This window comes from Cherax quadricarinatus, chromosome 99, assembly GCF_038502225.1.
Source record: "Cherax quadricarinatus isolate ZL_2023a chromosome 99, ASM3850222v1, whole genome shotgun sequence".
NCBI classification, from domain to species: Eukaryota; Metazoa; Arthropoda; class Malacostraca; order Decapoda; family Parastacidae; genus Cherax; species Cherax quadricarinatus.
This window is the reverse complement of record NC_091390.1, coordinates 5989439-6059438: the sequence shown is the minus strand read 5'-3', so window position 1 is coordinate 6059438 and position 70000 is coordinate 5989439. Positions and strand designations below refer to the sequence as shown.

At 40.8% G+C, this 70000-nt stretch overlaps 1 protein-coding gene across 1 annotated transcript; it reads left to right on the top strand.

The window, feature by feature from the left end:
- Window positions 1–15155: 15155 nt before the first annotated feature.
- On the top strand, window positions 15156–53271 carry LOC138851092 (putative exonuclease GOR). The gene is made up of 2 exons (XM_070079527.1): window positions 15156–15179; window positions 51921–53271. The coding sequence occupies exon 2, from the start codon at window positions 51948–51950 to the stop codon at window positions 52815–52817; it is 870 nt and encodes a 289-aa protein (XP_069935628.1). The 5' UTR covers window positions 15156–15179; window positions 51921–51947; the 3' UTR covers window positions 52818–53271.
- Window positions 53272–70000: the final 16729 nt, after the last annotated feature.

The window sequence follows — 70000 nt, the reverse complement described above, 5'->3', positions numbered from 1 at the left end:
TCCTGGGTGTTAGTGGACTGGAGTGGGTCACGTCCTGGGAGTTAGTGGACTGGTGTGGGTCACGTCCTGGGTGTTAGTGGACTGGTGTGGGTCACATCCTGGGTGTTAGTGGACTTGTGTGGTTCACATCCTGGGTGTTAGTGGACTGGTGTGGGTCACATCCTGGGTGTTAGTGGACTGGTGTGGGTCACATCCTGGGTGTTAGAGGACTGGTGTGGGTCACATCCTGGGACAAAACTGACCTAATTTGCGGGAAATGCTCAGCATAACAAGAGACTTTCTATATAGTAGTATGTCACTGATGTCAGTTATGGTCTGTATACCTTGTACATGTACTTGTATACCTTGTACATGTACTTGTATACCTTGTGCATATACTGGTATACCTTGTACATGTACTTGTATACCTTGTACATGTACTTGTATACCTTGTACATGTACTAGTATACCTTGTACATGTACTTGTATACCTTGAACATGTACTTGTATACCTTGTACATGTACTTGTATACCTTGTGCATATACTGGTATACCTTGTACGTGTACTTGTATACCTTGTACATGTACTTGTATACCTTGAGCATGTACTTGTATACCTTGTACATGTACTTGTATACCTTGTACATGTACTTGTATACCTTGTACATGTACTTGTATACCTTGTACATGTACTTGTATACCTTGTACATGTACTAGTATACCTTGTACATGTACTTGTATACCTTGAACATGTACTTGTATACCTTGTACATGTACTTGTATACCTTGTACATGTACTTGTATACCTTGTAAATGTACTTGTATACCTTGTACATGTACTTGTATACCTTGTGCATGTACTTGTATACCTTGTACATGTACTTGTATATCTTGTGCATGTACTTGTATACAATGTACATGTGCTTGTATAACTTGTACATGTACTTGTATACCTTGTGCATGTACTTGTATACCTTGTACATGTACTTGTATACCTTGTACATGTACTTGTATACTTTGTGTATGTACTTGTATACCTTGTACATGTACTTGTATACCTTGTACATGCACTTGTATACCTTGTACATGTACTTGTATACCTTGTACATGTACTTGTATACCTTGTACATGTACTTGTATACCTTGTACTTGTACTTGTATACCTTGTACATGTACTTGTATACCTTGAACATGTACTTGTATACCTTGTACATGTACTTGTATACCTTGTGCATGTACTGGTATACCTTGTGCATGTACTTGTATACCTTGTACATGTACTTGTATACCTTGTACATGTACTTGTATACTTTGTGTATGTACTTGTATACCTTGTACATGTACTTGTATACCTTGTACATGCACTTGTATACCTTGTACATGTACTTGTGTACCTTGTACATGTACTTGTATACCTTGTACATGTACTTGTATACCTTGTACTTGTACTTGTATACCTTGTACATGTACTTGTATACCTTGAACATGTACTTGTATACCTTGTACATGTACTTGTATACCTTGTGCATGTACTGGTATACCTTGTACGTGTACTTGTATACCTTGTACATGTACTTGTATACCTTGTACATGTACTTGTATACCTTGTACATGTACTTGTATACCTTGTACATGTACTTGTATACCTTGTACATGTACTTATATACCTTGTGCATGTACTTGTATACCTTGTACATGTACTTGTATACCTTGTACATGTACTCGTATACCTTGTGCATATACTTGTATACCTTGTACATGTACTTATATACCTTGTACATGTACTTGTATACCTTGTACATGTACTTGTATACCTTGTACATGTACTCGTATACCTTGTGCATGTACTGGTATACCTTGTACATGTACTTGTATACCTTGTACATGTACTTGTATACCTTGTACATGTACTGGTATACCTTGTACATGTACTTGTATACCTTGTACATGTACTTGTATACCTTGTACATGTACTTGTATACCTTGTACATGTACTGGTATACCTTGTACATGTACTTGTATACCTTGTACATGTGCTTGTATACCTTTTACATGTACTTGTATACCTTGTACATGTACTTTTATACCTTGTACATGTACTTGTATACCTTGTACATGTACTTGTATACCTTGTACATGTACTTGTATACCTTGTGCATGTACTTGTATACCTTGAGCATGTACTTGTATACCTTGTACATGTACTTGTGTAGCTTGTGCATGTACTTGTATACCTTGTGCATGTACTTGTATACCTTGTACATGTACTTGTATACCTTGTACATGTACTTGTATACCTTGTACATGTACTTGTATACCTTGTACATGTACTTGTATACCTTGTACATGTACTTATATACCTTGTGCATGTACTTGTATACCTTGTACATGTACTTGTATACCTTGTACATGTACTCGTTTACCTTGTGCATGTACTTGTATACCTTGTATATGTACTTATATACCTTGTACATGTACTTGTATACCTTGTACATGTACTTGTATACCTTGTACATGTACTCGTATACCTTGTGCATGTACTTGTATACCTTGTACATGTACTTGTATACCTTGTACATGTACTGGTATATAAAGTAAAAGGACACAAGTGCAACTAATGTGACATTTATTGTGGCAACGTTTCGCTCTCCAGGAGCTTTATCAAGCCATTACAAACAATACATGGACACAGAGGGTATATAAAGGCTCAGAGTGAGGTGAATACTAGTGAGGTACCATTCCGATGTTCACTAGTGGTAGTAGTAGTAGTAGTAGTAGTAGTAGTGGTAGTAGTAGTAGTAGTAGTAGTAGTAGTAGTAGTAGTAGTGGTAGTGACAAAAGCAATTAATTCGTACATGAGTAAAAGGATATAAAAGCTATTACTTGGGTAACATAAAAATAGGTTGGACAAATATAGACTGGAAAGAGGCAGCTTGTTTCAGTGTTCACTCTCTGTGCTTTGTGTAGTATAACAGGAGAGACTATGTGATGGCAGGGTTTACTGTTTTCAGGAGGATTCTTGCTAAGACTTCGGAGATGGTGAAGCTGCCGTTTTGTTTAATTGTATTCGAAACAGCGATCAGTGCTGATTCAAGGCATTTACTTGTATACCTTGTACATGTACTTGTATACCTTGTACATGTACTTGTATACCTTGTGCATGTACTTGTATACCTTGAGCATGTACTGGTATACCTTGTACATGTACTTGTATACCTTGTACATGTACTTGTATACCTTGTGCATGTACTTGTATACCTTGTACATATACTTGTATACCTTGTACATGTACTGGTATACCTTGTACATGTACTTGTATACCTTTTACATGTACTTGTATACCTTGTACATGTACTTGTATACCTTGTACATGTACTCGTATACCTTGTGCATGTACTTGTATACCTTGTATATGTACTTGTATACCTTGTACATGTACTTGTATACCTTGTACATGTACTTGTATACCTTGTACATGTACTTGTATACCTTGTACATGTACTTGTATACCTTGTACATGTACTTGTATACCTTGTACATGTAGAAATATTATTATTATTATTATTATTATTATTATTATTATTATTATTATTATTATTATTATTATTATTATTATTATTATTGTTCTTATTATTATTATTATTATATATTACCCATCGCTACCTCTCTGCTTTGTCAATTCCACTGAGTATAATGTATGTTGTAATCATGTCTGCCCTTCCTTCTGAAGTCATCAGGTTCCGTTCCTTTAGTCTCATTTTATAACTCAGTGCTCTCAGCTCTGATATCTGTCATTCTGTTAACCTGTAAACCTTTTAAAGGTATCGTAGAAGTGTAAGCGTGCTGGGGCTCGATGCTGGTGCTGCGTACTCCATGATAGGTGCGACGTAATGTCGTGTAAAGTGTCCAAAACTTTTTTCTTACCATGGTTTCAGACTGCAGTTCTTAGATTAGCTAACATTGCATACATAAGAACATAAGAACATAAGAAAGGAGGAACACTGCAGGAGGCCTGTTGGCCCATACTAGGCAGGTCCTTTACAATTCATCCCACTAACAAAACATTTGACCAACCCAATTTTCAATGCCACCCAAGAAATAAGCTCTGATGTGAAAGTCTCACTCAAATCCAACCCCTCCCACTCATGTACTTATCCAACCTAAATTTGAAACTACCCAAAGTCCTAGCCTCAATAACCCAACTAGGTAGACTGTTCCACTCATCAACTACCCTATTTCCAAACCAATACTTTCCTATGTCCTTTCTAAATCTAAACTTGTCTAATTTAAATCCATTACTGCGGGTTCTCTCTTGGAGAGACATCCTCAAGACCTTATTAATATACCCTTTATTAATGCCTATCTTCCACTTATACACTTCGATCAGGTCTCCCCTCATTCTTCGTCTAACAAGTGAATGTAACTTAAGATTTAAGGATTAGACTAAATTGTGCTTGTTATGATAAGGTCAGGTAAGTTTTCTAAGGTTCTTTTGGTACAAAATCTTAAGTGTACCTCCTCTAGCGATATTTTACCTGCGATCATTAAGAAATATTTGTAGTTTATCGTCTCTTCGAATTTATTCCGAGTCTGTCTCCATCCCCAGTATTCATTCCCTTTCACTTATTAGGGTTGAACTCGAGCAACCACTAGTTTAACCTTTCCGACAACCTGTTCAGATCTTCCAAGAACCTGTGTCTATTCTCTTGGCTTGTTGCCTTTACGTCATTTAAAAATAATGGGCGTCTTTAATACCAAAATGTTTCGCCTGTACGACAGGCTTCTTCAGAACTCAGGAAATTGTAATGACAAGATTGTAAACAAACCATACCACGGGTGGGGTTAGAACCCGCGGTCAGAGAGTCACAACACCCCACCCGTCGTATGGCTTGTTTGCAATCGTGTCATTACGATTTCGTGAGTCATTTTACGACTTTCCACGAGTTCAATCCCCGCCCGTGGTATGGTTTGTATTCTTTTTCAAACTAATATAATATTAACAGAAAATAAAAGTAGTTTTTGCCATCATCAGTCCCTGAGGCTTGGTTGGAGGAAGTCAGTCCCTCAAGCCGCCCCTAAACTAATTCTTCTCTTATCTCCAGTGTTCTGTTTCACTGTATTCGTGAGACTATTTCTTCTCTTGTCTCCAGTGTTCCGTTTCACTGTATTCCTGAGACTATTTCTTCTCTTGTCTCCAGTGTTCCGTTTCACTGTATTCCTGAGACTATTTCTTCTCTTGTCTCCAGTGTTCCGTTTCACTGTATTCCTGAGACTATTTCTTCTCTTGTCTCCAGTGTTCCGTTTCACTGTATTCCTGAGACTATTTCTTCTCTTATCTCCAGTGTTCTGTTTCACTGTATTCGTGAGATAAAATAAGAGTATTTCTCTCATAAGATAACCAATTATTACACAGGCGTCTTATTTTTTCATCTTGTCAGTACTGAATCACATCAAATCAACGAATCATATGATTCAGTCCAGTTTAACAAGCCATTTACATTTACTGAGTACAGTAATGATCCAAGTAATGATCCTTGGGGAACTCTTCGTTGTTATATTACTGAGTACAGTAATGATCCAAGTAATGATCCTTGGGGAACCCTTCGTTGTTATATTACTGAGTACAGTAATGATCCAAGTAATGATCCTTGGGGAACTCTTCGTTGTTATATTACTGAGTACAGTAATGATCCAAGTAATGATCCTTGGGGAACCCTTCGTTGTTATATTACTGAGTACAGTAATGATCCAAGTAATGATCCTTGGGGAACCCTTCGTTGTTATATTACTGAGTACAGTAATGATCCAAGTAATGATCCTTGGGGAACTCTTCGTTGTTATATTACTGAGTACAGTAATGATCCAAGTAATGATCCTTGGGGAACCCTTCGTTGTTATATTACTGAGTACAGTAATGATCCAAGTAATGATCCTTGGGGAACCCTTCGTTGTTATATTACTGAGTACAGTAATGATCCAAGTAATGATCCTTGGGGAACCCTTCGTTGTTATATTACTGAGTACAGTAATGATCCAAGTAATGATCCTTGGGGAACCCTTCGTTGTTATATTACTGAGAACAGTAATGATCCAAGTACTATCCTTGGGGAACTCTTCGTTGTTATATTACTGAGTACAGTAATGATCCAAGTAATGATCCTTGGGGAACCCTTCGTTGTTATATTACTGAGTACAGTAATGATCCAAGTAATGATCCTTGGGGAACTCTTCGTTGTTATATTACTGAGTACAGTAATGATCCAAGTAATGATCCTTGGGGAACCCTTCGTTGTTATATTACTGAGTACAGTAATGATCCAAGTAATGATCCTTGGGGAACCCTTCGTTGTTATATTACTGAGTACAGTAATGATCCAAGTAATGATCCTTGGGGAACCCTTCGTTGTTATATTACTGAGTACAGTAATGATCCAAGTAATGATCCTTGGGGAACCCTTCGTTGTTATATTACTGAGTACAGTAATGATCCAAGTAATGATCCTTGGGGAACCCTTCGTTGTTATATTACTGAGTACAGTAATGATCCAAGTAATGATCCTTGGGGAACCCTTCGTTGTTATATTACTGAGTACAGTAATGATCCAAGTAATGATCCTTGGGGAACCCTTCGTTGTTATATTACTGAGTACAGTAATGATCCAAGTAATGATCCTTGGGGAACCCTTCGTTGTTATATTACTGAGAACAGTAATGATCCAAGTACTATCCTTGGGGAACTCTTCGTTGTTATATTACTGAGTACAGTAATGATCCAAGTAATGATCCTTGGGGAACCCTTCGTTGTTATATTACTGAGAACAGTAATGATCCAAGTACTATCCTTGGGGAACTCTTCGTTGTTATATTACTGAGTACAGTAATGATCCAAGTAATGATCCTTGGGGAACCCTTCGTTGTTATATTACTGAGAACAGTAATGATCCAAGTACTATCCTTGGGGAACTCTTCGTTGTTATATTACTGAGTACAGTAATGATCCAAGTAATGATCCTTGGGGAACCCTTCGTTGTTATATTACTGAGAACAGTAATGATCCAAGTACTATCCTTGGGGAACCCTTCGTTGTTATATTACTGAGTACAGTAATGATCCAAGTAATGATCCTTGGGGAACCCTTCGTTGTTATATTACTGAGAACAGTAATGATCCAAGTACTATCCTTGGGGAACTCTTCGTTGTTATATTACTGAGTACAGTAATGATCCAAGTAATGATCCTTGGGGAACCCTTCGTTGTTATATTACTGAGTACAGTAATGATCCAAGTACTATCCTTGGGGAACCCTTCGTTGTTATATTACTGAGAACAGTAATGATCCAAGTAATGATCCTTGGGGAACCCTTCGTTATTATATTACTGAGAACAGTAATGATCCAAGTACTATCCTTGGGGAACCCTTCGTTATTATATTACTGAGAACAGTAATGATCCAAGTACTATCCTTGGGGAACCCTTCGTTGTTATATTACTGAGTACAGTAATGATCCAAGTAATGATCCTTGGGGAACTCTTCGTTGTTATATTACTGAGTACAGTAATGATCCAAGTAATGATCCTTGGGGAACCCTTCGTTGTTATATTACTAAGTACAGTAATGATCCAAGTACTATCCTTGGGGAACCCTTCGTTATTATATTACTGAGAACAGTAATGATCCAAGTAATGATCCTTGGGGAACCCTTCGTTGTGTGGTGATGTGTACTTAGCTGAGTGGTGACGTGTATTTAGCACAGTGGTGACGTGTACTTAGCTTGAGTGGTGACGTGTACTTAGCTTGAGTGGTGACGTGTACTTAGCTTGAGTGGTGACGTGTACTTAGCTTGAGTGGTGACGTGTACTTAGCTCTGTGAAGACCTGTTTGTGTGCTCTCTGTGATTCTGAACCAGGATGCCCTCTCTTGAGCAACTTTACCAGCAGCTGAAAGAAGAGCTTAGGGTTGCTAAGCAGGAGATACGGCGATTAACGGAGAACAAGAGGATTCGAAGTAATCCTCCTGTTGTGAGTCTCCAGGTTAAGAGGGGAACTTGGTCAGCGGCTGGGCAACATGGAACCAGGCTGAGGATCAAGAAGACTGTTGGAGAGGCAGAAACAATGAGGACCCAGAATACTACTGTGGAAACTTCCAACCCATTTTCGGTGCTACTTGACGAATGTGGGTGTTCTACTGGGAATGTCACAATGAGCACCAAGGAAGCATTGTCTGACGTGAATGAGACATCCCTAGAAACCCCAACGAAACCCATCGAGAAGGTCTTGACGAATTCCACAAGTGAAGGTGTAGTGCTACCTGACGAATGTGAGTCGACTACTGGGAGCATCACGATGGATGACGCCAAGGAAGGTAAAAACATTGTTGTTGTTGGGGATAGCCAGATTAGGTACATGGATAGGGCATTCTGCTTGAAGGATAGAAGTAGGAGGCAGAGAGTGTGTTTTCCTGGGGCTGGAATGAAGGATATTGTTAGCCATCTGGATGACATCATGAGAGGTAATGAGAGCAATCCTGTTATCTGTCTTGGTGCTGGTGGCAACGATGTTGGCAGACGTAGGAGTGAGGACCTGATTAGCAGGTACAGGTCAGCAATAGAGATAATTAGGAGGAAGGGTGGGAAACCTGTCATATGTGGCATTTTCCCAAGGAGAGGAGTTACAAATGAATGGTTGTCCAGGGCAATTGGTGTCAATTGTTGGCTGGACAAATGCTGTAAGGAAAATGCGGTAACATTGACAACTGGGACCTTTTCTATGGCAGAAATGACATGTATGCCATGGATGGGGTTCACTTATCTAGGTTTGGGGTGAGAGCACTGGCCAACACAGTTGAGGGAGCAGTTAGGTCTTTAAACTAGAAATAGATAGTGGTATGGATTTTCGTGGAAAATCAATGCATTTTGTGTGTAGCGATAATGTGAGTTTTAAGGAAACCAGTTATAGGCAGAATGAGGAAGAGTTATTGATGAACATAGGAAAGGCAATGGCATTAGGTGATAAGGAGAGTAACAGGCATAATGGAGGAACAGAAATCAGCAGGAAGAAAAAAGAGAAAGGAGGGTCCTTAAATATATATTACACAAATAGTCGTAGTGCAAGGAATAAGATGGACGAGTTGAGACTAGTTGCAAGTGCAGGTAACATAGATGTATTTGCCTTAACTGAGACGTGGTTTAATACAAAAAATCGGGACATGCCTGCTGAATGTCACATTCAGGGTTTCAAATTGTTCCAAGTAGATAGAAGTATCGGGAAGGGGGGTGGGGTGGCATTGTATGTCCGAGATCGCTTGAACTGTTGCATAAAAACGGGTATTAAGTCTGAAGTAACACATACAGAGTCTGTTTGGATAGAATTTTCAGAGGGGCATGAAAAACTGATTTTAGGTGTTATATACCGTCCCCCAAACTTAGATAGGGACCAAGGGAGACTACTATGGGAGGAAATTGTTAAGGCCACAAGGCACGATAATGTAGTAATTCTAGGAGACTTTAACTTTAGTCATATTGATTGGAATTTCTTGACATATTGATTGGAATTTCTTGACTGGGAATTTAGAATCAACCAACTTGTTAGAAGTAGTTCAGGATTGTTTTTTGAAGCAGTTTGTGACAGAGCCTACAAGGGAAAATAACCTGCTTGACTTAGTTCTGGCAAACAATGAATCCCTTGTTAATAATTTAGAAATTTCAGAGGAACTTGGTGCTAGCGACGACAAATCAATTACATTTAGCATTGAATGGAAGTACGATAGTAGCGATAACTCAGTGACAGTCCCAGGTTTTCGCTTAGCAGATTACGATGGGCTTAGAGAACACTTATCATCTGTAGACTGGAGTAACGAAGAGAGCTATCAGTATGACAGCTTTCTTAATTCAATACATGCTGCTCAAAGGACATTTATCCCATATAACGAAATTAGATTGAATAGAAATGACCCCAGATGGATGAATAATAGGCTCAAATATCTTTTAGGACAGAAGAAAGGAATTTATAGGCGCATCAAAAGAGGTGGGGGTCATCTTATGAATCAGTATATTGACATTAAGAGGGGCGTTAGAAAGGGGATAAGGAAAGCTAAACGGGACTATGAAATTAAGGTTGTTAGGGATTCTAAAACTAACCCAAAAAGTTTTTTCCAGGTCTATAGAACAAAAGTTAGAGATAAGATAGGTCCCCTTAAAAATAACTATGGGCATCTTACTGACAAGGAGAATGAAATGTGCTCTATTCTTAATAATTATTTTCTCTCGGTTTTCACTCAGGAAGACACTGACAGTATCCCAGTAATTAATTTTTATAGTGGGCCAGATTGAGTAGACTTCAGGATGTACATGTTTATAGAGGGGCCACAGATATATCAGATCACTTTCTAGTTGTAGCTACACTGAGAGTAAAAGGTAGATGGGATACAAGGAGAATAGAAGCATCAGGGAAGAGAGAGGTGAAGGTTTATAAACTAAAAGAGGAGGCAGTTAGGGTAAGATATAAACAGCTATTGGAGGATAGATGGGCTAATGAGAGCATAGGCAATGGGGTCGAAGAGGTATGGGGTAGGTTTAAAAATGTAGTGTTAGAGTGTTCAGCAGAAGTTTGTGGTTACAGGAAAGTGGGTGCAGGAGGGAAGAGGAGCGATTGGTGGAATGATGATGTAAAGAGAGTAGTAAGGGAGAAAAAGTTAGCATATGAGAAGTTTTTACAAAGTAGAAGTGATGCAAGGAGGGAAGAGTATATGGAGAAAAAGAGAGAGGTTAAGAGAGTGGTGAAGCAATGTAAAAAGAGAGCAAATGAGAGAGTGGGTGAGATGTTATCAACAAATTTTGTTGAAAATAAGAAAAAGTTTTGGAGTGAGATTAACAAGTTAAGAAAGCCTAGAGAACAAATTGATTTGTCAGTTAAAAATAGGAGAGGAGAGTTATTAAATGGAGAGTTAGAGGTATTGGGAAGATGGAAGGAATATTTTGAGGAATTGTTAAATGTTGATGAAGATAGGGAAGCTGTGATTTCGTGTATAGGGCAAGGAGGAATAACATCTTGTAGGAGTGAGGAAGAGCCAGTTGTGAGTGTGGGGGAAGTTCGTGAGGCAGTAGGTAAAATGAAAGGGGGTAAGGCAGCCGGGATTGATGGGATAAAGATAGAAATGTTAAAAGCAGGTGGGGATATAGTTTTGGAGTGGTTGGTGCAATTATTTAATAAATGTATGGAAGAGGGTAAGGTACCTAGGGATTGGCAGAGAGCATGCATAGTTCCTTTGTATAAAGGCAAAGGGGATAAAAGAGAGTGCAAAAATTATAGGGGGATAAGTCTGTTGAGTGTACCTGGTAAAGTGTATGGTAGAGTTATAATTGAAAGAATTAAGAGTAAGACGGAGAATAGGATAGCAGATGAACAAGGAGGCTTTAGGAAAGGTAGGGGGTGTGTGGACCAGGTGTTTACAGTGAAACATATAAGTGAACAGTATTTAGATAAGGCTAAAGAGGTCTTTGTGGCATTTATGGATTTGGAAAAGGCGTATGACAGGGTGGATAGGGGGGCAATGTGGCAGATGTTGCAAGTGTATGGTGTAGGAGGTAGGTTACTGAAAGCAGTGAAGAGTTTTTACGAGGATAGTGAGGCTCAAGTTAGAGTATGTAGGAAAGAGGGAAATTTTTTCCCAGTAAAAGTAGGCCTTAGACAAGGATGTGTGATGTCACCGTGGTTGTTTAATATATTTATAGATGGGGTTGTAAGAGAAGTAAATGCGAGGGTCTTGGCAAGAGGCGTGGAGTTAAAAGATAAAGAATCACACACAAAGTGGGAGTTGTCACAGCTGCTCTTTGCTGATGACACTGTGCTCTTGGGAGATTTCTGAAGAGAAGTTGCAGAGATTGGTGGATGAATTTGGTAGGGTGTGCAAAAGAAGAAAATTAAAGGTGAATACAGGAAAGAGTAAGGTTATGAGGATAACAAAAAGATTAGGTGATGAAAGATTGAATATCAGATTGGAGGGAGAGAGTATGGAGGAGGTGAACGTATTCAGATATTTGGGAGTGGACGTGTCAGCGGATGGGTCTATGAAAGATGAGGTGAATCATAGAATTGATGAGGGAAAAAGAGTGAGTGGTGCACTTAGGAGTCTGTGGAGACAAAGAACTTTGTCCTTGGAGGCAAAGAGGGGAATGTATGAGAGTATAGTTTTACCAACGCTCTTATATGGGTGTGAAGCGTGGGTGATGAATGTTGCAGCGAGGAGAAGGCTGGAGGCAGTGGAGATGTCATGTCTGAGGGCAATGTGTGGTGTGAATATAATGCAGAGAATTCGTAGTTTGGAAGTTAGGAGGAGGTGCGGGATTACCAAAACTGTTGTCCAGAGGGCTGAGGAAGGGTTGTTGAGGTGGTTCGGACATGTAGAGAGAATGGAGCGAAACAGAATAACTTCAAGAGTGTATCAGTCTGTAGTGGAAGGAAGGCGGGGTAGGGGTCGGCCTAGGAAGGGTTGGAGGGAGGGGGTAAAGGAGGTTTTGTGTGCGAGGGGCTTGGACTTCCAGCAGGCATGCGTGAGCGTGTTTGATAGGAGTGAATGGAGACAAATGGTTTTTAATACTTGACGTGCTGTTGGAGTGTGAGCAAAGTAACATTTATGAAGGGGTTCAGGGAAACCGGCAGGCCGGACTTGAGTCCTGGAGATGGGAAGTACAGTGTCTGCACTCTGAAGGAGGGGTGTTAATGTTGCAGTTTAAAAACTGTAGTGTAAAGCACCCTTCTGGCAAGACAGTGATGGAGTGAATGATGGTGAAAGTTTTTCTTTTTCGGGCCACCCTGCCTTGGTGGGAATCGGCCGGTGTGATAATAATAAAAAAAAGTGGGCCAGATGATGATAAATTATGCAGTATCACAATCACTAGCGAAATGGTTATCAAACAGATAGACCGGTTAAAGCAAAATAAATCCCCGGGCTGTTAGGTAAGACACATATGCAACAGTTAGGTATCTTTATTATGAAACGTTTCGCCTACACAGTAGGCTTCTTCAGTCGAGTACGTCTCACCTCTTGGCGCTATATAAAGCTCCATCCTGTCACTTCATCTCCATATTGTTTCATACTATGGAACAATGCTCTTCTCCAGACTGAGGGACTGACCACCTCAAAACTTTAAGGGTGATGGACTGATTACATCGTCTTCAAGTATCTTCTGCTTCTATCAACTTTTCTGTACTCGACTGAAGAAGCCTACTGTGTAGGCGAAACGTTTCATAATAAAGATACCTAACTGTTGCATATGTGTCTTACCTAACAACCTGTCGGTATTTTATACCATTTTAATGTTCAAATCCCCGGGCCCTGATGAACTTTTTTCAAGGGTTCTTAAAGAGAGTAAAGTGGAACTCTGTGAACCTTTAACTAATATTTTTAATTTATCTCTTCAAACAGGTGTAGTGTCTGATATGTGGAAGATGGCTAATGTAACTCCTATTTTTAAAACAGGGGACAAGTCGCTACCGTCAAATTACCGCCCAATAAGCCTAACCTCAATTGTAGGCAAATTACTAGAGTCAATTATAGCTGATAATATAAGAAGCCATCTCGATAGGCATAATTTGATTAATAATATTCAACATGGTTTCACCAGGGGCCGTTCCTGCCTAACTAATTTATTAACCTTCGTCAGCAAAGTTTTTGATCAGGATAAAGAATTCGATATTGTTTACTTAGATTTTAGTAAGGCTTTTGATAGAGTACCTCATCAAAGACTTTTGAAGAAAGTGGCAGCTCATGGCATTGGGGGAAAAATGCTGTCATGGATCGAGTCATGGCTCACTAATAGGAAGCAGAGAGTGTGCATAAATGGGGTTGAATCTGAGTGGGGATCTATAACAAGTGGCGTTCCGCAGGGATCAGTTTTAGGCTCGTTGTTGTTTATTATACATATAAACGACTTTGACGAGGGAATTACTAGTGATATAAGCAAATTTACTGATGACACGAAGATAGGTAGGATAATCGTTTCAGACGTTGATGTCTCACAACTTCAGGAGGATTTAGAAAAACTCAATTCGTGGTCAGAAAAGTGGCAGATGAAGTTCAATGTAGATAAATGTAAAGTTCTAAAGCTCGGAAATGTCCATAACCCCAGCACCTACCAGCTTAATAATGTTGAACTTAGCCGTATAGAATGCAAGAAGGATTTGGAGGTTATGGTAAACAGCAACCTTAACCCAGGACAGCAGTGAACATCGAAATGGTAAAATATACTGACAGGTTGTTAGGTAAGACACATATGCAACAGTTAGGTATCTTTATTTCGAAACGTTTCGCCTACACAGTAGGCTTCTTCAGTCGAGTACAGAAAGTAGGCAGGAGCAGTAGAAATTTGAAGACGATGTAATCAGTCCATCACCCTTGAAGTCGTAGATTTGAGGTTGTCAGTCCCTCAGCCCACAGCCACAGGGATTGTGTTTGCTCACCTAGATGTCGTCGCCTATGTGTGGTTGTAGGGGTTGAGCCTCAGCTGCTGCTGTGATGGTTACCAGTTGTCAAAGGTACTTGTCGACAGACACTTGGCTTGTTATGAATGGTGTGGGTGGTCGCATGCGCGGGTATGTATTGTGTGTATGTGTCTGTACTCGCCTAATTGTGGTTGCAGGGGTCGATACTCAGCTCCTGTGTGTGTGTGTGGTGTCTGTGTTTCTATATGATGTGTACTCACCTAATTGTGGTTACAGGGGTTGATTCACAGCTCCTGTGTATGTGGGGAGGTAAACCAGATACAAACGGATAAATATAAACCAGGTTTTTAAATAAATCCTGTCGTGAAAACACTGATTCGTTCTTCCTTTAACTTTCCTAAGTTATATCTCCTTTCACAGGGAGTACAATCATGCATGTGAAGGATTTTGATCCATGACAGTAGAGCTGCCTCTACTCTTCCTCTGATCAAGCTTGATTCCCTTTCCCAAATCGTTCTATTCCCTAGACGCAGAAATAAACCCTAAGCATTTAGTGCTCTCACAATAACATTGATACTAATAATAAGATAAACAATAGCAATAATAACAATAGTAACGAATATTTGCAATAAATTCGTAGTGTACGTGATCGTCGAGGTTCGTGTTTAATACAGGTCTTGTACAAGATCACTTTGTGTCCCAGTGGGAGTCAGCTCGCCTGGTGACTCTCAGTGGCTGCTAAGAAGTCTTCAGGGTCAGAGGTATCGTTATTGTCATTACTTACCTATCGTAATTCGTTGTTAATGAGGTAGAAAACAGAAACCCAGATAGATTCTAGCATCACTTAGCACCCCCAGCATAACCTAGCACTCAGCATAACCTAGCACACTAACATCGCCTAGCGCTCAAGCGTCACCTAGCATTCTTCAACATTTATTACACTCCAGCGTCACCTAGCACACACCATCATCACCTAGTACACACCATCATCACCTACCTAAAACTATCACCTAGGACATACCATTACCTAGCACCAGCACCACCTAGCACACCAGTACTACCTAGCAGCCAAAATTCCTGTGCATAGCAGAGAAGAATTTGGACCTTTGAGTGTAATGTGTTTAATACGCGTCTTGAACAAGACTAAATACTAACAGGAGCATTTTTTTACTCTGTCTCTAGCAAGAGGTGTAAGAGGTCATCGGTCACAGGTGTAGTTACTGTACACACGGGAACTGAGAGGTTATCAGTCACAGGTGTAGCTACTGTACACACGGGAACTGAGAGGTTATCAGTCACAGGTGTAGTTACTGTACACACGAGAACTGAGAGGTTATCAGTCACAGGTGTAGTTACTGTACACACGAGAACTGAGAGGTCATCGGTCACAGGTGTAGTTACTGTACACACGGGAACTGAGAGGTCATCGGTCACAGGTGTAGTTACTGTACACACGAGAACTGAGAGGTTATCAGTCACAGGTGTAGTTACTGTACACACGGGAACTGAGAGGTTATCAGTCACAGGTGTAGTTACTGTACACACGAGAACTGAGAGGTTATCAGTCACAGGTGTAGCTACTGTACACACGGGAACTGAGAGGTTATCAGTCACAGGTGTAGTTACTGTACACACGGGAACTGAGAGGTTATCAGTCACAGGTGTAGTTACTGTACACACGAGAACTGAGAGGTTATCAGTCACAGGTGTAGCTACCGTACACTCGGGAACTGAGAGGTTATCAGTCACAGGTGTAGTTACTGTACACACGAGAACTGAGAGGTTATCAGTCACAGGTGTAGCTACTGTACACACGAGAACTGAGAGGTTATCAGTCACAGGTGTAGTTACTGTACACACGAGAACTGAGAGGTTATCAGTCACAGGTGTAGCTACTGTACACACGAGAACTGAGAGGTTATCAGTCACAGGTGTAGTTACTGTACACACGGGAACTGAGAGGTTATCAGTCACAGGTGTAGTTACTGTACACACGAGAACTGAGAGGTTATCAGTCACAGGTGTAGTTACTGTACACACGAGAACTGAGAGGTTATCAGTCACAGGTGTAGTTACTGTACACATTTGAGACTAAAACTTCTGAAAACGTTTCGGTCCGACTTGGAAACTTTAATGGTACAAGTAGTCGGACCGATACTTAGTGAGAACTTTGTCTCCTACTAGCTGGTTATTGTGTATTGTTCCAGCCATTGTGTTCATTGTTCCAGCCATTGTGTTCATTGTTCCAGCCATTGTGTGTATTGTTCCAGCCATTGTGTTCATTGCTCCAGCCACTGTGTGTATTGTTCCAGCCTTTGTGTGTATTGTTCCAGCCATTGTGTGTATTGTTCCAGCAATTGTGCATTGTTCCAGCTATTGTGTATTGTTCCAGCCATTGTGTATTGTTCCAGTCATTGTATGTATTGTTCCAGCCATTGTGTGTATTGTTCCAGTCACTGTGTGTACTGTTCCAGCCATTGTGTATTGTTCCAGCCATTGTGTGTATTGTTCCAGCCATTGTGTGTATTGTTCCAGCCATTGTGTGTATTGTTCCAGCCATTGTGTGTATTATTCCAGTCATTGTGTGTATTGTTCCAGCAATTGTGTTTATTGTTCCAGCCATTGTGTGTATTGTTCAAGACACTGTATTGTTCCAGCCATTGTGTGTCTTGTTCCAGGTTTATGTGTATTGTTCCAGCCATTGTGTGTCTTCCAGCCATTGTGTGTCTTGTTCCAGCCATTGTGTGTATTGTTCCAGCCTTTATGTATATTGTTCCAGCCATTGTGTGTATTGTTCCAGCCTCTGTGTGTCTTGTTCCAGCTATTGTGTGTAGTTCCAGCCATTGTGTGTATTGTTCCAGCCTTTATGTGTATTGTTCCAGGATTTGTGCGTATTGTTCCAGCCATTGTGTGTATTGTTCCAGCCATTGTGTGTCTTGTTCCAGCCATTGTGTCTTGTTACAGCCAGTGTGTCTTGTTCCAGCCATTGCGTGTCTTGTTCCAGTCATTGTGTCTTGTTCCAGCCAGTGTGTCTTGTTCCAGCCATTGCGTGTCTTGTTCCAGACATTGTGTGTCTTGTTCCAGCCATTGTGTGTCTTGTTCCAGCCATTGTGTGTCTTGTTCCAGCAATTGTGTGTCTTGTTCCAGCCATTGTGTGTCTTGTTCCAGCCATTGTGTCTTGTTCCAGCCATTGTGTCTTGTTCCAGCCATTGCGTGTCTTGTTCCAGTCATTGTGTGTCTTGTTCCAGCCATTGTGTGTCTTGTTCCAGCCATTGTGTGTCTTGTTCCAGCCATTGTGTGTCTTGTTCCAGTTATTGTCTTGTTCCAGCCGTTGTGTGTCTTGTTCCAGCCATTGTGTGTCTTGTTCCAGTAATTGTCTTGTTCCAGCCATTGTGTCTTGTTCCAGCCATTGTTTGTCTTCTTCCAGCCATTGTGTGTCTTGTTCCAGCCACTGTGTCTTGTTCCAGTTATTGTGTCTTGTTCCACCCATTGTGTCTTGTTCCAGCCATTGTGTCTTGTTCCAGCCATTGTGTGTCTTCTTCCAGGCATTATGTGTTGTTCCAGCCATTGTGTCTTGTTCCACCCATTGTGTGTATTGTTGCAGTCATTGTGTATATTGTTCCACCCACTGTGTGTCTTGTTCCAGTCATTGTGTGTCTTGTTCCAGCCATTGTGTGGCTAGTTCCAGCCATTGTGTGTCTTGTTCCAGCCATTGTGTGTCTTGTTCCAGGGATTGTGTGTCATGTTCCAGCCATTGTGTCTTGTTCCAGCCATTGTGTGTCTTGTTCCAGCCATTGTGTCTTGTTCCACCCATTGTGTGTATTGTTGCAGTCATTGTGTGTATTGACGGGCTGGAGTTTTGAGACTCTATGACCTCGGGTTCAATCCCGGCCAGGGGTATGGTTTATTGTGTGTATTGTTCCACTCACTGTGTGTCTTGTTCCAGCCATTGTGTGTCTTGTTCCAGCCTTTGTGTGTCTTGTTCCAGTCATTGTGTGTCTTGTTCCAGCCATTGTGTGTCTTGTTCCAGCATTTGTGTGTCTTGTTCCAGCCATTGTGTGTATTGTTCCAGCCATTGTGTGCCGTGCTCCAGCCATTGTGTGTCTTCTTCCAGTCATTGTCTTGTTCCACCCATTGTGTGTCTTGTTCCAGCCATTGTGTGTCTTGTTCCATTCATTGTGTGTCTTGTTCCAGCCATTGTGTGTCTTGTTCCTCCTATTGTGTGTATTGTTGCAGTCATTGTGTGTATTGTTCCAGGCTTTATGTCTCTTGTTCCAGCCATTGTGTGTCTTGTTCCACCTACTGTGTGTATTGTTGCAGTCATTGTGTGTATTGTTCCAGCCATTGTGTGTCATGTTCCAGCCATTGTGTCTTGTTCCAACCATTGTGTCTTGTTCCAACCATTGTGTCTTGTTCCAGCCATTGTGTCTTGTTCCAACCATTGTGTCTTGTTCCAACCATTGTGTCTTGTTCCAACCATTGTGTCTTGTTACAGCCAGTGTGTCTTGTTCCAGCCATTGCGTGTCTTGTTCCAGTCATTGTGACTTGTTCCAGCCAGTGTGTCTTGTTCCAGCCATTGCGTGTCTTGTTCCAGACATTGTGTGTCTTGTTCCAGCCATTGTGTGTCTTGTTCCAGCAATTGTGTCTTGTTCCAGCCATTGTGTGTCTTGTTCCAGCCACTGTGTGTCTTGTTCCAGCCATTGTGTCTTGTTCCAGCCATTGCATGTATTGTTGCAGTCACTGTGTGTCTTGTTCCAGCCATTGTGTGTCTTGTTCCAGCCATTGTGTCTTGTTCCAGTCATTGTGTGTCTTGTTCCAGTCCTTGTGTGTATTGTTCCAGCCCTTGTGTGTCTTGTTCCAGCCATTGTGAGTCTTGTTCCAGCCAATGTGTGTCTTGTTACAGCCATTGTGTGTCTTGTTCCAGCCAGTGTGTCTTCTTCCAGCCAGTGTGTATTGTTCCACCCATTGTGTGTATTGTTCCACCCATTGTGTGTATTGTTCCACCCATTGTGTGTATTGTTCCACCCATTGTGTATTGTTCCACCCATTGTGTATTGTTCCAGCGATTGTGTGTGTTCCAGCCATTGTGTGTATTGTTCCAGCCATTGTGTGTATTGTTCCACCCATTGTGTGTATTGTTCCACCCATTGTGTATTGTTCCACCCATTGTGTATTGTTCCAGCCATTGTGTGTGTTCCAGCCATTGTGTGTATTGTTCCTGCCATTGTGTGTATTGTTCCAGCCATTGTGTGTATTGTTCTAGCCATTTTGTGTATTGTTCCACCCATTGTGTGTATTGTTCCAGCCTTTGTGTGTATTGTTCCAGCAATTGTGTGTATTGTTCCAGCCATTGTGTATTGTTCCAGCCGTTGTGTGTATTGTTCCAGCCATTGTGTGTATTGTTCCAGCCATTGTGTGTATTGTTCCAGTCATTGTGTGTATTGTTCCAGCTATTGTGTGTATTGTTCCAGCCATTGTGTGTATTGTTCCAGCCATTGTGTGTGTTGTTCCAACCATTGCGTGTATTGTTCCTGCCATTGTGTATTGTTCCAGTCATTGTGTTCATTGTTCCAGCCATTGTGTGTATTCCATTCATTGTTAGTATTGTTCCAGCCATTGAATGTATTGTTCCAGCCATTGTGTGTATTGTTCCAGCCATTGTGCGTATTGTTCCAGTCATTGTGTGTATTGTTCCAGCCATTGTGTATTGTTCCAGCCATTGTGCATTGTTCCAACCATTGTGTATTGTTCCAGCCATTGTGTGTATTGTTCCAGTCATTGTGTGTATTGTTCCAGCTATTGTGTGTATTGTTCCCGCCATTGTGTGTATTGTTACAGCCATTGTGTGTATTGTTCCAGCCATTGTGTGTATTGTTCCAGTCATTGTGTGTATTGTTCCAGCCATTGTGCATTGTTCCATCCATTGTGTATTCCAGCCATTGTGTGTATTGTTCCAGTCATTGTGTATATTGTTCCAGCCATTGTGTATTGTTCCAGTCATTGTTAATTTTGTTCCAGCCATTTTGTGTATTCCAGTCATTGTGTATTGTTCCAGCAATTGTGTGTATTGTTCCAGCCATTGTGTATTGTTCCAGCCATTGTTAGTAATGTTTCAGCCATTGTGTGTATTGTTCCAGTCATTGTAAGTATTGTTCCAGCCATTGTGTGAATTAAACCATACCCCCGGCCGGGATTGAACCCGCGGTCATAGAGTCTCAAAACTACAGACCGTCGCGTTAGCCACTAGACAAGCTAGCCACAATAAGATTCATCCAACTAGGTATATTTCTACACCATAGGAAAGTTAGCACAGGCACCTCTGTGACCACAAATGTGCTAACCTTCCTATGGTGTAGAAATATACCTAGTTGGATGAATCTTATTGTGGCTAGCTGGTCTAGTGGCTAACGCGACGGGCTGGAGTTTTGAGACTCTATGACCGCGGGTTCAATCCCGGCCGGGGGTATGGTTTGTTTGCAATCGTGTCATTACGATTTCTTGAGTCATTGTGTGAATTGTTCCAGCAATTGTGTGTATTGTTCCAGCCTTTGTGTGTATTGTTCCAGCAATTGTGTGTATTGTTCCAGCCATTGTGTGTATTGTTCCAGTCATTGTGTGTATTGTAGCAGCCATTGTTAGTATTGTTCCAGCCATTGTGTATTGTTCCAGCCATTGTGTATATTGCTCCAGTCATTATGTGTATTGTTCCAGCCATTGTGAATATTGCTCCAGTCATTATGTGAATTGTTCCAGCAATTGTGATTATTGTTCCAGCCCTTGTGTGTATTGTTCCAGTTATTGTGTGTATTGTTCAAGACATTGTATGTATTGTTCCAGCTATTGTGTCTTGTTCAAGCCATTGTGTGTATTCCAGCCATTGTGTGTCTTCGTTCCAGCATTTATGTGTGTTGTTCCAGCCATTGTGTGTATTGTTCCGGCCTCTATGTGCATTGTTCCAGCTATTGTGTGTTGTTCCAGCCTTTATGTGTATTGTTCCAGCCATTGTGTGCATTGTTCCAGCCTTTATGTATATTGTTCCAGCCATTGTGTGTATTGTTCCAGCCACTGTGTGTCTTGTTCCTGCCATTGTGTGTTGTTCCAGCAATTGTGTGTATTGTTCCAGCGTTTATGTGTATTGTCCCAGCATTTGTGCGTATTGTCCCAGCCATTGTGTGTCTTGTTCCAGTCATTGTGTCTTGTTCCATTCATTGTGTGCATTGTTCCAGCCATTGTGTGTCTTGTTCCAGCCATTGTGTGTCTTGTTCCAGCATTGTGTGTCTTGTTCCATCCATTGTGTGTCTTGTTCCAACCATTGTGTGTATTGTTCCTGTCATTGTGTGTATTGTTCCACCCATTGTGTGTATTGTTCCAGCCATTGTGTGTATTGTTCCAGCCATTGTGTGTATTGTTCCAGCCATTGTGTGTATTGTTCCAGCCATTGTGTGTATTGTTCCAGCCAGTGTGTATTGTTCCAGCCATTGTGTGTATTGTTCCAGCCAGTGTGCATTGTTCCAGCCATTGTGTGTATTGTTCCACCCATTGTGTGTATTGTTCCAGCCTTTGTGTGTATTGTTCCAGCCATTGTGTGTATTGTTCCAGCCGTTGTGTGTATTGTTCCAGCCATTGTGTGTATTGTTCCAGCCATTGTGTGTATTCCTGCCATTGTGTGTATTGTTCCAGCCATTGTGTGTATTGTTCCAGCCATTGTGTATTGTTCCAGCCATTGTGTTCATTGTTCCAGCCATTGTGTGTATTGTTCCAGCCATTGTGTGTATTGTTGCAGTCATTGTTAGTATTGTTCCAGCCATTGTATGTATTGTTCCAGCCATTGTGTGTATTGCTCCAGCCATTGTGCGTATTGTTCCAGTCATTGTGTATTGTTCCAGCCATTGTGTATTGTTCCAGCCATTGTGCATTGTTCCAACCATTGTGTATTGTTCCAGCCATTGTGTGTATTGTTCCAGTCATTGTGTGTATTGTTCCAGCTGTTATGTGTATTGTTAAAGCCAATGTGTGTATTGTTCCAGCCATTGTGTGTATTCCAGTCATTGTGTGTATTGTTCCAGCCATTGTGCATTGTTCCAGCCATTGTGTATTGTTCCAGCCATTGTGTGTATTGTTCCAGTCATTGTGTATATTATTCCAGCCATTGTTAGTATTGTTCCAGTCATTGTTAGTATTGTTCCAGCCATTGTGTGTATTGTTCCAGCAATTGTGTGTATTGTTCCAGCCATTGTGTGTATTGTTCCAGTCATTATGTGTATTGTTCCAGCCATTGCGTGTATTGTTCAAGACATTGTATGTATTGTTCCAGCCATTGTGTCTTGTTCCAGCCATTGTGTGTATTGTTCCATCCATTGTGTCTTCCAGCTATTGTGTGTCTTCGTTCCAGCATTTGTGTGTATTGTTCCAGCCATTGTGTATATTCCATTCATTGTTAGTATTGTTCCAGCCATTGTATGTATTGTTCCAGCCATTGTGTGTATTGTTCCAGCCATTGTGCGTATTGTTCCAGTCATTGTGTGTATTGTTCCAGCCATTGTGTGTTTTGTTCCAGCCATTGTGCGTATTGTTCCAGTCATTGTGTGTATTGTTCCAGCCATTGTGTATTGTTCCAGCCATTGTGCATTGTTCCAACCATTGTGTGTATTGTTCCAGCCATTGTGTGTATTGTTCCAGCCTTTGTGTGTATTGTTCCAGCCATTGTGTGTATTGTTCCAGCCATTGTGCATTCTTCCAACCATTGTGTGTATTGTTCCAGCCATTGTGCATTGTTCCAACCATTGTGTGTATTGTTCCAGCCATTGTGTGTATTGTTACAGCCATTGTGTGTATTGTTCCAGTCATTGTGTGTATTGTTCCAGTCATTGTGTGTATTGTTCCAGCCATTGTGTGTATTGTTACAGCCATTGTGTGTATTGTTCCAATCATTGTATGTTTTGTTCCAGCCATTGTGCATTGTTCCATCCATTGTGTATTCCAGCCATTGTGTGTATTGTTCCAGTCATTGTGTATATTGTTCCAGCCATTGTGTATTGTTCCAGCCATTGTTATTATTGTTCCAGCCATTTTGTGTATTCCAGTCATTGTGTATTGTTCCAGCAATTTTGTGTATTGTTCCAGCCATTGTGTATTGTTCCAGCCATTGTTAGTAATGTTTCAGCCATTGTGTGTATTGTTCCAGTCATTGTAAGTATTGTTCCAGCCATTGTGTGAATTGTTCCAGCAATTGTGTGTATTGTTCCAGCCATTGTTAGTATTGTTCCAGCCATTGTGTATTGTTCCAGCCATTGTGAATATTGCTCCAGTCATTATGTGAATTGTTCCAGCAATTGTGATTATTGTTCCAGCCCTTGTGTGTATTGTTCCAGTTATTGTGTGTATTGTTCAAGACATTGTATGTATTGTTCCAGCTATTGTGTCTTGTTCAAGCCATTGTGTGTAATCCAGCCATTGTGTGTCTTCGTTCCAGCATTTATGTGTGTTGTTCCAGCCATTGTGTTTATTTTTCCGGCCTCTATGTGCATTGTTCCAGCTATTGTGTGTTGTTCCAGCCTTTATGTGTATTGTTCCAGCCATTGTGTGCATTGTTCCAGCCTTTATGTATATTGTTCCAGCCATCGTGTGTATTGTTCCAGCCACTGTGTGTCTTGTTCCTGCCATTGTGTTGTTCCAGCCAATGTGTGTATTGTTCCAGCGTTTATGTGTATTGTCCCAGCAACGGTGCGTATTGTCCCAGCTATTGTGTGTCTTGTTCCAGTCATTGTGTCTTGTTCCATTCATTGTGTGTATTGTTCCAGCCATTGTGTGTCTTGTTCCAGCCATTGTGTGTCTTGTTCCAGCATTGTGTGTCTTGTTCCATCCATTGTGTGCCTTGTTCCAGCCATTGTGTGTATTGTTCCTGTCATTGTGTGTATTGTTCCAGCCATTGTGTGTATTGTTCCAGCCATTGTGTGTATTGTTCCAGCCATTGTGTGTATTGTTCCAGCCATTGTGTGTATTGTTCCAGCCATTGTGTGTATTGTTCCAGCCAGTGTGTATTGTTCCAGCCATTGTGTGTATTGCTCCAGCCATTGCGTGCATTGTTCCAGCCATTGTGTGTATTGTTCCACCCATTTTGTGTATTGTTCCAGTCTTTGCGTGTATTGTTCCAGCCATTGTGTGTATTGTTCCAGCCGTTGTGTGTATTGTTCCAGCCATTGTGTGTATTGTTCCAGCCATTGTGTGTATTGTTCCTGCCATTGTGTGTATTGTTCCAGACATTGTGTGTATTGTTCCAGCCATTGTGTATTGTTCCAGCCATTGTGTTCATTGTTCCAGCCATTGTGTGTATTGTTCCAGCCATTGTGTGTATTGTTCCAGCCGTTGTGTGTATTGTTCCAGCCATTGTGTGTATTGTTCCAGCCATTGTGTGTATTGTTCCTGCCATTGTGTGTATTGTTCCAGCCATTGTGTGTATTGTTCCAGCCATTGTGTATTGTTTCAGCCATTGTGTTCATTGTTCCAGCCATTGTGTGTATTGTTTCAGCCATTGTGTGTATTGTTCCAGCCATTGTGTGTATTGTTCCAGCCGTTGTGTGTATTGTTCCAGCCATTGTGTGTATTGTTCCAGCGACTGTGTGTATTGTTCCTGCCATTGTGTGTATTGTTCCAGCCATTGTTTGTATTGTTCCAGCCATTGTGTATTGTTCCAGCCATTGTGTTCATTGTTCCAGCCATTGTGTGTATTGTTCCAGCCATTGTGTGTATTGTTCCACCCATTGTGTGTATTGTTCCAGCCATTGTGTGTATTGTTCCAGCCATTGTGTGTATTGTTCCAGCCAGTGTGTATTGTTCCAGCCATTGTGTGTATTGTTCCAGCCAGTGTGCATTGTTCCAGCCATTGTGTGTATTGTTCCACCCATTGTGTGTATTGTTCCAGCCTTTGTGTGTATTGTTCCAGCCATTGTGTGTATTGTTCCAGCCATTGTGTGTATTGTTCCAGCCATTGTGTGTATTGTTCCAGCCATTGTGTGTATTCCTGCCATTGTGTGTATTGTTCCAGCCATTGTATGTATTGTTCCAGCCATTGTGTATTGTTCCAGCCATTGTGTTCATTGTTCCAGCCATTGTGTGTATTGTTCCAGCCATTGTGTGTATTGTTGCAGTCATTGTTAGTATTGTTCCAGCCATTGTATGTATTGTTCCAGCCATTGTGTGTATTGTTCCAGCCATTGTGCGTATTGTTCCAGTCATTGTGTATTGTTCCAGCCATTGTGTATTGTTCCAGCCATTGTGCATTGTTCCAACCATTGTGTATTGTTCCAGCCATTGTGTATTGTTCCAGTCATTGTGTGTATTGTTCCAGCTGTTATGTGTATTGTTAAAGCCATTGTGTGTATTGTTCCAGCCATTGTGTGTATTCCAGTCATTGTGTGTATTGTTCCAGCCACTGTGCATTGTTCCAGCCATTGTGTATTGTTCCAGCCATTGTGTGTATTGTTCCAGTCATTGTGTATATTATTCCAGCCATTGTTAGTATTGTTCCAGTCATTGTTAGTATTGTTCCAGCCATTGTGTGTATTGTTCCAGCAATTGTGTGTATTGTTCCAGCCATTGTGTGTATTGTTCCAGTCATTATGTGTATTGTTCCAGCCATTGCGTGTATTGTTCAAGACATTGTATGTATTGTTCCAGCCATTGTGTCTTGTTCCAGCCATTGTGTGTATTGTTCCATCCATTGTGTCTTCCAGCTATTGTGTGTCTTCGTTCCAGCATTTGTGTGTATTGTTCCAGCCATTGTGTATATTCCATTCATTGTTAGTATTGTTCCAGCCATTGTATGTATTGTTCCAGCCATTGTGTGTATTGTTCCAGCCATTGTGCGTATTGTTCCAGTCATTGTGTGTATTGTTCCAGCCATTGTGTGTTTTGTTCCAGCCATTGTGCGTATTGTACCAGTCATTGTGTGTATTGTTCCAGCCATTGTGTATTGTTCCAGCCATTGTGCATTGTTCCAACCATTGTGTGTATTGTTCCAGCCATTGTGTGTATTGTTCCAGCCTTTGTGTGTATTGTTCCAGCCATTGTGTGTATTGTTCCAGCCATTGTGCATTCTTCCAACCATTGTGTGTATTGTTCCAGCCATTGTGCATTGTTCCAACCATTGTGTGTATTGTTCCAGCCATTGTGTGTATTGTTACAGCCATTGTGTGTATTGTTCCAGTCATTGTGTGTATTGTTCCAGTCATTGTGTGTATTGTTCAAGCCATTGTGTGTATTGTTACAGCCATTGTGTGTATTGTTCCAATCATTGTATGTATTGTTCCAGCCATTGTGCATTGTTCCATCCATTGTGTATTCCAGCCATTGTGTGTATTGTTCCAGTCATTGTGTATATTGTTCCAGCCATTGTGTATTGTTCCAGCCATTGTTATTATTGTTCCAGCCATTTTGTGTATTCCAGTCATTGTGTATTGTTCCAGCAATTTTGTGTATTGTTCCAGCCATTGTGTATTGTTCCAGCCATTGTTAGTAATGTTTCAGCCATTGTGTGTATTGTTCCAGTCATTGTAAGTATTGTTCCAGCCATTGTGTGAATTATTCCAGCAATTGTGTGTATTGTTCCAGCCTTTGTGTGTATTGTTCCAGCAATTGTGTGTATTGTAGCAGCCATTGTTAGTATTGTTCCAGCCATTGTGTATTGTTCCAGCCATTGTGAATATTGCTCCACTCATTATGTGAATTGTTCCAGCAATTGTGATTATTGTTCCAGCCCTTGTGTGTATTGTTCCAGTTATTGTGTGTATTGTTCAAGACATTGTATGTATTGTTCCAGCTATTGTGTCTTGTTCAAGCCATTGTGTGTATTCCAGCCATTGTGTGTCTTCGTTCCAGCATTTATGTGTGTTGTTCCAGCCATTGTGTTTATTTTTCCGGCCTCTATGTGCATTGTTCCAGCTATTGTGTGTTGTTCCAGCCTTTATGTGTATTGTTTCAGCCATTGTGTGCATTGTTCCAGCCTTTATGTATATTGTTCCAGCCATCGTGTGTATTGTTCCAGCCACTGTGTGTCTTGTTCCTGCCATTGTGTGTTGTTCCAGCCATTGTGTGTAATGTTCCAGCGTTTATGTGTATTGTCCCAGCAACGGTGCGTATTGTCCCAGCTATTGTGTGTCTTGTTCCAGTCATTGTGTCTTGTTCCATTCATTGTGTGTATTGTTCCAGCCATTGTGTGTCTTGTTCCAGATATTGTGTGTCTTGTTCCAGCATTGTGTGTCTTGTTCCATCCATTGTGTGCCTTGTTCCAGACATTGTGTGTATTGTTCCTGTCATTGTGTGTATTGTTCCAGCCATTGTGTGTATTGTTCCAGCCATTGTGTGTATTGTTCCAGCCATTGTGTGTATTGTTCCAGCCATTGTGTGTATTGTTCCAGCCAGTGTGTATTGTTCCAGCCATTGTGTGTATTGCTCCAGCCATTGCGTGCATTGTTCCAGCCATTGTGTGTATTGTTCCACCCATTTTGTGTATTGTTCCAGCCTTTGCGTGTATTGTTCCAGCCATTGTGTGTATTGTTCCAGCCGTTGTGTGTATTGTTCCAGCCATTGTGTGTATTGTTCCAGCCATTGTGTGTATTGTTCCTGCCATTGTGTGTATTGTTCCAGCCATTGTGTGTATTGTTCCAGCCATTGTGTATTGTTCCAGCCATTGTGTTCATTGTTCCAGCCATTGTGTGTATTGTTCCAGCCATTGTGTGTATTGTTCCAGCCGTTGTGTGTATTGTTCCAGCCATTGTGTGTATTGTTCCAGCCATTGTGTGTATTGTTCCAGCCATTGTGTGTATTGTTCCTGCCATTGTGTGTATTGTTCCAGCCATTGTGTGTATTGTTCCAGCCATTGTGTATTGTTCCAGCCATTGTGTTCATTGTTCCAGCCATTGTGTGTATTGTTCCTGCCATTGTGTGTATTGTTCCAGCCATTGTGTGTATTGTTCCAGCCGTTGTGTGTATTGTTCCAGCCATTGTGTGTATTGTTCCAGCCACTGTGTGTATTGTTCCTGCCATTGTGTGTATTGTTCCAGCCATTGTTTGTATTGTTCCAGCCATTGTGTATTGTTCCAGCCATTGTGTTCATTGTTCCAGCCATTGTGTGTATTGTTCCAGCCATTGTGTGTATTGTTCCAGCCATTGTGTGTATTGTTCCAGCCATTGTGTGTATTGTTCCAGCCATTGTGTGTATTGTTCCAGCCAGTGTGTATTGTTCCAGCCATTGTGTGTATTGCTCCAGCCAGTGTGCATTGTTCCAGCCATTGTGTGTATTGTTCCACCCATTGTGTGTATTGTTCCAGCCTTTGTGTGTATTGTTCCAGCCATTGTGTGTATTGTTCCAGCCGTTGTGTGTATTGTTCCAGCCATTGTGTGTATTGTTCCAGCCATTGTGTGTATTCCTGCCATTGTGTGTATTGTTCCAGCCATTGTGTGTATTGTTTCAGCCATTGTGTATTGGTCCAGCCATTGTGTTCATTGTTCCAGCCATTGTGTGTATTGTTCCAGCCATTGTGTGTATTGTTGCAGTCATTGTTAGTATTGTTCCAGCCATTGTATGTATTGTTCCAGCCATTGTGTGTATTGTTCCAGCCATTGTGCGTATTGTTCCAGTCATTGTGTATTGTTCCAGCCATTGTGTATTGTTCCAGCCATTGTGCATTGTTCCAACCATTGTGTATTGTTCCAGCCATTGTGTGTATTCCAGTCATTGTGTATTGTTCCAGCTGTTATGTGTATTGTTAAAGCCATTGTGTGTATTGTTCCAGCCATTGTGTGTATTCCAGTCATTGTGTGTATTGTTCCAGCCATTGTGCATTGTTCCAGCCATTGTGTATTGTTCCAGCCATTGTGTGTATTGTTCCAGTCATTGTGTATATTATTCCAGCCATTGTTAGTATTGTTCCAGTCATTGTTAGTATTGTTCCAGCCATTGTGTGTATTGTTCCAGCAATTGTGTGTATTGTTCCAGCCATTGTGTGTATTGTTCCAGTCATTATGTGTATTGTTCCAACCATTGCGTGTATTGTTCAAGACATTGTATGTATTGTTCCAGCCATTGTGTCTTGTTCCATCCATTGTATCTTCCAGCTATTGTGTGTCTTCGTTCCAGCATTTGTGTGTATTGTTCCAGCCATTGTGTATATTGTTCCAGTCATTGTGTGTATTGTTCCAGCCATTGTGTATTGTTCCAGCCATTGTGCATTGTTCCAACCATTGTGTGTATTGTTCCAGCCATTGTGTGTATTGTTCCAGCCATTGTGTGTATTGTTCCAGCCATTGTGTGTATTGTTCCAGCCATTGTGTCTTGTTCCAGCCATTGTGTGTATTGTTCCATCCATTGTGTCTTCCAGCTATTGTGTGTCTTCGTTCCAGCATTTGTGTGTATTGTTCCAGCCATTGTGTATATTCCATTCATTGTTAGTATTGTTCCAGCCATTGTGTGTATTGTTCCAGCCATTGTGTGTATTGTTACAGCCATTGTGTATATTGTTCCAGTCATTGTGTGTATTGTTCCAGTCATTGTGTGTATTGTTCCAGCCATTGTGTGTATTGTTACAGCCATTGTGTGTATTGTTCCAGTCATTGTATGTATTGTTCCAGCCATTGTGCATTGTTCCATCCATTGTGTATTCCAGCCATTGTGTGTATTGTTTCAGTCATTGTGTATATTGTTCCAGCCATTGTGTATTGTTCCAGCCATTGTTATTATTGTTCCAGCCATTTTGTGTATTCCAGTCATTGTGTATTGTTCCAGCAATTTTGTGTATTGTTCCAGCCATTGTGTATTGTTCCAGCCATTGTTAGTAATGTTTCAGCCATTGTGTGTATTGTTCCAGTCATTGTAAGTATTGTTCCAGCCATTGTGTGAATTGTTCCAGCAATTGTGTGTATTGTTCCAGCCTTTGTGTGTATTGTTCCAGCAATTGTGTGTATTGTAGCAGCCATTGTTAGTATTGTTCCAGCCATTGTGTATTGTTCCAGCCATTGTGAATATTGCTCCAGTCATTATGTGAATTGTTCCAGCAATTGAGATTATTGTTCCAGCCCTTGTCTGTATTGTTCCAGTTATTGTGTGTATTGTTCAACACATTGTATGTATTGTTCCAGCTATTGTGTCTTGTTCAAGCCATTGTGTGTATTCCAGCCATTGTGTGTCTTCGTTCCAGCATTTATGTGTGTTGTTCCAGCCATTGTGTTTATTTTTCCGGCCTCTATGTGCATTGTTCCAGCTATTGTGTGTTGTTCCAGCCTTTATGTGTATTGTTCCAGCCATTGTGTGCATTGTTCCAGCCTTTATGTATATTGTTCCAGCCATTGTGTGTATTGTTCCAGCCACTGTGTGTCTTGTTCCTGCCATTGTGTGTTGTTCCAGCCATTGTGTGTATTGTTCCAGCGTTTATGTGTATTGTCCCAGCATTTATGCGTATTGTCCCAGCCATTGTGTGTCTTGTTCCAGTCATTGTGTCTTGTTCCATTCATTGTGTGTATTGTTCCAGCCATTGTGTGTCTTGTTCCAGCCATTGTGTGTCTTGTTCCAGCATTGTGTGTCTTGTTCCATCCATTGTGTGCCTTGTTCCAGCCATTGTGTGTATTGTTCCTGTCATTGTGTGTATTGTTCCAGCCATTGTGTGTATTGTTCCAGCTATTGTGTGTATTGTTCCAGCCATTGTGTGTATTGTTCCAGCCATTGTGTGTATTGTTCCAGCCATTGTGTGTATTGTTCCAGCCAGTGTGTATTGTTCCAGCCATTGTGTGTATTGCTCCAGCCATTGCGTGCATTGTTCCAGCCATTGTGTGTATTGTTCCACCCATTTTGTGTATTGTTCCAGCCTTTGCGTGTATTGTTCCAGCCATTGTGTGTATTGTTCCAGCCGTTGTGTGTATTGTTCCAGCCATTGTGTGTATTGTTCCAGCCATTGTGTGTATTGTTCCTGCCATTGTGTGTATTGTTCCAGCCATTGTGTGTATTGTTCCAGCCATTGTGTATTGTTCCAGCCATTGTGTTCATTGTTCCAGCCATTGTGTGTATTGTTCCAGCCATTGTGTGTATTGTTCCAGCCGTTGTGTGTATTGTTCCAGCCATTGTGTGTATTGTTCCAGCCATTGTGTGTATTGTTCCTGCCATTGTGTGTATTGTTCCAGCCATTGTGTGTATTGTTCCAGCCATTGTGTATTGTTCCAGCCATTGTGTTCATTGTTCCAGCCATTGTGTGTATTGTTCCAGCCATTGTGTGTATTGTTCCAGCCATTGTGTGTATTGTTCCAGCCGTTGTGTGTATTGTTCCAGCCATTGTGTGTATTGTTCCAGCCATTGTGTGTATTGTTCCTGCTATTGTGTGTATTGTTCCAGCCATTGTATTGTTCCAGCCATTGTGTATTGTTCCAGCCATTGTGTTCATTGTTCCAGCCATTGTGTGTATTGTTCCAGCCATTGTGTGTATTGTTCAAGCCATTGTATGTATTGCTCCAGCCATTGCGTGCATTGTTCCAGCCATTGTGTGTATTGTTCCACCCATTTTGTGTATTGTTCCAGCCTTTGCGTGTATTGTTCCAGCCATTGTGTGTATTGTTCCAGCCGTTGTGTGTATTGTTCCAGCCATTGTGTGTATTGTTCCAGCCATTGTGTGTATTGTTCCTGCCATTGTGTGTATTGTTCCAGCCATTGTGTGTATTGTTCCAGCCATTGTGTATTGTTCCAGCCATTGTGTTCATTGTTCCAGCCATTGTGTGTATTGTTCCAGCCATTGTGTGTATTGTTCCAGCCGTTGTGTGTATTGTTCCAGCCATTGTGTGTATTGTTCCAGCCATTGTGTGTATTGTTCCAGCCATTGTGTGTATTGTTCCAGCCATTGTGTGTATTGTTCCAGCCATTGTGTATTGTTCCAGCCATTGTGTTCATTGTTCCAGCCATTGTGTGTATTGTTCCAGCCATTGTGTGTATTGTTCCAGCCATTGTGTGTATTGTTCCAGCCGTTGTGTGTATTGTTCCAGCCATTGTGTGTATTGTTCCAGCCACTGTGTGTATTGTTCCTGCCATTGTGTGTATTGTTCCAGCCATTGTTTGTATTGTTCCAGCCATTGTGTATTGTTCCAGCCATTGTGTTCATTGTTCCAGCCATTGTGTGTATTGTTCCAGCCATTGTGTGTATTGTTCCAGCCATTGTGTGTATTGTTCCAGCCATTGTGTGTATTGTTCCAGCCATTGTGTGTATTGCTCCAGCCAGTGTGCATTGTTCCAGCCATTGTGTGTATTGTTCCACCCATTGTGTGTATTGTTCCAGCCTTTGTGTGTATTGTTCCAGCCATTGTGTGTATTGTTCCAGCCGTTGTGTGTATTGTTCCAGCCATTGTGTGTATTGTTCCAGCCATTGTGTGTATTCCTGCCATTGTGTGTATTGTTCCAGCCATTATGTGTATTGTTTCAGCCATTTTGTATTGGTCCAGCCATTGTGTTCATTGTTCCAGCCATTGTGTGTATTGTTCCAGCCATTGTGTGTATTGTTGCAGTCATTGTTAGTATTGTTCCAGCCATTGTATGTATTGTTCCAGCCATTGTGTGTATTGTTCCAGCCATTGTGCGTATTGTTCCAGTCATTGTGTATTGTTCCAGCCATTGTGTATTGTTATAGCCATTGTGCATTGTTCCAACCATTGTGTATTGTTCCAGCCATTGTGTGTATTCCAGTCATTGTGTATTGTTCCAGCTGTTATGTGTATTGTTAAAGCCATTGTGTGTATTGTTCCAGCCATTGTGTGTATTCCAGTCATTGTGTGTATTGTTCCAGCCATTGTGCATTGTTCCAGCCATTGTGTATTGTTCCAGCCATTGTGTGTATTGTTCCAGTCATTGTGTATATTATTCCAGCCATTGTTAGTATTGTTCCAGTCATTGTTAGTATTGTTCCAGCCATTGTGTGTATTGTTCCAGCAATTGTGTGTATTGTTCCAGCCATTGTGTGTATTTTTCCAGTCATTATGTGTATTGTTCCAGCCATTGCGTGTATTGTTCAAGACATTGTATGTATTGTTCCATCCATTGTGTCTTGTTCCAGCCATTGTGTGTATTGTTCCATCCATTGTGTCTTCCAGCTATTGTGTGTCTTCGTTCCAGCATTTGTGTGTATTGTTCCAGCCATTGTGTATATTGTTCCAGTCATTGTGTGTATTGTTCCAGCCATTGTGTATTGTTCCAGCCATTGTGCATTGTTCCAACCATTGTGTGTATTGTTCCAGCCATTGTGTGTATTGTTCCAGCCATTGTGTGTATTGTTCCAGCCATTGTGTGTATTGTTCCAGCCATTGTGTCTTGTTCCAGCCATTGTGTGTATTGTTCCATCCATTGTGTCTTCCAGCTATTGTGTGTCTTCGTTCCAGCATTTGTGTGTATTGTTCCAGCCAATGTGTATATTCCATTCATTGTTAGTATTGTTCCAGCCATTGTGTGTATTGTTCCAGCCATTGTGTGTATTGTTACAGCCATTGTGTATATTGTTCCAGTCATTGTGTGTATTGTTCCAGTCATTGTGTGTATTGTTCCAGCCATTGTGTGTATTGTTACAGCCTTTGTGTGTATTGTTCCAGTCATTGTATGTATTGTTCCAGCCATTGTGCATTGTTCCATCCATTGTGTATTCCAGCCATTGTGTGTATTGTTTCAGTCATTGTGTATATTGTTCCAGCCATTGTGTATTGTTCCAGCCATTGTGTATTGTTCCAGCAATTTTGTGTATTGTTCCAGCCATTGTGTATTGTTCCAGCCATTGTTAGTAATGTTTCAGCCATTGTGTGTATTGTTCCAGTCATTGTAAGTATTGTTCCAGCCATTGTGTGAATTGTTCCAGCAATTGTGTGTATTGTTCCAGCCTTTGTGTGTATTGTTCCAGCAATTGTGTGTATTGTAGCAGCCATTGTTAGTATTGTTCCAGCCATTGTGTATTGTTCCAGCCATTCTGAATATTGCTCCAGTCATTATGTGAATTATTCCAGCAATTGAGATTATTGTTCCAGCCCTTGTGTGTATTGTTCCAGTTATTGTGTGTATTGTTCAAGACATTGTATGTATTGTTCCAGCTATTGTGTCTTGTTCAAGCCATTGTGTGTATTCCAGCCATTGTGTGTCTTCGTTCCAGCATTTATGTGTGTTGTTCCAGCCATTGTGTTTATTTTTCCGGCCTCTATGTGCATTGTTCCAGCTATTGTGTGTTGTTCCAGCCTTTATGTATATTGTTCCAGCCATTGTGTGTATTGTTCCAGCCACTGTGTGTCTTGTTCCTGCCACTGTGTGTTGTTCCAGCCATTGTGTGTATTGTTCCAGCGTTTATGTGTATTGTCCCAGCATTTATGCGTATTGTCCCAGCCATTGTGTGTCTTGTTCCAGTTATTGTGTCTTGTTCCATTCATTGTGTGTATTGTTCCAGCCATTGTGTGTCTTGTTCCAGCCATTGTGTGTCTTGTTCCAGCATTGTGTGTCTTGTTCCATCCATTGTGTGCCTTGTTCCAGCCATTGTGTGTATTGTTCCTGTTATTGTGTGTATTGTTCCAGCCATTGTGTGTATTGTTCCAGCCATTGTGTGTATTGTTCCAGCCATTGTGTGTATTGTTCCAGCCATTGTGTGTATTGTTCCAGCCATTGTGTGTATTGTTCCAGCCAGTGTGTATTGTTCCAGCCATTGTGTGTATTGCTCCAGCCATTGCGTGCATTGTTCCAGCCATTGTGTGTATTGTTCCACCCATTTTGTGTATTGTTCCAGCCTTTGCGTGTATTGTTCCAGCCATTGTGTGTATTGTTCCAGCCGTTGTGTGTATTGTTCCAGCCATTGTGTGTATTGTTCCAGCCATTGTGTGTATTGTTCCTGCCATTGTGTGTATTGTTCCAGCCATTGTGTGTATTGTTCCAGCCATTGTGTATTGTTCCAGCCATTGTGTTCATTGTTCCAGCCATTGTGTGTATTGTTCCAGCCATTGTGTGTATTGTTCCAGCCGTTGTGTGTATTGTTCCAGCCATTGTGTGTATTGTTCCAGCCATTGTGTGTATTGTTCCTGCCATTGTGTGTATTGTTCCAGCCATTGTGTGTATTGTTCCAGCCATTGTGTATTGTTCCAGCCATTGTGTTCATTGTTCCAGCCATTGTGTGTATTGTTCCAGCCATTGTGTGTATTGTTCCAGCCATTGTGTGTATTGTTCCAGCCGTTGTGTGTATTGTTCCAGCCATTGTGTGTATTGTTCCAGCCATTGTGTGTATTGTTCCTGCCATTGTGTGTATTGTTCCAGCCATTGTATTGTTCCAGCCATTGTGTATTGTTCCAGCCATTGTGTTCATTGTTCCAGCCATTGTGTGTATTCCAGCCATTGTGTGTATTGTTCAAGCCATTGTATGTATTGTTCCAGCCATTGTGTGTATTGTTCCAGCCATTGTGTGTATTGTTCCAGCCATTGTGTTCATTGTTCCAGCCATTGTGTGTATTGTTCCAGCCATTGTGTGTATTGTTCCAGTCATTGTTAGTATTGTTCCAGCCATTGTATGTATTGTTCCAGCCATTGTGTGTATTGTTCCAGCCATTGTGCGTATTGTTCCAGTCATTGTGTATTGTTCCAGCCATTGTGTATTGTTCCAGCCATTGTGCATTGTTCCAACCATTGTGTATTATTCCAGTCATTTTGTGTATTGTTCCAGCCATTGTGCATTGTTCCAGCCATTGTGTATTGTTCCAGCCATTGTGTGTATTGTTCCAGTCATTGTATATATTATTCCAGCCATTGTTAGTATTGTTCCAGGCATTGTTAGTATTGTTCCAGCCATTGTTAGTATTGTTCCAGCCATTGTTAGTATTGTTCCAGCCATTTTGTGTATTCCATTCATTATGTGTATTGTTCCAGCCATTGTGTATTGTTCCAGCCATTGTGTATTGTTCCAGCCATTTTTAGTAATGTTCCAGCAATTGTGTGTATTATTCCGGCCTTTGTGTGTATTGTTCCAGCAATTGTGTGTATTGTTCCAGCCATTGTGTGTATTGTTCCAGGAATTGTGTATTGTTCCAGCCATCGTGAATATTGCTCCAGTCATTATGTGTATTGTTCCAGCAATTGTGTTTATTGTTCCAGCTATTGTGTGTATTGTTCCAGACATTGCATGTATTGTTCAAGACATTGTATGTATTGTTCCAGCCATTGTGTCTTGTTCCAGCCATTGTGTGTATTGTTCCATCCATTGTGTCTTCCAGCTATTGTGTGTCTTCGTTCCAGCATTTGTGTGTATTGGTCCAGCCTCTATGTGCATTGTTCCAGCTATTGTGTGTTGTTCCAGCCTTTATGTGTATTGTTCCAGCCATTGTGTGTATTGTTCCAGCCTTTATGAATTTTGTTCCAGCCATTGTGTGTATTTTTCCTGCCATTGTGTGTCTTGTCCCAGCCATTGTGTGTATTCCATCCATTGTGTGTATTGTTCCAGCCTTTATGAATTTTGTTCCAGCCATTGTATGTATTGTTCCAGCCATTGTGTGTCTTGTTCCAGCCATTGTTTATTGTTCAAGACATTGTATGTATTGTTCCAGCCATTGTGTCTTGTTCCAGTCATTGTGTGTCTTGTTCCAGCCATTGTGTGTCTTGTTCCAGCCATTGTGTGTCTTGTTCCAGTTATTGTGTCTTGTTCCAGCCTTTGTGTGTCTTGTTCCATCATTGTGTGTCTTGTTCCATCCATTTTGTGTCTTGTTCCAGCCATTGTTTGTCTTGTTCCAGCCATTGTGTGTCTTGTTCCGGCCATTGTGTCTTGTTCCAGCCATTGTGTGTCTTGTTCCAGCCATTGTGTGTCTTGTTCCAGCCATTGTGTATCTTGTTCCAGCCTTTGTGTCTTGTTCCAGCCATTGTATGTCTTGTTCCAGTTATTGTGTATTGTTCCAGCCATTGTGTGTCTTGTTCCAGCCATTTTGTCTTGTTCCAGCCATTGTGTGTCTTGTTCCAGCCATTGTGTCTTGTTCCAGCCATTGTGTGTCTTGTTCCAGTTATTGTGTGTCTTGTTCCAACCATTGTGTGTCTTGTTCCAGTTAATGTGTGTCTTGTTCCAGTTATTGTGTGTCTTGTTCCAGCCATTGTTTGTCTTGTTCCAGCCATTGTGTGTATTGTTCAATACATTGTATGTATTGTTCCAGCCATTGTGTCTTGTTCCAATCATTGTGTCTTGTTCCACCCATTGTTTGTCTTGTTCCAGCCATTGTGTGTCTTGTTCCAGCCATTGTGTGTCTTGTTCCAGCCATTGTGTCTTGTTCCAGCCATTGTCTTGTTCCAACCATAGTGTGTCTTGTTCCAGTCATTGTGTGGCTTGTTCCAGCCATTGTCTTGTTCCAGCCATTGTGTCTTGCTCCAGTTATTGTGTGTCTTGTTCCAGCCTTTGTGTGTCTTGTTCCATCCATTGTGTGTCTTGTTCCATCCATTTTGTGTCTTGTTCCAGCCATTGTTTGTCTTGTTCCAGCCATTGTGTGTCTTGTTCCAGCCATTGTGTCTTGTTCCATCCATTGTGTGTCTTGTTCCAGCCATTGTGTGTCTTGTTCCAGCCATTGTGTGTCTTGTTCCTGCCATTGTATGTCTTGTTCCTGCCATTGTGTGTCTTGTTCCAGCCAATGTGTGTCTTGTTCCAGCCGTTGTGTGTCTTGTTCCAGCCATTGTGTGTCTTGTTCCAGCCATTGTGTGTCTTGTTCCAGTTATTGTGTGTCTTGTTCCAGTTATTGTGTGTCTTGTTCCAGCCATTGTGTGTCTTGTTCCAGTCATTGTGTGTTTTGTTCCAGCCATTGTGTGTCTTGTTCCAGTCATTGTGTGTCTTGTTCCTGCCATTGTGTGTCTTGTTCCAGTCATTGTGTGTCTTGTTCCAGCCATTGTGTCTTGTTCCAGCCATTGTGTCTTGTTCCAGCCATTGTGTGTCTTGTTCCTGCCATTGTGTGTATTGTTCCAGTCATTGTGTGTCTTGTTCCAGCCATTGTGTGTTGTGTTCCAGTCATTGTGTGTCTTGTTCCAGTCATTGTGTCTTGTTCCAGCCATTGTGTGTCTTGTTCCAGTCATTGTGTGTCTTGTTCCTGCCATTGTGTCTTGTTCCAGTTATTGTGTGTCTTGTTCCAGCCATTGTGTGCTTTTTCCAGCCATTGTGTCTTGTTCCAGCCATTGTGTGTCTTGTTCCAGCCATTGTGTGTCTTGTTCCAGCCATTGTGTGTCTTGTTCCAGTCATTGTGTCTTGTTCCACCCATTGTGTGTCTTGTTCCATCCATTGTGTGTCTTGTTCCAGCCATTGTGTGTCTTGTTCCAGCCATTGTGTGTCTTGTTCCAGCCATTGTGTGTCTTGTTCCAGCCATTGTGTGTCGTGTTCCAGCCATTGTGTGTCTTGTTCCAGCCATTGTGTGTCTTGTTCCAGCCATTGTGTGTCTTGTTCCAGCCATTGTGTGTCTTGTTCCAGCCATTGTGTGTCGTGTTCCAGCCATTGTGTGTCTTGTTCCAGCCATTGTGTCTTGTTCCATTTATTGTGTGTCTTGTTCCAGCCATTGTGTGTCTTGTTCCAGCCATTGTGTGTCTTGTTCCAGCCATTGTGTGTCTTGTTCCAGCCATTGTGTGTCTTGTTCCAGCCATTGTGTGTCTTGTTCCAGCCATTGTGTGTCTTGTTCCAGCCATTGTGTGTCGTGTTCCAGCCATTGTGTGTCTTGTTCCAGCCATTGTGTCTTGTTCCATTTATTGTGTGTCTTGTTCCAGCCATTGTGTGTCTTGTTCCAGCCATTGTGTGTCTTGTTCCAGCCATTGTGTCTTGTTCCATTTATTGTGTGTCTTGTTCCAGCCATTGTGTGTCTTGTTCCAGTCATTGTGTCTTGTTCCACCCATTGTGTGTCTTGTTCCAGCCATTGTGTGTCTTGTTCCAGCCTTTGTGTGTCTTGTTCCAGTTATTGTGTCTTGTTCCAGCCATTGTGTGTATTGTTCCAGCCATTGTGTGTCTTGTTCCAGCCATTGTGTGTCTTGTTCCAGTTATTGTGTCTTGTTCCAGCCATTGTGTGTATTGTTCCAGCCATTGTGTGTATTGTTCCAGCCATTGTGTGTCTTGTTCCAGTTATTGTGTGTCTTGTTCCAGTTATTGTGTGTCGTGTTCCAGTCATTGTGTGTCTTGTTCCAGTCATTGTGTGTCTTGTTCCAGCCATTGTGTGTCTTGTTCCAGCCATTGTGTGTCTTGTTCCAGCCATTGTGTGTCTTGTTCCAGCCATTGTGTGTCGTGTTCCAGCCATTGTGTGTCTTGTTCCAGCCATTGTGTGTCTTGTTCCAGCCATTGTGTGTCTTGTTCCAGCCATTGTGTGTCTTGTTCCAGCCATTGTGTGTCGTGTTCCAGCCATTGTGTGTCTTGTTCCAGCCATTGTGTCTTGTTCCATTTATTGTGTGTCTTGTTCCAGCCATTGTGTGTCTTGTTCCAGCCATTGTGTGTCTTGTTCCAGCCATTGTGTGTCTTGTTCCAGCCATTGTGTGTCTTGTTCCAGCCATTGTGTGTCTTGTTCCAGCCATTGTGTGTCTTGTTCCAGCCATTGTGTGTCGTGTTCCAGCCATTGTGTGTCTTGTTCCAGCCATTGTGTCTTGTTCCATTTATTGTGTGTCTTGTTCCAGCCATTGTGTGTCTTGTTCCAGCCATTGTGTGTCTTGTTCCAGCCATTGTGTCTTGTTCCATTTATTGTGTGTCTTGTTCCAGCCATTGTGTGTCTTGTTCCAGTCATTGTGTCTTGTTCCACCCATTGTGTGTCTTGTTCCAGCCATTGTGTGTCTTGTTCCAGCCATTGTGTGTCTTGTTCCAGTTATTGTGTCTTGTTCCAGCCATTGTGTGTATTGTTCCAGCCATTGTGTGTCTTGTTCCAGCCATTGTGTGTCTTGTTCCAGTTATTGTGTCTTGTTCCAGCCATTGTGTGTATTGTTCCAGCCATTGTGTGTATTGTTCCAGCCATTGTGTGTCTTGTTCCAGTTATTGTGTGTCTTGTTCCAGTTATTGTGTGTCGTGTTCCAGTCATTGTGTGTCTTGTTCCAGTCATTGTGTGTCTTGTTCCAGCCATTGTGTGTCTTGTTCCAGCCATTGTGTGTCTTGTTCCAGGCATTGTATGTATTGTTCCAGCCATTGTGTGTCTTGTTCCAGCCATTGTTTATTGTTCAAGACATTGTATGTATTGTTCCAGCCATTGTGTCTTGTTCCAGTCATTGTGTGTCTTGTTCCAGCCATTGTGTGTCTTGTTCCAGCCATTGTGTGTCTTGTTCCAGTTATTGTGTCTTGTTCCAGCCTTTGTGTGTCTTGTTCCATCATTGTGTGTCTTGTTCCATCCATTTTGTGTCTTGTTCCAGCCATTGTTTGTCTTGTTCCAGCCATTGTGTGTCTTGTTCCGGCCATTGTGTCTTGTTCCAGCCATTGTGTGTCTTGTTCCAGCCATTGTGTGTCTTGTTCCAGCCATTGTGTATCTTGTTCCAGCCTTTGTGTCTTGTTCCAGCCATTGTATGTCTTGTTCCAGTTATTGTGTATTGTTCCAGCCATTGTGTGTCTTGTTCCAGTTATTGTGTGTCTTGTTCCAGTTATTGTGTGTCGTGTTCCAGTCATTGTGTGTCTTGTTCCAGTCATTGTGTGTCTTGTTCCATCCATTGTGTGTATTGTTCCAGCCTTTATGAATTTTGTTCCAGCCATTGTATGTATTGTTCCAGCCATTGTGTGTCTTGTTCCAGCCATTGTTTATTGTTCAAGACATTGTATGTATTGTTCCAGCCATTGTGTCTTGTTCCAGTCATTGTGTGTCTTGTTCCAGCCATTGTGTGTCTTGTTCCAGCCATTGTGTGTCTTGTTCCAGTTATTGTGTCTTGTTCCAGCCTTTGTGTGTCTTGTTCCATCATTGTGTGTCTTGTTCCATCCATTTTGTGTCTTGTTCCAGCCATTGTTTGTCTTGTTCCAGCCATTGTGTGTCTTGTTCCGGCCATTGTGTCTTGTTCCAGCCATTGTGTGTCTTGTTCCAGCCATTGTGTGTCTTGTTCCAGCCATTGTGTATCTTGTTCCAGCCTTTGTGTCTTGTTCCAGCCATTGTATGTCTTGTTCCAGTTATTGTGTATTGTTCCAGCCATTGTGTGTCTTGTTCCAGCCATTTTGTCTTGTTCCAGCCATTGTGTGTCTTGTTCCAGCCATTGTGTCTTGTTCCAGCCATTGTGTGTCTTGTTCCAGTTATTGTGTGTCTTGTTCCAACCATTGTGTGTCTTGTTCCAGTTAATGTGTGTCTTGTTCCAGTTATTGTGTGTCTTGTTCCAGCCATTGTTTGTCTTGTTCCAGCCATTGTGTGTATTGTTCAATACATTGTATGTATTGTTCCAGCCATTGTGTCTTGTTCCAATCATTGTGTCTTGTTCCACCCATTGTTTGTCTTGTTCCAGCCATTGTGTGTCTTGTTCCAGCCATTGTGTGTCTTGTTCCAGCCATTGTGTCTTGTTCCAGCCATTGTCTTGTTCCAACCATAGTGTGTCTTGTTCCAGTCATTGTGTGGCTTGTTCCAGCCATTGTCTTGTTCCAGCCATTGTGTCTTGCTCCAGTTATTGTGTGTCTTGTTCCAGCCTTTGTGTGTCTTGTTCCATCCATTGTGTGTCTTGTTCCATCCATTTTGTGTCTTGTTCCAGCCATTGTTTGTCTTGTTCCAGCCATTGTGTGTCTTGTTCCAGCCATTGTGTCTTGTTCCATCCATTGTGTGTCTTGTTCCAGCCATTGTGTGTCTTGTTCCAGCCATTGTGTGTCTTGTTCCTGCCATTGTATGTCTTGTTCCTGCCATTGTGTGTCTTGTTCCAGCCAATGTGTGTCTTGTTCCAGCCGTTGTGTGTCTTGTTCCAGCCATTGTGTGTCTTGTTCCAGCCATTGTGTGTCTTGTTCCAGTTATTGTGTGTCTTGTTCCAGTTATTGTGTGTTGTTCCAGCCATTGTGTGTCTTGTTCCAGTCATTGTGTGTTTTGTTCCAGCCATTGTGTGTCTTGTTCCAGTCATTGTGTGTCTTGTTCCTGCCATTGTGTGTCTTGTTCCAGTCATTGTGTGTCTTGTTCCAGCCATTGTGTCTTGTTCCAGCCATTGTGTCTTGTTCCAGCCATTGTGTGTCTTGTTCCTGCCATTGTGTGTATTGTTCCAGTCATTGTGTGTCTTGTTCCAGCCATTGTGTGTTGTGTTCCAGTCATTGTGTGTCTTGTTCCAGTCATTGTGTCTTGTTCCAGCCATTGTGTGTCTTGTTCCAGTCATTGTGTGTCTTGTTCCTGCCATTGTGTCTTGTTCCAGTTATTGTGTGTCTTGTTCCAGCCATTGTGTGCTTTTTCCAGCCATTGTGTCTTGTTCCAGCCATTGTGTGTCTTGTTCCAGCCATTGTGTGTCTTGTTCCAGCCATTGTGTGTCTTGTTCCAGTCATTGTGTCTTGTTCCACCCATTGTGTGTCTTGTTCCATCCATTGTGTGTCTTGTTCCAGCCATTGTGTGTCTTGTTCCAGCCATTGTGTGTCTTGTTCCAGCCATTGTGTGTCTTGTTCCAGCCATTGTGTGTCGTGTTCCAGCCATTGTGTGTCTTGTTCCAGCCATTGTGTGTCTTGTTCCAGCCATTGTGTGTCTTGTTCCAGCCATTGTGTGTCTTGTTCCAGCCATTGTGTGTCGTGTTCCAGCCATTGTGTGTCTTGTTCCAGCCATTGTGTCTTGTTCCATTTATTGTGTGTCTTGTTCCAGCCATTGTGTGTCTTGTTCCAGCCATTGTGTGTCTTGTTCCAGCCATTGTGTGTCTTGTTCCAGCCATTGTGTGTCTTGTTCCAGCCATTGTGTGTCTTGTTCCAGCCATTGTGTGTCTTGTTCCAGCCATTGTGTGTCGTGTTCCAGCCATTGTGTGTCTTGTTCCAGCCATTGTGTCTTGTTCCATTTATTGTGTGTCTTGTTCCAGCCATTGTGTGTCTTGTTCCAGCCATTGTGTGTCTTGTTCCAGCCATTGTGTCTTGTTCCATTTATTGTGTGTCTTGTTCCAGCCATTGTGTGTCTTGTTCCAGTCATTGTGTCTTGTTCCACCCATTGTGTGTCTTGTTCCAGCCATTGTGTGTCTTGTTCCAGCCTTTGTGTGTCTTGTTCCAGTTATTGTGTCTTGTTCCAGCCATTGTGTGTATTGTTCCAGCCATTGTGTGTCTTGTTCCAGCCATTGTGTGTCTTGTTCCAGTTATTGTGTCTTGTTCCAGCCATTGTGTGTATTGTTCCAGCCATTGTGTGTATTGTTCCAGCCATTGTGTGTCTTGTTCCAGTTATTGTGTGTCTTGTTCCAGTTATTGTGTGTCGTGTTCCAGTCATTGTGTGTCTTGTTCCAGTCATTGTGTGTCTTGTTCCAGCCATTGTGTGTCTTGTTCCAGCCATTGTGTGTCTTGTTCCAGCCATTGTGTGTCTTGTTCCAGCCATTGTGTGTCGTGTTCCAGCCATTGTGTGTCTTGTTCCAGCCATTGTGTGTCTTGTTCCAGCCATTGTGTGTCTTGTTCCAGCCATTGTGTGTCTTGTTCCAGCCATTGTGTGTCGTGTTCCAGCCATTGTGTGTCTTGTTCCAGCCATTGTGTCTTGTTCCATTTATTGTGTGTCTTGTTCCAGCCATTGTGTGTCTTGTTCCAGCCATTGTGTGTCTTGTTCCAGCCATTGTGTGTCTTGTTCCAGCCATTGTGTGTCTTGTTCCAGCCATTGTGTGTCTTGTTCCAGCCATTGTGTGTCTTGTTCCAGCCATTGTGTGTCTTGTTCCAGCCATTGTGTGTCGTGTTCCAGCCATTGTGTGTCTTGTTCCAGCCATTGTGTCTTGTTCCATTTATTGTGTGTCTTGTTCCAGCCATTGTGTGTCTTGTTCCAGCCATTGTGTGTCTTGTTCCAGCCATTGTGTCTTGTTCCATTTATTGTGTGTCTTGTTCCAGCCATTGTGTGTCTTGTTCCAGTCATTGTGTATTGTTCCACTCATTGTGTGTCTTGTTCCAGCCATTGTGTGTCTTGTTCCAGCCATTGTGTGTCTTGTTCCAGTTATTGTGTCTTGTTCCAGCCATTGTGTGTATTGTTCCAGCCATTGTGTGTCTTGTTCCAGCCATTGTGTGTCTTGTTCCAGTTATTGTGTCTTGTTCCAGCCATTGTGTGTATTGTTCCAGCCATTGTGTGTATTGTTCCAGCCATTGTGTGTCTTGTTCCAGTTATTGTGTGTCTTGTTCCAGTTATTGTGTGTCGTGTTCCAGTCATTGTGTGTCTTGTTCCAGTCATTGTGTGTCTTGTTCCAGCCATTGTGTGTCTTGTTCCAGCCATTGTGTGTCTTGTTCCAGGCATTGTGTGTCTTGTTCCAGCCATTGTGTGTCTTGTTCCAGTCATTGTGTGTCTTGTTCCAGTCATTGTGTGTCTTGTTCCAGTCATTGTGTGTCTTGTTCCAGTCATTGTGTGTCTTGTTCCAGCCATTGTGTGTCTTGTTCCAGCCATTGTGTGTCTTGTTCCAGCCACTGTGTGTCTTGTTCCAGCCATTGTGTGTCGTGTTCCAGCCATTGTGTGTCTTGTTCCAGCCATTGTGTGTCTTGTTCCAGCCATTGTGTGTCTTGTTCCAGCCATTGTGTCTTGTTCCAGCCATTGTGTGTCGTGTTCCAGCCATTGTGTGTCTTGTTCCAGCCATTGTGTCTTGTTCCATTTATTGTGTGTCTTGTTCCAGCCATTGTGTGTCTTGTTCCAGCCATTGTGTGTCTTGTTCCAGCCATTGTGTGTTGTTCCAGCCATTGTGTGTCTTGTTCCAGCCATTGTGTGTCTTGTTCCAGCCATTGTGTGTCTTGTTCCAGCCATTGTGTGTCGTGTTCCAGCCATTGTGTGTCTTGTTCCAGCCATTGTGTCTTGTTCCATTTATTGTGTGTCTTGTTCCAGCCATTGTGTGTCTTGTTCCAGCCATTGTGTGTCTTGTTCCAGCCATTGTGTCTTGTTCCATTTATTGTGTGTCTTGTTCCAGCCATTGTGTGTCTTGTTCCAGTCATTGTGTCTTGTTCCACCCATTGTGTGTCTTGTTCCAGCCATTGTGTGTCTTGTTCCAGCCATTGTGTGTCTTGGTCCAGTTATTGTGTCTTGTTCCAGCCATTGTGTGTATTGTTCCAGCCATTGTGTGTCTTGTTCCAGCCATTGTGTGTCTTGTTCCAGTTATTGTGTCTTGTTCCAGCCATTGTGTGTATTGTTCCAGCCATTGTGTGTATTGTTCCAGCCATTGTGTGTCTTGTTCCAGTTATTGTGTGTCTTGTTCCAGTTATTGTGTGTCGTGTTCCAGTCATTGTGTGTCTTGTTCCAGTCATTGTGTGTCTTGTTCCAGCCATTGTGTGTCTTGTTCCAGCCATTGTGTGTCTTGTTCCAGTCATTGTGTGTCTTGTTCCAGCCATTGTGTGTCTTGTTCCAGTCATTGTGTGTCTTGTTCCAGTCATTGTGTCTTGTTCCAGTCATTGTGTGTCTTGTTCCAGTCATTGTGTCTTGTTCCAGTCATTGTGTCTTGTTCCAGTCATTGTGTGTATTGTTGCAGTCATTGTGTGTATTGTTGCAGTCATTGTGTGTCTTGTTCCAGTCATTGTGTCTTGTTCCAGTCATTGTGTCTTGTTCCAGTCATTGTGTGTATTGTTGCAGTCATTGTGTGTATTGTTCCAGTCATTGTGTGTCTTGTTCCAGTCATTGTGTCTTGTTCCAGTCATTGTGTGTATTGTTGCAGTCATTGTATGTATTGTTGCAGTCATTGTATGTATTGTTGCAGTCATTGTATGTATTGTTGCAGTCATTGTGTGTATTGTTGCAGTCATTGTATGTATTGTTGCAGTCATTGTATGTATTGTTGCAGTCATTGTATGTATTGTTGCAGTCATTGTGTGTATTGTTGCAGTCATTGTATGTATTGTTGCAGTCATTGTGTGTATTGTTGCAGTCATTGTATGTATTGTTGCAGTCATTGTGTGTATTGTTCTAATCATGAGTGAGGAATAAGAGCATACTAGCACTCAAGCGTCAATTAGCGCACTAGCATCCCCTAACACTCCAGCATCCCCTAGCACTCCAGCATCCCGTAGTGCTGAAGCATCTCCCAGCATATTAGCATCTCGTAGCACACTAGCATCCCTACCATACTAGAATCTATTAGCATCTCATTATCCCCTAGCACAGTTGCATCCCCTAGCACACTAGCACCCCAAAGCATACTAGCATCCCCTAGCAGTAGCATCCCTTAGCAGACTAGCATCCCCTAGCACTCCAACATTCCCGTAGCACACTATAGCATCCCCAAGTACTCCAGCATCACCTAGCACTCCAAGATTACCCAGCACTCAGTATAACCTAGCACAAATCAGCATCACCTAGCACAAAACTAGTATCACGTACCGAACTTCATCGTCTAGCGCACGTCATCATCACTGACTGTTATCACCTGCTACATCTAGCACCCACATACAGTCATCACTTAGCACCTACGATACCAGCGTATCACAGCGCATAAACACGAACAACTTAGAATCTAGCACACAGCATCAAATAGCACAAACAAGCGTAACATAGCAATTACCTAGAGTCTACCTGGAGGGTGTCCCGCAGGTCAACACCCCAGGGGCCCAGTTTTTGATCAGACCCCCTGATCAACCCAGAGGGCTACGGTGGACTGTGTGAGGCCTGTTACCATAGGTCGCACGTAGTCCAGCGTAAGAACCACAGCCCTGCTGATTGGGCACTGACTTAAGGTATCTGTTCAGCTCCCTCTTGGAGGGGGTCTATTGGTAATTCCCCTTATGCTGTTGAACAGTCTTGGGCCCATGACACTGTGATTTCTCTTAGTGTACCAGTGGCGTCCCTACTTTTCACTGGGGGTATGTTGCACCGCCTGCTCTATCTTTTGCTTTCGTAAGGAGTGATTTATATGCGCAGATTTAGGGCCATTCTCTACTGTATTTCAGATGTATATTTTATCTCTCTCGCTTGCGTTCCAGTGAGCATAAATCTAGTGGCTCCAAGCATTCCCATTAATTAAGGTTTTAGACAGAGCTCATTTGTGCAGTAAAGGTTCTCTGTACATTCTATAGATCTGCGATTTCACCTTTACGCTAACAGCACCATTCAAGCTGTTAGTGCACAGCAGTATTCCAGCCTAGATAGAACAAGTGATCTAAAAAGAATAATCATTGTTTTGGTATCTCTTGTTTTGAAGGTTCTCATTATCCACCTTATCATTATCCTCACAGATGTGATAGTGACACAGTGATCCTTGAACGTGAGATCCTCTAACATTAACACTCTCAGGTCCTTCACACTTCTTTTCCGGTCTTTTGTGTGGCTACAGTTTCTAGTAAACTCAGTTCTAGTTATTATTTCCTCAAGTTTTCCATAACGGAATAGTTAATATTGTTATTCTCCTTAAACACTGTTTTCCGTTGCCCACTGACAAACTTTGTTTATATCTTCTTGGAGATTTACTGTGACCTTATTGGATGAGTCTCGTACATATTCTAGTATCGTCTACAATAGTGCCACCTAGCACAGCAGCATCACCTAGCACAGCAGCATCACCTAGCACAGCAGCATCACCTAGCACAGCAGCATCACCTAGCACAGCAGCATCACCTAGCACCTTTATTATCTCCCAACACAAACCACTATCACGTAACAGAAAATCTTCATCTAGCAGACATCATCACCTAACATACAGCAGCATCACCTAGCACAAACACATCATTTAAGACATGATCAAACAGATATCAGGACCTAGCACCTTATCACCAAGCATACATCACCTCCGCCATTATCGCTAATCACACACCATTATCTAGCACATACCAGCACTAACATCACCTAGCACACATACCAGCACTAACATCACCTAGTTCACCTAGCACACATACCAGCACTAACATCACCTAGCACACATACCAGCACTAACATCACATAGCACACATACCAGCACTAACATCACCTAGCACACATACCAGCACTAACATCACCTAGCACACATACCAGCACTAACATCACCTAGCACACATACCAGCACTAACATCACCTAGCACACATACCAGCACTAACATCACCTAGCACACATACCAGCACTAACATCACCTAGCACACATACCAGCACTAACATCACCTAGCACACATACCAGCACTAACATCACCTAGCACACATACCAGCACTAACATCACCTAGCACACATACCAGCACTAACATCACCTAGCACACATACCAGCACTAACATCACCTAGCTCACATACCAGCACTAACATCACCTAGCACACATACCAGCACTAACATCACCTAGCACACATACCAGCACTAACATCACCTAGCACACATACCAGCACTAACATCACCTAGCACACATACCAGCACTAACATCACCTAGCACACATACCAGCACTAACATCACCTAGCACACATACCAGCACTAACATCACCTAGCACACATACCAGCACTAACATCACCTAGCACACATACCAGCACTAACATCACCTAGCTCACATACCAGCACTAACATCACCTAGCACACATACCAGCACTAACATCTAGCACACATACCAGCACTAACATCACCTAGCTCACATACCAGCACTAACATCACCTAGCACACATACCAGCACTAACATCACCTAGCACACATACCAGCACTAACATCACCTAGCACACATACCAGCACTAACATCACCTAGCACACATACCAGCACTAACATCACCTAGCACACATACCAGCACTAACATCACCTAGCACACATACCAGCACTAACATCACCTAGCTCACATACCAGCACTAACATCACCTAGCACACATACCAGCACTAACATCTAGCACACATACCAGCACTAACATCACCTAGCTCACATACCAGCACTAACATCACCTAGCACACATGCCAGCATCATCCAGCACACACTAGCTTCACCTAGCATACATGAGCATCACCTAGTACTTAGCAAGTACTCGTATCACCTAGTACTGAGTACGTAACAACATATCACTCAAGCGTCACATAACACAAGCATCACTTAGCACAGGAGCTATGACTCGACCCACGTAACCACAGTTAGGAGAGTACACTCGGGGCCAGGAGCTACTGAACCACAACTGTAACCACATGTGAGTACACACACACACACACACACACACACACACACACGATACAGAGCTTCAAGACGAGGTATGAGCAGGGAGAGAGAGGTCCTAGTAGCATTCAGTGAAGAGGAGGGGCCAGGAGCTGAGTCTCGACCCCTGCAACCACAATTAGGTGAGTACAATTAGGTGAGTACACACACACACACACACACGTTTGATTCAGTACCTATATTCCATAATATATTCTGTACTATATGCTATAATATATTCTATATGCAGTAATATATTCTATACAATATGCTATAATATATTCGCATTTTATACCACTTGACAATTTTTTACCTTATTCCCCTCTTCTTTCCTTCAAAAAAAAAATCTTGATACATCATCTTCCAAGTATCATCAGGCATTATTATCTCTACTTATTTCTTGCAATTAACTTATAATCTACATTTTTCTAATTCTCAGTTCTAATTATGGTCTTAAGCATTTTTTTCCATCTACGTTCATTTACACTCATAATTATTCTTGGTTGTAAATTTATGAGGAAGTATTTTAATGTTAGTGTCAGTGATACGGTTATTGATACATTGTAATTTTTATTAAATTGTTAAGTAATGACCCAAACACTGTCACTTAAAACGTTATAAAATGTCGAGAAATACACAGATTTAAATGGCTTGCAAAAACATGCAAATATGTGGTTTTATAGTTTGCATGAACTCTGTCACTGTAGATAAGTGGATTTCACATCTATCTGGAAGTTGTGTCACTTACCTGCAAGTACATCACAACAAAATTACTAGTAAACCCTTTATTAAGTCACTTTCAAAGGCAGTTGTTCAGGGAATTTCTCGCTTAGTTAGTAGTAATAATTTATCTCGGTTTATCTCAAGTTATTCCTTTAGGGGAGGTTCCTTGATACTGGTGAGGGACTCTTGATCTAGGGAATTGGATCTGTGCTCCAGTTCCCGGAATTAAGCCTGAATGCCTTCCATCCCCTTCCTCATCTATCCATAGACGCTGCATTATCCAACTGGCAGGGCTGCAGCTACTCTTGTAGTCACCTCCCTAGACAAGCAAGAGTCTACTGGCAGGGCTTCAGCTATTATAGTCACCTCCCTAGATAAGCAAGAGTCTACTGGCAGGGCTGCAGCTATTGTAGTCACCTCCCTAGATAAGCAAAAGTCTACTGGCAGGGCTGTAGCTACTCTTGTAGTCACCTCCCTAGATAAGCAAAAGTCTACTGGCAGGGCTGCAGCTACTCTTGTAGTCATCTCCCTAGATAAGCAAAAGTCTACTGGCAGGGCTGCAGCTACTCTTGTAGTCACCTCCCTAGATAAGCAAAAGTCTACTGGCATGGCTGCAGCTACTCTTGTAGTTATCTCCCTAGATAAACAAAAGTCTACTGGCAGGGCTGCAGTTACTCTTGTAGTCACCTCCCTAGATAAGCAAAAGTCTACTGGCAGGGCTGCAGCTACTCTTGTAGTCACCTCCCTAGATAAGCAAAAGTCTACTGGCAGGGCTGCAGCTACTCTTGTAGTCATCTCCCTAGATAAGCAAAAGTCTACTGGCAGGGCTGCAGCTACTCTTGTAGTCACCTCCCTAGATAAGCAAAAGTCTACTGGCAGGGCTGCAGCTACTCTTGTAGTCATCTCCCTAGATAAGCAAAAGTCTACTGGCAGGGCTGCAGCTACTCTTGTAGTCACCTCCCTAGATAAGCAAAAGTCTACTGGTATGGCTGCAGCTACTCTTGTAGTCACCTCCCTAGATAAGCAAAAGTCTACTGGCAGGGCTGCAGCTACTCTTGTAGTCACCTCCCTAGATAAGAACGATGGGATCTTTGTGGAATTAGGCTTAAGAATAAACTGGGCATCAACACTGCCAACTGAACTGTATGCCATCCTTATGTCACTAAAGGTAACTAATTACATTGAGCTTTACTGTGATTATTACTGATTCAGTGACGTCACTGAAGACTCTTGACTCACATGATCACTGACAACATTCTCACTGGAGAAGCGAGTATGATGTAATTAATGTGTCAGTCAAAATAGGGACCCTTAAAAAAAATTCAGAATATAGTTGTGGTGTGTCTGTGTTTATCATTAGGAATATTAGGAGATAAATAATGAAAGTGAATGTTGTAGGAATTAGGAAGTGGTAAAGAATCCTTCCTCTGTAAGCCATGTGTGTCGCAAGAGGCGACTAAAATGCCCGGAGCAAGGGGCTAGTAACCACTTCTGTATATAAATTACTAAATATGAAAAGAAAAACTTTGGATTTTCTTTTTAAGTCACCCTGCCTAGGTGGGAGAAGGCCAGTACGTTGGAAAAATATATATATGGTAAATATAATCACAAATAATCTGATTGTATAATATTTCCCAACAGGTGATCAGTCAGGAAATAGGAAGCAAGATGGCTGTTGTTGACAAGGATTTCTACAACAAACTTCAAGGGATGAAGATGTCTGAGGACGATTTACGACGTTTCTGCTTCCCGCGTTCTCACTGGCAGTCGGGAAAAGCTCAGCTTTTTAACATTGAACAAAGCTTCAACACTACAATTCATGGGCCTAGAAGCCGTACCTGCAAACGCTGCAACACTGTGTATCGTGTTGACAATGAAGGTTGTGCGGTGAACCTTGAGACTTGTGTACACCACTGGGCGAAAGTGTCCAGGTCAGTCAATCCCTACTACCACTGCTGTAAGCGACCCATCAATTCTCCACCTTGTGCTACCGCTCCACAGCATGTCACGGAAGAAATTGATCAATTCAACCTAACAGGCTTTATCAACACTAGTCTCAATCAGAGTCTTACAGCGAAAGCCATTTATGCCATCGACTGTGAAATGCTTTATACAAAAACAGGTATGGACGTAGCAGCCATATCAATAGTGGACTCAGAGTGCCAGTTGGTGTACGAGACACTGATTCTGCCAGAGTCACCCATCGTAGACTACAACACTGGACACTCAGGACTTACCATGCAGCAGTTTCGACATGTCTCGACACGACTCGCAGATGTGCATGCTAAGCTGCTCACATTATTTGGAAGTCGTACCATTTTAGTGGGTCATGGATTAGACCACGACCTTCTGAGGCTGAAAGTAATACACGATCACATTATAGATACAAGTGTGCTTTTCCCACATCCTAAGGGATTCCCTATCCGAAACTCTCTCTCCTACTTAGTCAGTAAATACGGGATGCAGTTTACATCTTTCTCTGGCCTCAAGTGTCAGAGTGATGCAAAGGCAGCCATGTATCTCGTCCGACATTGGTAATAAGCTCAGAGTTAAAAAAATCAGTCATTTGTACATCTTAGTCCAAAAATTGGAAATTTAAAGATGCTTTTTCTGGGAAAAATTTGGCTCATTTAGTTTGTGATCATTAGAAAGCTTTTTATAAGATCTGTTGTACTGTAACTAGGCCTAAAAAAAATTTTTATATTTTTTATTCATACAAAATATGTGTCCATAAAAACAGGAATTTCAGTTTATATAACGAACATTTCCAATGTTCACTCGATTCTTTTACCCAAAAAATTCATTTATTTTTATTCGAGGACATTATTTTTATTTCGTTACAGTTTTTTTTGCTAGAATTTATACCAGCCTTTTTTTGTAATTCACAGATGAAATTAATATTTTGTGTTGCATTGTGCGTTTGTTGATCCATAAAAAATGATTATTTTTTTGAGAATCAGTAATTTCAGTTTTATTATATAATAAAAACAATACTTCTCACTTTATTTCCAAGATATTAAAATTATCAGAACATTCTAGTTTAAATTTTATTTCAAGAACAAAAATATATTTTTGCAATTTTACTGAATAATAAAAAATCTGAAGAAATCTGAAAAAAATCGGAATTGTTACAATCAAATTGATTTGAAAGTGATTTTTTTGTATGCATATATTGTCACTAATAAAACTAGTTTTTGTCAGATTTATTTTGTTTTGTTAACAAGAGAGTGTAATGTATAATACAATAACAAGAGAGTGTAATGTATAATAAAATAACAAGAGAGTGTAATGTATAATACAATAACAAGAGAGTGTAATGTATAATAAAATAACAAGAGAGTGTAATGTATAATACAATAACAAGAGAGTGTAATGTATAATACAATAACAAGAGAGTGTAATGTATAATACAATAACAAGAGAGTGTAATGTATAATACAATAACAAGAGAGTGTAATGTATAATACAATAACAAGAGAGTGTAATGTATAATACAATAACAAGAGTGTAATGTATAATACAATAACAAGAGTGTAATGTATAATACAATACTTCGAAGTTTAAAGGGAGAAAACAGTAGTTTTTATGAGATGGATGAAGCTGAGTCTGTGAGCTAAGGTTGATGCTGAGTCTGTGAGCTAAGGTTGATGCTGAGTCTGTGAGCTAAGGTTGATGCTGAGTCTGTGAGCTAAGGTTGATGCTGAGTCTGTGAGCTAAGGTTGATGCTGAGTCTGTGAGCTAAGGTTGATGCTGAGTCTGTGAGCTAAGGTTGATGCTGAGTCTGTGAGCTAAGGTTGATGCTGAGTCTGTGAGCTAAGGTTGATGCTGAGTCTGTGAGCTAAGGTTGATGCTGAGTCTGTGAGCTAAGGTTGATGCTGAGTCTGTGAGCTAAGGTTGATGCTGAGTCTGTGAGCTAAGGTTGATGCTGAGTCTGTGGGCTAAGGTTGATGCTGAGTCTGTGAGCTAAGGTTGATGCTGAGTCTGTGGGCTAAGGTTGATGCTGAGTCTGTGAGCTAAGGTTGATGCTGAGTCTGTGAGCTAAGGTTGATGCTGAGTCTGTGAGCCAAGGTTGATGCTGAGTCTGTGAGCCAAGGTTGATGCTGAGTCTGTGAGCTAAGGTTGATGCTGAGTCTGTGAGCTAAGGTTGATGCTGAATCTGTGAGCCAAGGTTGATGCTGAGTCTGTGAGCTAAGGTTGATGCTGAGTCTGTGAGCTAAGGTTGATGCTGAGTCTGTGAGCCGAGGATGATGCTGAGTCTGTGAGCCAAGGTTGATGCTGAGTCTGTGAGCTAAGGTTGATGCTGAGTCTGTGAGCCAAGGTTGATGCTGAGTCTGTGAGCTAAGGTTGATGCTGAGTCTGAGCTAAGGTTGATGCTGAGTCTGTGAGCTAAGGTTGATGCTGAGTCTGTGAGCTAAGGTTGATGCTGAGTCTGTGAGCTAAGGTTGATGCTGAGTCTGTGAGCTAAGGTTGATGCTGAGTCTGTGAGCTAAGGTTGATGCTGAGTCTGTGAGCTAAGGTTGATGCTGAGTCTGTGAGCTAAGGTTGATGCTGAGTCTGTGAGCTAAGGTTGATGCTGAGTCTGTGAGCTAAGGTTGATGCTGAGTCTGTGAGCTAAGGTTGATGCTGAGTCTGTGAGCTAAGGTTGATGCTGAGTCTGTGAGCCAAGGTTGATGCTGAGTCTGTGAGCCAAGGTTGATGCTGAGTCTGTGAGCTAAGGTTGATGCTGAGTCTGTGAGCTAAGGTTGATGCTGAATCTGTGAGCCAAGGTTGATGCTGAGTCTGTGAGCTAAGGTTGATGCTGAGTCTGTGAGCTAAGGTTGATGCTGAGTCTGTGAGCCGAGGATGATGCTGAGTCTGTGAGCCAAGGTTGATGCTGAGTCTGTGAGCTAAGGTTGATGCTGAGTCTGTGAGCCAAGGTTGATGCTGAGTCTGTGAGCTAAGGTTGATGCTGAGTCTGAGCTAAGGTTGATGCTGAGTCTGTGAGCTAAGGTTGATGCTGAGTCTGTGAGCTAAGGTTGATGCTGAGTCTGTGAGCTAAGGTTGATGCTGAGTCTGTGAGCTAAGGTTGATGCTGAGTCTGTGAGCTAAGGTTGATGCTGAGTCTGTGAGCTAAGGTTGATGCTGAGTCTGTGAGCTAAGGTTGATGCTGAGTCTGTGAGCTAAGGTTGATGCTGAGTCTGTGAGCTAAGGTTGATGCTGAGTCTGTGAGCTAAGGTTGATGCTGAGTCTGTGAGCCAAGGTTGATGCTGAGTCTGTGAGCTAAGGTTGATGCTGAGTCTGTGAGCTAAGATTGATGCTGAGTCTGTGAGCTAAGGTTGATGCTGAGTCTGTGAGCCAAGGTTGATGCTGAGTCTGTGAGCTAAGGTTGATGCTGAGTCTGTGAGCCAAGGTTGATGCTAGAGAAGGGTTCTTGATTAATCAACCCCCAGGCAATATTGATGCTAGAGAAGGGCTCTTGATTAATCAACCCCCAGGCAATATTGATGCTAGAGAAGGTTCTTGATTAATCAACCCCCAGGCAATATTGATGCTAGAGAAGGGCTCTTGATTAATCAACCCCCAGGCAATATTGATGCTAGAGAGAGGTTCTTGATCTAAGAAATTAGAGTTGTCTTCCCCGAGTCGAATATTACCAATTTTCAAGGACCTGTATGACCCCTAAGGTCATAAATTTAATATTACATTATTGTCTAAAAATCAACCAGGTTTGAAAATTGTCTAATCGCAATAATATCTACGAAACTACGATAATAATGTATTAATGTTGGTAGAATTACCAACGATATGTTAAGTAAACCAGGCGCTGTATAACCCTCTGGGTTTAGTGCTTCCCCCTTGATGATAATAATAATAATAATATGTTAAGTAAAAGGTCACAAGTGCAACTAATGGGGCACTTTATTGTGGCGTAATTATCTTGCAACTTGCTGGGTGTTGAACCCTGAGCTTCTTCTTGCAACTTGCTGGGTGTTGCACCCTGAGCTTCATCTCGCAACTTGCTGGGTGTTGCACCCTGACCTTCATCTCGCAACTTGCTGGGTGTTGTACCCTAAGCTTCACTTAGGCAGTGTTCACACCCTGGCACTTCTCTTCCTGGCACTTCTCTTTCTGGCACTTCTCTTCCTGGCACTTCTCTTCCTGGCATTTCTCTTCCTGACACTTCTCTTCCTGGCACTTCTCTTCCTGGCACTTCTCTTCCTCGCACTTCTCTTCCTGGCACTTCTCTTCCTGGCACTTCTCTTCCTGGCACTTCTCTTCCTGACACTTCTCTTCCTGGCAGTTCTCTTCCTGGCACTTCTCTTCCTGCACTATACTGTTAAGATATACTTTTGGATATACTGTTAAGATATACTTTAGGATATACTGTTAAGATATACTTTTGGATATACTGTTAAGATATACTTTAGGATATACTGTTAAGATATACTTTTGGATATACTGTTAAGATATACTTTTTGGATATACTGTTAAGATATACTTTTGGATATACTGTTAAGATATACTTTTTGGATATACTGTTAAGATATACTTTTGGATATACTGTTAAGATATACTTTTGGATATACTGTTAAGATATACTTTTGGATATACTGTTAAGATATACTTTTATACTTTTGGATATACTGTTAAGATATACTTTTGGATATACTGTTAAGATATACTTTTGGATATACTGTTAAGATATACTTTTATACTTTTGGATATACTGTTAAGATATACTTTTGGATATACTGTTAAGATATACTTTTGGATATACTGTTAAGATATACTTTTGGATATACTGTTAAGATATACTTTTGGATATACTGTTAAGATATACTTTAGGATATACTGTTAAGATATACTTTTATACTGTTAAGATATAAGATATACTTTTGGATATACTGTTAAGATATACTTTTGGATATACTGTTAAGATATACTTTTGGATATACTGTTAAGATATACTTTTGGATATACTGTTAAGATATACTTTTGGATATACTGTTAAGATATACTTTTGGATATACTGTTAAGATATACTTTTGGATATACTGTTAAGATATACTTTTGGATATACTGTTAAGATATACTTTAGGATATACTGTTAAGATATACTTTTGGATATACTGTTAAGATATACTTTAGGATATACTGTTAAGATATACTTTTGGATATACTGTTAAGATATACTTTTGGATATACTGTTAAGATATACTTTTGGATATACTGTTAAGATATACTTTTGGATATACTGTTAAGATATACTTTTGGATATACTGTTAAGATATACTTTTGGATATACTGTTAAGATATACTTTTGGATATACTGTTAAGATATACTTTTGGATATACTGTTAAGATATACTTTTGGATATACTGTTAAGATATACTTTTGGATATACTGTTAAGATATACTTTTGGATATACTGTTAAGATATACTTTTGGATATACTGTTAAGATATACTTTTGGATATACTGTTAAGATATACTTTTGGATATACTGTTAAGATATACTTTTAGATATACTGTTAAGATATACTTTTGGATATACTGTTAAGATATACTTTTGGATATACTGTTAAGATATACTTTTGGATATACTGTTAAGATATACTGTTTATACTTTTGGATATACTGTTAAGATATACTTTTTATACTATTAAGATATTCTTTTGGATATACTTTTTGGATATACTGTTAAGATATACTTTTGGATATACTGTTAAGATATACTTTTGGATATACTGTTAAGATATACTTTTTGGATATACTGTTAAGATATACTTTTGGATATACTGTTAAGATATACTTTTGGATATACTGTTAAGATATACTTTTGGATATACTGTTAAGATATACTTTTTGGATATACTGTTAAGATATACTTTTGGATATACTGTTAAGATATACTTTTGGATATACTGTTAAGATATACTTTTGGATATACTGTTAAGATATACTTTTGGATATACTGTTAAGATATACTTTTGGATATACTGTTAAGATATACTTTTGGATATACTGTTAAGATATACTTTTGGATATACTGTTAAGATATACTTTTGGATATACTGTTAAGATATACTTTTATACTTTTGGATATACTGTTAAGATATACTTTTGGATATACTGTTAAGATATACTTTTGGATATACTGTTAAGATATACTTTTGGATATACTGTTAAGATATACTTTTGGATATACTGTTAAGATATACTTTTGGATATACTGTTAAGATATACTTTTGGATATACTGTTAAGATATACTTTTGGATATACTGTTAAGATATACTTTTGGATATACTGTTAAGATATACTTTTGGATATACTGTTAAGATATACTTTTGGATATACTGTTAAGATATACTTTTTGGATATACTGTTAAGATATACTTTTTGGATATACTTTTTGGATATACTGTTAAGATATACTTTTTGGATATACTGTTAAGATATACTTTTGGATATACTGTTAAGATATACTTTTGGATATACTGTTAAGATATACTTTTGGATATACTGTTAAGATATACTTTTGGATATACTGTTAAGATATACTTTTGGATATACTGTTAAGATATACTTTTGGATATACTGTTAAGATATACTTTTGGATATACTGTTAAGATATACTTTTGGATATACTGTTAAGATATACTTTTGGATATACTGTTATACTTTTGGATATACTGTTTATACTTTTGGATATACTGTTAAGATATACTTTTGGATATACTGTTAAGATATACTTTTGGATATACTGTTAAGATATACTTTTGGATATACTGTTAAGATATACTTTTGGATATACTGTTAAGATATACTTTTGGATATACTGTTAAGATATACTTTTGGATATACTGTTAAGATATACTTTTGGATATACTGTTAAGATATACTTTTGGATATACTGTTAAGATATACTTTTGGATATACTGTTAAGATATACTTTTGGATATACTGTTAAGATATACTTTTGGATATACTGTTAAGATATACTTTTGGATATACTGTTAAGATATACTTTTGGATATACTGTTAAGATATACTTTTGGATATACTGTTAAGATATACTTTTGGATATACTGTTAAGATATACTTTTGGATATACTGTTAAGATATACTTTTGGATATACTGTTAAGATATACTTTTGGATATACTGTTAAGATATACTTTTGGATATACTGTTAAGATATACTTTTGGATATACTGTTAAGATATACTTTTGGATATACTGTTAAGATATACTTTTGGATATACTGTTAAGATATACTTTTGGATATACTGTTAAGATATACTTTTGGATATACTGTTAAGATATACTTTTGGATATACTGTTAAGATATACTTTTGGATATACTGGATATACTTTTGGATATACTGTTAAGATATACTTTTATACTGATATACTGTTAAGATATACTTTTATACTGGATATACTGTTAAGATATACTTTTATACTGTTAAGATATACTTTTGGATATACTGTTAAGATATACTTTTGGATATACTGTTAAGATATACTTTTGGATATACTGTTAAGATATACTTTTGGATATACTGTTAAGATATACTTTTGGATATACTGTTAAGATATACTTTTGGATATACTGTTAAGATATACTTTTGGATATACTGTTAAGATATACTTTTGGATATACTGTTAAGATATACTTTTGGATATACTGTTAAGAGGATATACTGTTAAGATATACTTTTATACTGTTAAGATATACTTTTGGATATACTGTTAAGATATACTTTTGGATATACTGTTAAGATATACTTTTGGATATACTGTTAAGATATACTTTTGGATATACTGTTAAGATATACTTTTGGATATACTGTTAAGATATACTTTTGGATATACTGTTAAGATATACTTTTGGATATACTGTTAAGATATACTTTTGGATATACTGTTAAGATATACTTTTGGATATACTGTTAAGATATACTTTTGGATATACTGTTAAGATATACTTTTGGTTAAGATATACTTTTTGGATATAAGATATACTTTTGGATATACTGTTAAGATATACTTTTGGATATACTGTTAAGATATACTTTTATACTGGATATACTGTTAAAGATATACTTTTGGATATACTGTTAAGATATGCTTTTGGATATACTGTTAAGATATACTTTTGGATATACTGTTACTATACTTTTATACTTTTGGATATACTGTTAAGATATACTTTAGGATATACTGTTAAGATATACTTTTGGATATACTGTTAAGATATACTTTAGGATATACTGTTAAGATATACTTTTGGATATACTGTTAAGATATACTTTTAGGATATACTGTTAAGATATACTTTTGGATATACTGTTAAGATATACTTTTTGGATATACTGTTAAGATATACTTTTGGATATACTGTTAAGATATACTTTTGGATATACTGTTAAGATATACTTTTGGATATACTGTTAAGATATACTTTTGGATATACTGTTAAGATATACTTTTGGATATACTGTTAAGATATACTTTTGGATATACTGTTAAGATATACTTTTTGGATATACTGTTAAGATATACTTTTGGATATACTGTTAAGATATACTTTTGGATATACTGTTAAGATATACTTTTGGATATACTGTTAAGATATACTTTTGGATATACTGTTAAGATATACTTTTGGATATACTGTAAAGATATACTTTTGGATATACTGTTAAGATATACTTTTGGATATACTGTTAAGATATACTTTTGGATATACTGTTAAGATATACTTTTGGATATACTGTTAAGATATACTTTTGGATATACTGTTAAGATATACTTTTGGATATACTGTTAAGATATACTTTTTGGATATACTTTTTGGATATACTGTTAAGATATACTTTTTGGATATACTGTTAAGATATACTTTTTAGATATACTTTTGGATATACTGTTAAGATATACTTTTGGATATACTGTTAAGATATACTTTTGGATATACTGTTAAGATATACTTTTGGATATACTGTTAAGATATACTTTTGGATATACTTTTGGATATACTGTTAAGATATACTTTTGGATATACTGTTAAGATATACTTTTGGATATACTGTTAAGATATACTTTTGGATATACTGTTAAGATATACTTTTGGATATACTGTTAAGATATACTTTTTGGATATACTGTTAAGATATACTTTTGGATATACTGTTAAGATATACTTTTGGATATACTGTTAAGATATACTTTTGGATATACTGTTAAGATATACTTTTGGATATACTGTTAAGATATACTTTTGGATATACTGTTAAGATATACTTTTGGATATACTGTTAAGATATACTTTTGGATATACTGTTAAGATATACTTTTGGATATACTGTTAAGATATACTTTTGGATATACTGTTAAGATATACTTTTAGGATATACTGTTAAGATTTACTTTTGGATATACTGTTAAGATATACTTTTTGGATATACTGTTAAGATATACTTTTTGGATATACTGTTAAGATATACTTTTTGGATATACTGTTAAGATATACTTTTGGATATACTGTTAAGATATACTTTTGGATATACTGTTAAGATATACTTTTGGATATACTGTTAAGATATACTTTTGGATATACTGTTAAGATATACTTTTGGATATACTGTTAAGATATACTTTTGGATATACTGTTAAGATATACTTTTGGATATACTGTTAAGATATACTTTTGGATATACTGTTAAGATATACTTTTGGATATACTGTTAAGATATACTTTTGGATATACTGTTAAGATATACTTTTGGATATACTGTTAAGATATACTTTTGGATATACTGTTAAGATATACTTTTGGATATACTGTTAAGATATACTTTTGGATATACTGTTAAGATATACTTTTGGATATACTGTTAAGATATACTTTTATACTTTTGGATATACTGTTAAGATATACTTTTGGATATACTGTTAAGATATACTTTTGGATATACTGTTAAGATATACTTTTGGATATACTGTTAAGATATATACTGTTTATACTTTTGGATATACTGTTAAGATATACTTTTGGATATACTGTTAAGATATACTTTTTGGATATACTGTTAAGATATACTTTTGGATATACTGTTAAGATATACTTTTGGATATACTGTTAAGATATACTTTTGGATATACTGTTAAGATATACTTTTGGATATACTGTTAAGATATACTTTTGGATATACTGTTAAGATATACTTTTGGATATACTGTTAAGATATACTTTTGGATATACTGTTAAGATATACTTTTGGATATACTGTTAAGATATACTTTTGGATATACTGTTAAGATATACTTTTGGATATACTGTTAAGATATACTGTTAAGATATACTTTTGGATATACTGTTAAGATATACTTTTGGATATACTGTTAAGATATACTTTTGGATATACTGTTAAGATATACTTTTGGATATACTGTTAAGATATACTTTTTGGATATACTGTTAAGATATACTTTTGGATATACTGTTAAGATATACTTTTGGATATACTGTTAAGATATACTTTTGGATATACTGTTAAGATATACTTTTGGATATACTGTTAAGATATACTTTTGGATATACTGTTAAGATATACTTTTGGATATACTGTTAAGATATACTTTTGGATATACTGTTAAGATATACTTTTGGATATACTGTTAAGATATACTTTTGGATATACTGTTAAGATATACTTTTGGATATACTGTTAAGATATACTTTTGGATATACTGTTAAGATATACTTTTGGATATACTGTTAAGATATACTTTTGGATATACTGTTAAGATATACTTTTATACTGTTAAGATATACTTTTGGATATACTGTTAAGATATACTTTTGGATATACTGTTAAGATATACTTTTGGATATACTGTTAAGATATACTTTTGGATATACTGTTAAGATATACTTTTGGATATACTGTTAAGATATACTTTAGAAACAATCATAAAGGATAAGAATATAATAGTTATAACTTCTAGAAGGTTGTAGATATCATCACATTTTAATATACAATTATTATGTCTATATTATGTTATAATTAGGGAATTATGTATAATTAATTACGTATAATCAATTATAGCCAACCTAAGATACTGTATCTCTTATCTCGACCTGTAAATATGTACAAAGGTGAAGTTCTACGTAAAACGTCACACAGGTTATAATGTACTCAAAGTTGTATATGTGAGACGTCACACTTTATGTGACATTATATGTGAGACGTCACACTTTATGTGACATTATATGTGAGACGTCACACTTTATGTGACATTATATGTGAGACGTCACACTTTATGTGACATTATATGTGAGACGTCACACTTTATGTGACATTATATGTGAGACATCACACTTTGTGACATTATATGTGAGATGTCACACTTTATGTGAGACATCACACTTTATGTGACATTATATGTGAGATCACACTTTATGTCACACTTTATGTGACATTATATGTGAGACGTCACACTTTATGTGACATTATATGTGAGACGTCACACTTTATGTGACATTATATGTGAGACGTCACACTTTATGTGACATTATATGTGAGACGTCACACTTTATGTGACATTATATGTGAGACGTCACACTTTATGTGACATTATATGTGAGACGTCACACTTTATGTGACATTATATGTGAGACGTCACACTTTATGTGACATTATATGTGAGACGTCACACTTTATGTGACATTATATGTGAGACGTCACACTTTATGTGACATTATATGTGAGACGTCACACTTTATGTGACATTATATGTGAGACGTCACACTTTATGTGACATTATATGTGAGACGTCACACTTTATGTGACATTATATGTGAGACGTCACACTTTATGTGACATTATATGTGAGACGTCACACTTTATGTGACATTATATGTGAGACGTCACACTTTATGTGACATTATATGTGAGACGTCACACTTTATGTGACATTATATGTGAGACGTCACACTTTATGTGACATTATATGTGAGACGTCACACTTTATGTGACATTATATGTGAGACGTCACACTTTATGTGACATTATATGTGAGACGTCACACTTTATGTGACATTATATGTGAGACGTCACACTTTATGTGACATTATATGTGAGACGTCACACTTTATGTGACATTATATGTGAGACGTCACACTTTATGTGACATTATATGTGAGACGTCACACTTTATGTGACATTATATGTGAGACGTCACACTTTATGTGGCATTATATGTGAGACGTCACACTTTATGTGGCATTATATGTGAGACGTCACACTTTATGTGGCATTATATGTGAGACGTCACACTTTATGTGGCATTATATGTGAGACGTCACACTTTATGTGACATTATATGTGAGACGTCACACTTTGTGACATTATATGTGAGACGTCACACTTTGTGACATTATATGTGAGACGTCACACTTTATGTGACATTATATGTGAGACGTCACACTTTATGTGACATTATATGTGAGACGTCACACTTTATGTGACATTATATGTGAGACGTCACACTTTATGTGACATTATATGTGAGACGTCACACTTTATGTGACATTATATGTGAGACGTCACACTTTATGTGACATTATATGTGAGACGTCACACTTTATGTGACATTATATGTGAGACGTCACACTTTATGTGACATTATATGTGAGACGTCACACTTTATGTGACATTATATGTGAGACGTCACACTTTATGTGACATTATATGTGAGACGTCACACTTTATGTGACATTATATGTGAGACGTCACACTTTATGTGACATTATATGTGAGACGTCACACTTTATGTGACATTATATGTGATAAGTCACACTTTATGTGACATTATATGTGAGACGTCACACTTTATGTGACATTATATGTGAGACGTCACACTTTATGTGACATTATATGTGAGACGTCACACTTTATGTGACATTATATGTGAGACGTCACACTTTATGTGACATTATATGTGAGACGTCACACTTTGTGACATTATATGTGAGACGTCACACTTTATGTGACATTATATGTGAGACGTCACACTTTATGTGACATTAAATTTCCCGTGTACAAAATATTATTAGGTATGAGGCAAGACTCAGGTGCAGCAACTGGGTATCTTAGTTATAAGAACATGAGGAGGAGCACTGCAGCAGGCCTCTTGGCCCATGCTAGGCAGGTCCTTCACAATCCATCCCACTAACTGGTGCTGCAATATTGATAAACGCTGAAGACTGAAGAGGCAGAAGATGAGGTAATCAGTCCCTTAGCCTATAGTAGCAGTTGTTGCATATGTCTACCCCTCAAGGGAGGTTCCTTGATGCTGGTGAGGGGCTCTTGATCTAGGGAATCGAATCTGTGCTCCAATTCCTTGAATTCAGCCTCATTACCTTCCATCCCCTCTCCCCCAGGTGCGCTATATAATCCTACGGGTTTAGCGCTCCTCCATGATTATAATAATTATGCATATGTCTAATTCTTAAACTCGAAGGTATTATATACCACTGATGGTATGATATACCATAACTAAAGTGTATCGTTTAATTTTTAATGTTATACCTTGGTCTAGCGTGTTTAATATTCCGCTATGTTCAAAATTATGAAAGTTCCCTGACGATGGGTCGGTTCCTAGTGGGGAGCTCTTGATCCCAGGTTCCTAGTGGGGAGCTCTTGATCCCAGGTTCCTAGTGGGGAGCTCTTGATCCCAGGTTCCTAGTGGGGAGCTCTTGATCCCAGGTTCCTAGTGGGGAGCTCTTGATCCCAGGTTCCTAGTGGGGAGCTCTTGATCCCAGGTTCCTAGTGGGGAGCTCTTGATCCCAGGTTCTAGTGGGGAGCTTGATCCCACGTTCCTAGTGGGGAGCTCTTGATCCCAGGTTCCTAGTGGGGAGCTCTTGATCCCAGGTTCCTAGTGGGGAGCTTCCCAGGTTCCTAGTGGGGAGCTCTTGATCCCAGGTTCCTAGTGGGGAGCTCTTGATCCCAGGTTCCTAGTGGGGAGCTCTTGATCCCAGGTTCTAGTGGGGAGCTCTTGATCCCAGGTTCCTAGTGGGGAGCTCTTGATCCCAGGTTCCTAGTGGGGAGCTCTTGATCCCAGGTTCCTAGTGGGGAGCTCTTGATCCCAGGTTCCTAGTGGGGAGCTCTTGATCCCAGGTTCCTAGTGGGGAGCTCTTGATCCCAGGTTCCTAGTGGGGAGCTCTTGATCCCAGGTTCCTAGTGGGGAGCTCTTGATCCCAGGTTCCTAGTGGGGAGCTCTTGATCTTGATCCCAGGTTCCTAGTGGGGAGCTCTTGATCCCAGGTTCCTAGTGGGGAGCTCTTGATCCCAGGTTCCTAGTGGGGAGCTCTTGATCCCAGGTTCCTAGTGGGGAGCTCTTGATCCCAGGTTCCTAGTGGGGAGGGGAGCTCTCTTGATCTTGATCCAGGTTCCTAGTGGGGAGCTCTTGATCCCAGGTTCCTAGTGGGGAGCTCTTGATCCCAGGTTCCTAGTGGGGAGCTCTTGATCCCAGGTTCCTAGTGGGGAGCTCTTGATCCCAGGTTCCTAGTGGGGAGCTCTTGATCCCAGGTTCCTAGTGGGGAGCTCTTGATCCCTCTTGATCCCAGGTTCCTAGTGGGGAGCTCTTGATCCCAGGTTCCTAGTGGGGAGCTCTTGATCCCAGTGGGGAGCTCTTGATCCTAGTTGGGAGCTCTTGATCCCAGGTTCCTAGTGGGGAGCTCTTGATCCCAGGTTCCTAGTGGGGAGCTCTTGATCCCAGGTTCCTAGTGGGGAGTTCTCTTGATCCCAGGTTCCTAGTGGGGACCTCTTGATCCCAGGTTCCTAGTGGGGAGCTCTTGATCCCAGGTTCCTAGTGGGGAGCTCTTGATCCCAGGTTCCTAGTGGGGAGCTCTTGGTCCCATGTTCCTAGTGGGTGGGGAGCTCTTGATCCCAGGTTCCTAGTGGGGAGCTCTTGATCCCAGGTTCCTAGTGGGGAGCTCTTGATCCCAGGTTCCTAGTGAGGTTCCTAGTGGGGAACTCTTGATCCCAGGTTCCTAGTGGGGAGCTCTTGATCCCAGGTTCCTAGTCTTGATCCCAGGGGGGAGCTCTTGATCCCAGGTTCCTAGGGGAGCTCTTGATCCCAGGTTCCTAGTGGGGAGCTCTTGATCCCAGGTTCCTAGTGGGGAGCTCTTGATCCCAGGTTCCTAGTGGGGAGCTCTTGATCCCAGGTTCCTAGTGGGGAGCTCTTGATCCCAGGTTCCTAGTGGGGAGCTCTTGATCCCAGGTTCCTAGTGGGGAGGTTCCTAGTGGGGAGCTCTTGATCCCAGGTTCCTAGTGGGGAGCTCTTGATCCCAGGTTCCTAGTGGGGAGCTCTTGATCCCAGGTTCCTAGTGGGGAGCTCTTGATCCCAGGTTCCTAGTGGGGAGCTCTTGATCCCAGGTTCCTAGTGGGGAGCTCTTGATCCCAGGTTCCTAGTGGGGAGCTCTTGATCCCAGGTTCCTAGTGGGGAACTCTTGATCCCAGGTTCCTAGTGGGGAGCTCTTGATCCCAGGTTCCTAGTGGGGAGCTCTTGATCCCAGGTTCCTAGTGGGGAGCTCTTGATCCCAGGTTCCTAGTGGGGAGCTCTTGATCCCAGGTTCCTAGTGGGGAGCTCTTGATCCCAGGTTCCTAGTGGGGAGCTCTTGATCCCAGGTTCCTAGTGGGGAGCTCTTGATCCCAGGTTCCTAGTGGGGAGCTCTTGATCCCAGGTTCCTAGTGGGGAGCTCTTGATCCCAGGTTCCTAGTGGGGAGCTCTTGATCCCAGGTTCCTAGTGGGGAACTCTTGATCCCAGGTTCCTAGTGGGGAGCTCTTGATCCCAGGTTCCTAGTGGGGAGCTCTTGATCCCAGGTTCCTAGTGGGGAGCTCTTGATCCCAGGTTCCTAGTGGGGAACTCTTGATCCCAGGTTCCTAGTGGGGAGCTCTTGATCCCAGGTTCCTAGTGGGGAGCTCTTGATCCCAGGTTCCTAGTGGGGAGCTCTTGATCCCAGGTTCCTAGTGGGGAGCTCTTGATCCCAGGTTCCTAGTGGGGAGCTCTTGATCCCAGGTTCCTAGTGGGGAGCTCTTGATCCCAGGTTCTCTTGATCCCAGGTTCCTAGTGGGGAGCTCTTGATCCCAGGTTCCTAGTGGGGAGTGGGGAGCTCTTGATCCCAGGTTCCTAGTGGGGAGCTCTTGATCCCAGGTTCCTAGTGGGGAACTCTTGATCCCAGGTTCCTAGTGGGGAACTCTTGATCCCAGGTTCCTAGTGGGGAGCTCTTGATCCCAGGTTCCTAGTGGGGAGCTCTTGATCCCAGGTTCCTAGTGGGGAGCTCTTGATCCCAGGTTCCTAGTGGGGAGCTCTTGATCCCAGGTTCCTAGTGGGGAGCTCTTGATCCCAGGTTCCTAGTGGGGAACTCTTGATCCCAGGTTCCTAGTGGGGAACTCTTGATCCCAGGTTCCTAGTGGGGAGCTCTTGATCCCAGGTTCCTAGTGGGGAGCTCTTGATCCCAGGTTCCTAGTGGGGAACTCTTGATCCCAGGTTCCTAGTGGGGAGCTCTTGATCCCAGGTTCCTAGTGGGGAACTCTTGATCCCAGGTTCCTAGTTGGGATCCCAGGTTCCTAGTGGGGAACTCTTGATCCCAGGTTCCTAGTGGGGAACTCTTGATCCCAGGTTCCTAGTGGGGAGCTCTTGATCCCAGGTTCCTAGTGGGGAGCTCTTGATCCCAGGTTCCTAGTGGGGAACTCTTGATCCCAGGTTCCTAGTGGGGAGTGGGGAACTCTTGATCCCAGGTTCCTAGTGGGGAACTCTTGATCCCAGGTTCCTAGTGGGGAGCTCTTGATCCCAGGTTCCTAGTGGGGAGCTCTTGATCCCAGGTTCCTAGTGGGGAGCTCTTGATCCCAGGTTCCTAGTGGGGAACTCTTAGTGGGGATCCCAGGTTCCTAGTGGGGAGATCTCTTGATCCCAGGTTCCTAGTGGGGATCCCAAGTTCCTAGTGGGGAGCTCTTGATCCCAGGTTCCTAGTGGGGAGCTCTTGATCCCAGGTTCCTAGTGGGGAGCTCTTGATCCCAGGTTCCTAGTGGGGAGCTCTTGATCCCAGGTTCCTAGTGGGGAACTCTTGATCCCAGGTTCCTAGTGGGGAGCTCTTGATCCCAGGTTCCTAGTGGGGAACTCTTGATCCCAGGTTCCTAGTGGGGAGCTCTTGATCCCAGGTTCCTAGTGGGGAGCTCTTGATCCCAGGTTCCTAGTGGGGAGCTCTTGATCCCAGGTTTGATCCCAGGTTCCTAGTGGGGAACTCTTGATCCCAGGTTCTTAGTGGGGAGCTCTTGATCCCAGGTTCCTAGTGGGGAGCTCTTGATCCCAGGTTCCTAGTGGGGAACTCTTGATCCCAGGTTCCTAATGGGGAGCTCTTCCTCTTGATCCCAGGTTCCTAGTGGGGAGCTCTTGATCCCAGGTTCCTAGTGGGGAGCTCTTGATCCCAGGTTCCTAGTGGGGAGCTCTTGATCCCAGGTTCCTAGTGGGGAGCTCTTGACCACGGTTCTTAGTGGGGAGCTCTTGATCCCAGGTTCCTAGTGGGGAACTCTTGATCCCAGGTTCCTAGTGGGGAGCTCTTGATCCCAGGTTCCTAGTGGGGAGCTCTTGATCCCAGGTTCCTAGTGGGGAACTCTTGATCCCAGGTTCCTAGTGGGGAGCTCTTGATCCCAGGTTCCTAGTGGGG

Coding starts and splice junctions, on each gene's coding strand:
- LOC138851092 (XM_070079527.1), top strand. CDS start 51,948: ATGGCTGTTGTTGACAAGGATTTCTACAACAAACTTCAAGGGATGAAG.